General features: G+C 39.8%; 3 protein-coding genes across 3 annotated transcripts in view; 1 reads left to right on the top strand and 2 right to left on the bottom strand.

Moving 5' to 3' along the window:
• Nucleotides 1-2,628: 2,628 nt before the first annotated feature.
• Nucleotides 2,629-29,581, bottom strand: TERB1 (telomere repeat binding bouquet formation protein 1). Its single transcript, XM_036440227.2, has 17 exons — nucleotides 29,465-29,581; nucleotides 26,592-26,702; nucleotides 26,273-26,401; nucleotides 22,330-22,461; nucleotides 20,736-20,796; nucleotides 20,525-20,640; nucleotides 19,966-20,088; nucleotides 17,718-17,870; nucleotides 16,431-16,562; nucleotides 12,715-12,840; nucleotides 11,210-11,358; nucleotides 10,151-10,491; nucleotides 8,859-8,923; nucleotides 8,455-8,550; nucleotides 5,656-5,805; nucleotides 5,299-5,364; nucleotides 2,629-3,036 (listed from the first exon to the last, which is right to left on the bottom strand). The coding sequence occupies exons 1-17, from the start codon at nucleotides 29,493-29,495 to the stop codon at nucleotides 2,849-2,851; spliced, it is 2,169 nt and encodes a 722-aa protein (XP_036296120.1). The 5' UTR covers nucleotides 29,496-29,581; the 3' UTR covers nucleotides 2,629-2,848.
• Nucleotides 29,582-34,080: 4,499 nt separating this feature from the next.
• NAE1 (NEDD8 activating enzyme E1 subunit 1) lies at nucleotides 34,081-60,467 on the bottom strand. The gene is made up of 20 exons (XM_036440230.2): nucleotides 60,318-60,467; nucleotides 57,150-57,253; nucleotides 57,001-57,061; nucleotides 55,175-55,205; nucleotides 54,361-54,432; nucleotides 54,060-54,139; nucleotides 53,617-53,726; nucleotides 51,423-51,532; nucleotides 49,737-49,799; nucleotides 49,278-49,341; nucleotides 48,873-48,964; nucleotides 46,319-46,378; nucleotides 46,095-46,228; nucleotides 44,019-44,094; nucleotides 43,680-43,719; nucleotides 40,295-40,381; nucleotides 38,773-38,865; nucleotides 36,492-36,606; nucleotides 36,356-36,405; nucleotides 34,081-34,319 (listed from the first exon to the last, which is right to left on the bottom strand). The coding sequence occupies exons 1-20, from the start codon at nucleotides 60,368-60,370 to the stop codon at nucleotides 34,210-34,212; spliced, it is 1,605 nt and encodes a 534-aa protein (XP_036296123.1). The 5' UTR covers nucleotides 60,371-60,467; the 3' UTR covers nucleotides 34,081-34,209.
• Nucleotides 60,468-71,842: 11,375 nt separating this feature from the next.
• The window catches only part of CA7 (carbonic anhydrase 7), a 9,847-nt gene continuing 9,600 nt past the window's right edge, over nucleotides 71,843-72,089 (top strand). Inside the window, exon 1 of the mRNA XM_036440232.2 lies at nucleotides 71,843-71,999. Coding sequence (XP_036296125.1) covers nucleotides 71,960-71,999 — 40 coding nt within the window. The 5' untranslated portion in view covers nucleotides 71,843-71,959. The remainder of the gene's footprint in view (nucleotides 72,000-72,089) is intronic.

The raw sequence follows: 72,089 nt of genomic DNA, 5'->3' as shown, positions 1-72,089 counted from the left end.
GTGGTCAGTGATTAAGCTCAGAAAGAGATATGACACTGTTCTAATGAAGCATGAAGTAGCTGGGACTCATCAGCATGCAGGATAAGATGTAGAGAGAAAACACTTATCTGTAACTGTTCCAAGGGCTGGCATATGGAAAAGGAATTCAGCTTTTTGTTTCTTCAAAAGATGCTGCAGGATGGCATGTTTTCTTTTAGCTAAGGAAGAACTGACCATCAGTTGCTATCCTATGAAGTAGTACATCAAGGTTTCTGAGGACGTGTACAAAATTAAAGACAGCTACCAATGTCCAGATTGTTATAGAGCAATTTATGCCTCTGGCTGGGAATTATAACTAAGGTCAGTTCCAACTCCAAGGGTCTGTCATTATTAAAATCCCTGTTGATTAGGCTGTGTCTAAATTCTTATAGTCACAGCCTTCTGTAATTTTTTGGCATTTCTTTTATTACCAAACTAGAGGCCTAATGCACAAAATTTGTACAAGAGTAGGCCTTCCTTCCCCCAGCTGCCAGCACCAGCTGCCCTCCAGCATTTGGGACCCAGGCTTCCCTCTGGGCACCCTGGCTTCCTCCAGAAGGTCATCTCATCTAACTAGCATATTATGCCTTTATTGTTATAGATATCTCCATTTTAGGGGGGCAAAGCAGCTTATGCTAACCAAAGATTAGCCAAGGATAAGGATAAAATAAGGTTTCAGAAGGCAACAGGTTATTTTGAATATAGTGTCAGTGACAAACACAAAAGTGTGTACAGTATCATACTCTTAGGGATGCTTCTGTAAGCAGTGTTTGATGATTGTGTTACATACATAATTTCCAAAGAACTGTTATGTAAGGCCCGCTTCATGTGGAAAAGTATGTTTAAGTCGTATCTGAACAAAGGTAAGAGACAACTGATTATCCAATGAGGCTGAGGCAACAGCCAAAATGCTCACCCCTTTGACCTAAAACAACTTTCACAGATCTTGAGAGGTACAAATCAAAATAACTCAGCAAGATATTTAAATAATCCCCAAAGTGCTTAGGAAACAGACAGAGATTGGACTAGATTCATTTACACTTTAAATGCTGCAAGGGATTTTACTAATTGCCAATTATTCTTTTGCCCAGAGGAAATTTTGGATTTAAATAGAAAATTTTCTTATTGACCCTCTGGAATTTTCAATGTGGGTCAGAAAATAAGAAATTTAATAAAAATTATGTTTCACCTAAGTAGAAATAGTCATGATCTGAAAAGGTCAAAGAACTCATGCTTACACAAAAATGCCCTTGGGGGCTGAAGAACCTACTGCAATGACACGGAGCAGTGCTCCAAAGCGTTCAGAAGCGCAGTGAAGCTTTCAGGCCCTTACTCCTGATCCCTCTGCCACAGCAATGTTTTAAGTATAATGGACATCTTTGGAGATCATGATGGAATAGGAAAAGAGAGTAGGAAAATTGAGATGTAACGATAAAAAGCTCTTCTGAATTTTTAAAAACCAAAAGTAGCCCTAACCGGTTTGGCTCAGTGGATAGAGCGTCAGCATGTGGACTCAAGGGTCCCACGTTCGATTCCAGTCAAGGGCATGTACCTCGGTTGTGGGCACATCCCCAGTAGGGAGTGTGCAAGAGGCAGCTGAATCGATGTTTCTCTCTCATTGGTGTTTCTAGCTCTCTATCCCTCTCCTTTCCTCTCTGTAAAAAATCAATAAAATATATTTTTTAAAAAGCAAAAGTAAATATACACACACCAAAAAGAAGTGAACCTGACCATAGAATTTTAAAGTATTCAAAGCAATTTTACAATTAGCCTGTAGTAAACTTAAAATTTTTTAATTGATTTGAGAGAGGGGGAAGGGAGACACACACACACACATTAATTTTTGTTGCTCCACTTCTTTATGCATTCAGAGGTTGACCCTTGTATATGTCCTGATCTGGGATTGAACCCAAAGCTTTGACCTAGCCAACTGAGCTACCCAGCAAGGGCAAGGAAACACTTCAATTAACAAAATGTCAAACACTGAATTGGTGTATTGGACCTCACCTGAGCAGCTTGGGGAACTATTTTATCTTTCTGGAGAGTAATTTTCACTGGGTAAGAACACAGTATTCATTACAATATAATGTCAAAGTGTAAAGTCTGATTTTTTTTCTCTGACCTATGGTCTTTGAGCTTAAGGAAAAATAAAAGCATATTCTTTTTTAAAATATATTTTAATTCATTTTTTACAGAGAGGAAGGGAGAAAAACATCAATCAGCTGCCTCTTGCACATCCCTCACTGGGGATGTGCCTGCAACCAAGATACATGCCCTTGACTGGAATCAAACCTGGGACCCTTCAGTCCGCAGGCCAACGCTCTGTCCACTGAGCTAAACCCGTCAGGGCAAAAGCATGTTCTTAAACAAATGTTTGACCTAATGAGGGCATTTTTTCTTACTAATCCTTATCTTGAAAATGTTTTTATAAACAATTTTTTTAAAATGTTTTTATTGACTTAGAAAGGGAGACAGAAACATTGATCGGTTGCCTCCTGCACGTCCCCTACTGGAAATTGATCCCACAATGGGAGCCTGCGACCCAACTAGGATTTGAACAGGGAACCTTTTGGTTCATGTGTCAACACTCAACTGCTGAGCCACACTAGCCAGGCTAAACTATTTTAATATTGTATCTTGCTGTAGCTCATCACATCACAAAAAAAATTTAATGTAAACAGTATTCCTGTTTCCACATTCCCTGTCTCATGAAAGTTTAGAAGAATATTTTAAATTTGTATCCTCAAGGCACTGTATTAAGAGTTCACAATAGGAAAATAAAAATAAAATAAAAAGCATTCACAATAGGAACTGACAAGACTTCTTCCAATTAAGGAGCCACAAACTTGGGGCGTTTGGTCAGCTTGTGGTATTTCTGAGCAAGGTCAACAGACTTCCGTCCTTGTTGAAAGGGGAAAGACCACAAAATTGCATTCCAGTGATTTCCCATTTTCTTTACTCCATTGAAAATGTAATTCACTTCTTCTTCAGTAAAGTTTTTACGATTTTTTCTTTCTTCTGTAATGAGAATTGGAGTACATATTAGTACCTGCTGGAAAAATAAAAATCTTCTTGAGACCCAAATAAGTACTTAACTTATTCTAAAGATAAGAACTATATAGTGAGAAAACTCCATGCCTGGGCTACTTATCAAATAGAAACATATTTCAATTTTTAGAAGCTGAGTGCTTTCTATTATGCTAGATGTTATCACTGTGACTTCTTCATTAATTTTATCCTACTGGAATACAACATTTTTTCAATAAAGAAACACAAAAATTCACAAACATTTGACTGTTAGTTCTTTCGACAATCCTGTGAGGACAGTTAATAAACAGCTTACCTATCTTATAGATACCATCTTCCCAAAGGGCTTCATAACTTCATAGAATAAAAAAGAATATCAACACTTGTTATTTAATTATCAGTCTTGATTAATATTTTTAAAGAATAAAGGCCTTTTGAACTTTGCTTTAAAAATTCAATACTTATATGTTCAACTTGTTAAAACTTTTTTAAAATGGCTGCAAAAGGGGGGAAGGAAAATTTTAACTGATTTTTAGAAATACTTTCTACAACACAAAGAATGCACAGTTGATATCTGTAAACACAAATATCTTCTGGTGATGATTATTAGTAAATAGTTCCTTTTAGCTTTTTCATTCATTGCTAATTCATGTTATCATTGTACATAGATGCTAACGAGGAGGGATTTTTTGTTTGTTTGTTTGTGTTTTGTATATTCACTTAAGGCTATTTACTTTATAGTAGGACCTGGAAAACCCTTAGAAAATCTTGTCCTTGCACGTCAAGACTATTAGCTACTTGTCTACCTCTCCTATGATAGGAGCCACAGTTCAGATCTTTTAAAAGAGAAGAGAAAGTCTTACCAGCAGAAGGCTGATAATGAAAATAATGTCTGAGTATAACTTAATGATCTTAGAATGCAAGCTTCATGAAGACAGAATTTTTGTCTGTTTTGCTCACCATTGTATCTCCAGGGCCTAATACAGTGTCTGATACATAAGAGGTGATCAATAAATGTTGAAAGAAACAAATTATTATTGGTAAAAACTATTTTAAAGCTTATCAGTGAAATTACTTCTTACTTTTGGGTCTACTGGTAAACTGAAGTTATCTAAGAAATGATTTGTTTCACTTGCTAAATGATTTCAACTCATTGTAATCGGTATTGGATGGGTTATTATAACATTCAGGAGATTAGGGTACAGAATTGTTCATGTAAAGCTAATCCCCCTTTTTCCACCTCACTGACTCCAACACTTAACATCTGTGCCCCATTCCCCAAAGGTTACTGCAGCCGCATAGTAGGCAGCCTAGAAGGCAGCAGCAGCTCAGCACAGCACAAGGCTCTCCTCTGTGGCTTCTTCACTGTTCCTCTTGATATTGATCGAGCAGTAGGAAAACAGGCAAGAAGGCCCAGTTTTAGACTTATTGTTCAAATCCCTTTAAGATACCAATCCATCTCAAAAAAGAGCCTTGTCCCTGAGGCTCTTTAAATTTTTTAAAAATTGATTTTAAAAAGAGAGAGGAAGAGAAACACACACAGAGAGAGGTATCAATTTATTGTTCAACTTACTTATGCAGTCATTGGCTGCATCTTATATGTACCCTGACTGGAGATCAAAGCCACACCCTGGCATGTTGGGACAATTCTCTAACCTAGTGATCGGCAAACTCATTAGTCAACAGAGCCAAATATCAACAGTACAATGATTAAAATTTATTTTGAGAGCCAAATTTTTTAAACTTAAACTTCTTCTAACGTCATTTCTTTAAAATAGACTCGCCCAGGCCATGGTATTTTGTGGAAGAGCCACACTCAAGGGACCAAAGAGCCGCAGTTTGCTGACCACGGTTCTAACCAATGGAGAAATCCAGCTAGGGCACTGAGGCTTTTTAAATGCTTAGATGTTGCGATGGTCCCTTCTCAAAAGAATCATCTCAAATTTATGACATCTGGTCTAATTAGCATATTACCCTTTTATTATTATAGATTTGTTTTTAGCTAAAGCAATTTTAACCCACCAAAAAGATGTATGTATGTATGTATGAACTGAATGTCACAAAAACAGTATTTAGGATCCCTCTATATAATCAATGTGTAGCCATAATTATGTACATTTCATGAGGCTCTGCAAATGATTTTACTTTGTAAAATAAGTGGAACAGTAAGTTGATGTTTCTCTCTTTTTCTTTCCCCTCTTCCTCTCTCTCTCAAATCAATCAATAAAGATGTTTTAAATTAAATATATTCACTTATTCCTCCAGAGGTAGTGCATTCATTACTGAGTAGTTGTCTTTTACGTGGGGTCAGCAGAATTTCTGAAAAATATGGAAAACATTTAGCGTACTTAGTATATCAATCTGAGTAACAGCACATCAATTCCATTAGTATGTTATTTCCCTTATTTTCCTTTTCTAATAGGAATCCTTAGGTGGATTAGGAACAATTTTTAAACCACCAAAAACTAAGTATGCTTACTGGATACATCATAAATCAGAGACAGATTTTCTTTTCAACATTATTTTACCCTCTAGCTTTAATGTATATTCTAGGTCATAGTTCAGAAGGTATAGTCATAACTACAGTTTTAAAGCTACTGAATTAATTACTTTTGTTATAGATAAGTGACTTCCTTAGTTCACTTTTATATCTGTCTTCAGCTTCCACAATGACTTTGTGACGATCACATTGATATGGGCAAGAGTGCAAGAGCTTGCTAAAATTTCGGCTATTCAGGGATTTTCCTACTGCTATGCAACCTAAAAGAAAACAAATTAAAGTGATTTATAAATGTTACAAAATATCTAATAACAAATCTATGAAAGCAAATATCTTTATGATAGTAACTGAAGTCAAATCAGGAATTTAATTATAAATATGTCGAGAAGTTCAAAGACTTGTTAGAAATGGAAATATAATGAACACAATATTCTGAAATAAGTGTTACAATAGAGGTGCGAACAGAGTTATGGTGATATAGTAAAGGAGCATCTATTTTGGTCTGGTTCTAAGCAAGAGTCACTGTTAGGAAAAGATATGTAAAAGAAATATCTCCCAGTCATATTTTTTTAATGTCTCAAAATGGAAAATTTCAAACACACTAGAGGAAAGGAAAAAGCATAACGAACTTCTATGTAGCCATCACCCAGCTTCAATAATTATTAATAGGAGTCCAACTCGCAATTCGAAATCGCGTGCCACCTCCAACCCTTGAGTAGCCAGTCTAGCCCTGCCTTGCTCCTTGGGCCCCGCAGCAACCATGGCTGCTACTGATCAGGCCCTGCTTCTCTCTCTGGCCCTTGAAGCAGCTGCAGCCACTGCTGATCAGGCCCCACCCCTCAATGCAGGCGCACAGAGGCCCCTGCTGCCCCACTCCTGATGCTGCATGTGCAACCTGCTTCTATCTGGTCGACCCATTAGGGCGTCCCAGTTAATAAGCATATTTCTCTACACACACACACACACACACACACACACACACACACAGTCAATCATATTTTATCTACATTCCATGTATTCTGTCTGCCTGCCCAAATGTACACATTAGATCAGCAGTTGCCAACCTTTCGGACCTCACGGACCACCAGTGGTCCACAGACCACTGGTTGGTGACTGCTGCACTAGATCATGAAGCCTGGAATTTGCATTACAGAATTATTTCATCTATAAATACTTTGTATGCATCCCTAACAGATAAGGACTTTAAAAAACACACACACAAAAATTATCACACCTAAGAAAAGTATGCTTAATATAATTAAATACCTAGTGTTTAAATTTCCCCATCATTTCAAAACTTTCTTTTGTTTTCTTTGAATCATGATCCAAACAAAGTCTACCATTACATTTAGTTTATTTTAATCTATCAAGTCTCCTCTCTTCCTCCTTATCATTTATTTATTATTGTAAATACTGAATCATTTGAACTATGGAGTTTCCCAAAACCTAGGTTTTGCTGATTTTATCTTAGTTACAGCCTTTAAAATGTTCATATGTACCCCTCAAAATTAGTAATTAGATCTAAAGGAATGGTAGTCAATGGTATAGAGATACTAGAGGGTATAATTATGGTAAAAGTCATTGGATTGGGAGTGGCTTCAGGTAACTTTTAACATTAATGTTTAGTAGAAAGACAATAAAAGAAGCCAGGTTACAGAGAGTTAAAACAGGAATGAATATACTGAAAGAGAAGGGAGCAAGAGATGAATCTGGTAATAAATGGTGACAGAAAAGTAGATCAATATTTGAAGCAATAGCAAATCACACTATTGGATTTTTAAGGTAAGGAGAAAGTAATATAGTTTAAGGTGAGACAAAAGGAGTAAATGGATAGGGAGGAAATAAAGAGAAAACCTTTGCAAATATTAAGAAGGGAAGAAAAAAAGAGATGGGATTCAGATTATAGCTAGAAATCAGTTTTAGAGTAATAAAATTACACTCTACACCCAAGACAGAATAGTAATATTTTTTAAAAATATATTTTTATTGATTTTTTACAGAGAGGAAAGGAGAGGGATAGAGAGTTAGAAACATCGATGAGAGAGAATCATCAATCAGCTGCCTCTTACACAACCCCCACCAGGGATGCACCCACAACCCAGGTACATGCCCTTGACCGGAATTGAAACCAGGACCTTTCAGTCCGCAGGCCGACGCTCTATCCACTGAGCCAAACCAGCTAGGGCCAGAATAGTAATATTTTGAACTTAATGTGCAATATCCTCAATTTTCTCCATAGAGTGCACAGTGCAAGAATAAGAGTAAAGAGATGGGGTATGAAGGAGAAGGAGAAGGGATGGAATAAGCACTATGTAACATTTACAAGTGCCCTGCAGAAATAATTATGTATGGTGCCAGGTGGGTACGTGAAATATCAGGGGAATTAATTTGTAAATTAAATTATTATATAACCACTATATTTTACACCTGAAACTAATACAACATAATATTAAATATAAACTAATTGTAAAAAAAAAAATTTAAATAGCCCTGCAGAAAAAATGATGAGGCATGGAACACTAGAAACACTTATATACTTATTATAAGCATATATAAAACATGTTTAACTTATTCAGTAAAGTTGAACTTAAAGTTTACTTTGTCACAGTAAAACTTATAGAAGTATTACTTCTGACAAAAAGAGAATAAAGTAATAAAAAATAGCTACATTAATTCACATAAACATATACATAGAACACAGGATAATACAGATAGAAGGCAATATTTTGAATGTTTTATGATACTATCAATACAAATGGTTATTTTTCTTTTCTTTCTTTTTTCTTTTTTTTTACAAATGGTTATTTTTCCAAAGGAAATTTAATCATGAAGGCAGAACCTATTACAAATTCTACTTATTATCAGATAAAACTTTAATTATGAAATAACTTTAATTAAAAAATATTTACCTGAGCATCTATACTTGAATATTTGGGGACAATTGTCAGCTGATAGGAAATTGACGACTTCTTTATTTATTATATCTGAACATAATGTAAATGGATCTAAAAAAAATTGCAAAACGCAAGATTTTTTTCAATACCAAAAAGAACCTGACATTTTTATAAGATTTACCAATTATCAAGAGATTTTCATAAACAATAGCCCAGTGTTTCATATCGAGTCATCCAATGAATAAACAAAAAAGTTCTGGATGTCAATTAAAGGTGACTGAGCATTTATACCAGCAAGAGAGTTAGAGGTGTGGCTGCCATGTTAGGGGGCAGATATACTGATGTACATTTTTGGCTATATTAGTCACTTAAATATGTGTTTTCTTAAAAAGTCAAAGAAGAAAAAATTTTAATCATACCTGTTACTGGTAATTGTTGCTTTCTATTTTTGACAATGAGATTTGGATGTTTAAAAACACGGTCGCTGAAAGAAAATAAGATACCAGATTACTAAAAGTAAACATACTGTTTAGTGTGTGTACAAATGTTTCTATAAGCATTCTGAGTGTTTGGCAGGTAGAAGGAGCTGGAGCTGGGATCAACCAAAATCTACCAAATTCTGCCAAAGTAAGGTATGAGATGGAGGTAACCTTGTTTCTAAAAGTGGAGTTGAAACAAGACTCCAGAGGGCAATAACATTGATGCCAACAGAAACATGGAACAAGAAGTCGTAAAGGAGGAGTATAGGAAGAGATGAGCACAAAAAAAAGAGAAAGAACTGAGAGAGTTAAAGTGCTAAAGGCTGGCCCAAGAACGCATCTCATGGCTTCCCAATTCCACATCCCTGAGAAATCAATTAAAATTAACATTAAGAATGGTTTTGAGAAAAGAAGGGATGATAATTATACAGTCCATCTTTCTAATACTTAGTTTACTCTGCAACCTTCCCCAAACATGGGAGCATCCTTTTAAGTTTTCCTTCTCTCACAGTAACCACCGGAAGAGCAGAACACAGAAAGGGTTTAAGAAGAAAGCTACAATCCTGGGTCCAGCCCCACAGCTACATTGTGAGTGAGAAAGGGCATGTAGCAGAAGTGCGGTGTAGGGAGCAAACGAAAAAGCAAGCCTAAAGCAGATTTTCATCACACCCTATTCCCTTCACCAAACTAAACTTACAGACTGTTTTTGCTACATTGCTGATGGATTAACAGTGCATGCATCATTGCTTATGGTACAGGGTTTCACTTTGTGTTTTGAGTATCCTTCCTAAAATTCAAATCCGATCACCACATGTAATTTAAAATTGTTAATGGCTCCCTGAGTATAACATGCAAGGCCCAAGATGAACTGGCCCATACTTCCTCGGCCAAAACCACTTTCCCAACATTTTCCACTTCAGGCTGCTCCCAAGACATTGTTTTATCATTTCTATATCCCAGTGCTTATATAGTGTGGCACACAGTACTGAACAAAAAGTATTTGCTGAATTTTCTAAATGCTAGAAACAATTATTAGACGTACCTTTTTTTTCATTTTTTTAATTAAGATATTATATGTGTACATATCTTACCATTGCCCCCCCCCCACTCCCATACATGCCCTCCCTCCTCAGGGTTTTGCGTCCATTGGTTATAGCTTATATGCATACATACAAACCCTTCAGTTGATCTCTTATCTCCCCCATATCTCCCTACCCTCCCATTAGACGTACCTTGATTGAGAAACAGAATCTTTTTTTTCAGTAGTTTCTTTCTGTAAGTTTTGATTGCAGCTGGGATTGGCTTTATATAAAGTCTTACTTTGCCCACTCTCCCTGTAGCAAGCATTAACTGGATTCGCACTCTTAAACAGGGTCTTCGTTTGGTTATCTTTTGTATATGCTTTAGACATAAATCCATGAGATTTGTAACTCTGAAGCTTCCTAGACTGGCTTGTATCCTTATCTTCTGCTTTGGGACCAATACTATCCGTATGGAGGTGTTTCAATGTATTTTGAACATTTATCTTCATAGATGAAACATTATCTTTATATTTTTCTCTTTGTGTTTTTTCCTATAATGTAAAAATGACATCCATTTGCTGTATTATTCAATTTATACCCTTTTAATAATGTAGGAAAAGTTTATACATTATAAATATACACGATAAAAGAATAGAATATACATGATAAAAGGGGCAGTTTATAGTAGAAATAAAAGGAAGCTTATTCAATAAGTTATTTAGAAACAACTGGGTAGTCATCTGGGGAAAAATAAATTGGGTCAATTTCTCACAATTTACACAAAAAATGAACTAAATATTGATATATAAAAATGACAATGATGTACGTTCTAAAAGAAAACATGATATTTCAATATTCTCGAGGTCTGGAAGACCTTTCAACTATTACACAAAATCAATAAATCATAAAAGAAAAAAACTAATACAGTTTACCACATAAATTTTTTTTAAAGTTCTGCTAGAGAATAAGAATAATGTAAGGGGTAAGGGGATGGGAGAAACTCAGAGGAAAAAAGTGCCAGAAGCAAAACCCAATGATAATCAAAATACCTAGAAAGAATATGTATAACATATCTTGAACTACAGTCAACTAATTTTCCAAGGAGACTTTTAGCATCTGACTCTTAAACATGAGTAGCAACGAGCCCTGGCCAGTGTGGCTCAGTTGGTTGGGCAACATCCTGTGCAAGAAAAATCTTTTACCTTCTAACCTATATTGTTCAAAAATACTTGAAAAATGTTCTATATTCTTTGAAACAAAGAAGCCAACCTCATTTTCTTCTCTTTCAAGCTGTTCTATTCTGTGAAGAATGTCCTTTGCTTTCTTCCAGTACTCTTCAATATTCTTCTCTTTCATATTTATATCTTCTAATTGTTCCGCTTCATTTTCACCTCTTAGGCTTAGAGATAATTTCTCAGCTTTGCAATACGGGGGGGGGGGGGGGGGGGGGACATAGTGAGTTTATCCATTACCAGAAATGTTATTTTAACACTTTAAATAAGGACAACTTCATATCCCTCACCTGCCCTAAATTTTGCCCTTCTAGACTATTTCAACCACCCAAGTGATACTGAAAATAAGTAGAAAGCAAGTGGTTGGCAGAGGTCCAGGGCCCAAAGAGTCATAAAACATACTTTATTCTTCAGGGTTATAGGAAAGAGAATAGCATGAAAATATGTTATCCTAGGCACATAAACACCCTCAGGTATTGATATTGGTTTTAAAGTAGTTTTTCACAAAAATAGTTTTTATAGAGTAGTTCCTTCCAATAATCCTTTAAATTCTCCATACACATGATTTGGCAGCAATTTTTCTTACACAAAGACAAAAATCCTTTTCATGGCCACAGCCCTATTAATTCCTTCAATGCACTAGGCTCCTTCCTATCACAAGGTCTTGTGCCTCACTATTGCTTAGCCCTGAGATTCTCACCCATAGAAAATGCCCCTTTTGCCCTGGCTGGTTTGGCTAAGTGGATAGTCGGCCTGCGGACTCGGGGGTCCCGGGTTCAATCCCGGTCAAGGGCATGTACCTTGGTTGTGGGCACATCCCCATTGGGGAGTGTGCAGGAGGCAGCTGATTGATGTTTCTCTCTCATCAATGTTTCTAACTCTCTCTCCCTCTCTCTCCTTCTCTGTAAAAAGGTCAATAAAATATATTTTAAAAAAAGAAAATGCCTTTCTTTTCATCTATTGAACTCTATATATTTAGATCTCAGCTCAAGAATCATTTCCTCTTGAAGCCTTTTCTGCCCTACTGTCTAGGTCTTAGTCCTTTGTTACAGACTCTAAGATCTGTGCTCTATCTATTCTAAACTCTTGGGTTAGTTTATATAATACATTCACTTTTGAGACTATTCAATTACTATCTGTTTCTCTAATTAAACTAAGTTCTGTGAGTGCACAGACTGTTTCTTGTCACTATATTCCTAATGCCTAGCACAGTGCCTAGCTGATAATGAGCACTCAAACATTTTTCAAATAAATAATACACTTTGTATTATGATTTAATCATGTTACCCATAGCCCTCAAACTTAAGTCTTACAACTATATTTGTTCACACTACATAAAATATGTGAATTATCTGTACTGTTGCTCTCTTCCTTGTAGGCCTTTTAAATGCCAAAACACTCTAAGTGTCATGTCCAAATTAAATATTCTGCTCTTCAGATGTAAGAGCCTGGGAACTAAAGGGGCTTGGCTCATCAGAGCAGATATAAATTTCCCTTCATAAACTTTGGTTGGTATTTTTTTTTAAGTAACAATAAACTTACTAATTTTTTTGCAGTTGCAAAGCACGAAAGTGGCAGCTTTATTTAGTTCCTCATTCTGAGATTCAGTTAAGGCTTGTATCATGAGTGGAAGCCCATTGTTTTTAAAAAGGTCATACTGATTTTTCTCTGGAAAATATATAAAAAAGAAAGTTGTTTTACCATAAACTATTTACATATGATCATAATTCTTCCTTGTGGTAAACGAACAGTTTCAAAAGTATATTCAATTTAGGAAATAACTGACTCACATAAGATGACTGAGTATCATAAGTGATGCTCTCTGAAATACAGCCACAGAGTAGCATCACACCTCATGAGTGTAAACAAATGCCTTCACTTGGTTCTTAAAAAAGTATAGTTCCCAACCGCCTGGTGTGTTTCAGTGGTTAAGCGTCAACCCAGAAACCAAGAGATCCTGGTTCCATTACCAGTCAGGGCACATGCCCGATTTGTGGGCTCAATCCCCAGAAGGGGACGTGCAGGAGGCAGCTGATCAATAATGTTTCTAGCTCTCTCCCTTCCTCTAAAAATCAATAAAAACATTTTTTAAAAGTATAGTTCTCAACTAAACCTCAATTAAAAAAATAAAAATTTAAAAAGTATACTAAATCCTATTCTATATAGAAGAAAAAGAATAGAGCCCTAGCTGGTTTGGCTCAGTGGATAGAGCATCGGCCTGCGGACTGGAGGGTCCCAGGTTTGATTCCAGTCAAGGGCACGTGCCTGGCTTGCAGGCTCTATCCCTAGTAGGGGATGTGCAGGAGGCACATTGAATCATTGATGTTTCTATCTCTTTCTCCCTCTCCCTTCCTCTCTAAAATCAATAAAAATATATTTTTTAAAAAAAGAAAAAGAATAGAGTGGCTGAAACTGGTTTGGCTCACTGGCTAGAGTGTTGGCCTGCAGACTGAAGGGTCCCGGGTTTGATTCCGGTCAAGGGCATGTACCTTGGTTGGGGGCACATCCCCAGTGGAGGGTGTGTAAGAGGCAGCTGATTGATGTTTCTCTCTTACCGATGTTTCTACCTTTCTATCCCTCTCCCTTCCTCTCTGTAAAAAATCAATAAAATATATATATATTAAAAAAAAATAGAGTGAACTGAAAATGAGGAAAGGAAGAGAGTAGAATAAACAAGAGAGCAAACAGAGGAGAGAGGAAAAGTGAAAAGGAAGAGAGTGCAAATTGGAAGAGAGGGAAAGAGAAAAGTGAAGAGAGTTGGAAAGGAGGAGAATGGAAGAGGGAGAATGGCAGGAGAGTGAAGAGAGGGAGGAAAATGGAAGCAAGGAGAAAAAAGAGAGGTAGAGAAGGAAATGATAGAACTTTTGAAGGTTTTCAGTGAAGAAGAATATGATTAAATCTGTGCAGTAGTGTGAAGCGTGTACTGAAAAAATAGAGATGGAAGAGAAAACAGGGAACGGTCTATTGCAATAACATTTGGTAAAAGATGTGAAAGGGCTGGGGGGTCTTGGGAGAGTAGCATCGGAACTGGGCAGCAAGGGATATACAGAAGGGTAAACAGATGTAGAACCACAGGTCTTAGGGCCCAACTAAATATAATAAATTAAAAGGATGAAGAGCGGAGGATCCAAGATGGCTGCGCCCAGGTGAACACCTAGCCGCAGCCGCACACAACAATTTCAATAAAATACAACTAAAATATAAAACGGACATTGCCCAGAACTACAGGAAGGTTGACTGACTGGAAATTCTACAGCGAGAAGCAAGGAGAAAACCAGAAGGAGGCGCGGAGGAGCTGGAAAAGCCCAAGGTACGGAGACGCGGCACGCGGAGAGGACGGAGCCGGAGAGGAGGGAGGCCAAGTGCCTGGCGGGCGTTCCTGAGTGGAAAGGAGAGAAAAGCTCCGACTGTGCTGGGCCCCCAACTGCTCTGAACCCCGGTTCTGGGCCAGACCCTGGGGACTCAGGCTCAGCCTTAGGGAGCCGGGCTGTCAGGCGGAACCCCGGGGAGAGGCGAAAGGAGGTCCCGGAGGCGCGCACATTGCGCGCAGAGAAGGGACGGTCGGCTGTGCCGCGGGATTGCCCTGACGGGAAGGAGACTGGGGCTCCAGACTGCTCTGAACGCCACCTCCAACTCCATTTCCAACTGAACTGAACCCCAATACCGGGCTCATTGTGGGAGAGCATAGACTGTTTGGCAGCAGGCGAAAATCGAGGGCACCTTTCTCTCAGAGGCGCCGGCAGCAGCGAGCACTGAAGGACCCGCATAGGGCGGGGCTGACAGAAGCCAAAGCTGCAGGCTCCACCCTGAAACCCCGTCCCATCTGTAACTGCGAAATGCGACAACAAAATAGATCACAAACGAAAGAAATGGAGGACAAAAAGCATCTGGATATAGAGTTCAAATCTACGCTTATAAGTTTTTTCAAGAGTTTCTTAGAAAAGATGGATAAGGGCTACGAGGATATGAAAAGAGATCAACTAGAATTAATAAGGAGTCAACAAGAAATGATAAGGGATCAACAAGAAATAAAGAATACATTGTCTGAAATAAAAAATATTTTACTGAGTCCTAAAAACAGAAGGGAAGATCGCAAGAATCAAGTCAAAGATTTGGAACATAAAGAGCCAGAAGACACTCCTCCACAGAAGCTAGAAGGCAAGAGAATCCAGAAAATTGAAGATAATGTAAGAAACCTCTGGGACAACTTCAAGCGAACCAACATCAGAATTATGGGGGTCCCAGAAGATGAGAGAGAGCAAGATATGGAAAACATACTGAAAGAAATAGTGACAGAAAACTTCCCCTACCTGGTGAAAGAATTAGACTTACAAGTCCAGGAAGCGCACAGAACTCCAAACAAAAGGAATCCAAAGAGGACCACACTGAGACACATCATTATTAAAATTCCAAGAGCAAAAGACAAAGAGAGAATATTAAAAGAAGCAAGAGCAAAGAAGGTAGTAACCTACAAAGGAGCACCTATACGATTGTCAGCTGACTTCTCAACAGAAACCATGCAGGCCAGAAGGGAATGGCAAGAAATATTCAAGGTGATGAATAGCAAGAACCTACAGCCAAAAATAATCTACCCAGCAAAGCTATCACTCAGAATCGAAGGCCAGATAAAGAGCTTCACTAATAAAAAAAAGCTAAAGGAGTTCATCACCACCAAACCAGAATTATATGAATTGCTGAAGGGGGTTCTTTCAGAAGAGAAAGTAAACAAAGATAAAAATTATGAACAACAAATACATAACTATCAACAAGTGAATCTAAAAACCAAGGAAATTAAAAAAATCTGATGAACAATATTAACTGTTGAATATAATAGAATCAGAGGTATGGAAGGGGAGTGAACTGACGATTCTTGGGGTAAAGGGGAGAGGGGGGCGTGGGAAGAGACTGAACATAAACTGTGCACCTATGGATGAGGACAATGGGGAGAGGGGAAAGGGCAGAGGGTGGGATGGGAACCTGGTGGAGGAGAGCAATGGTGGGTGGGGGGAAAGGAACATTTGTAATAATATGAACAATAAAAACTTATTAAAAAAATAAAATAAAAAAATTAAAATAAAAATAAAATAAAATAAAATAAAAAATAAAAAAAATAAAAGGATGAAGAGCAAAATGACTGGTTTGGGACCTGAACGAATGGGAGAAAGGCATATTTTTAAGCCTTTCATATGACTAGGAGGGGAAAAACATGTATTTCCACCCAATGTTTTAATAAGCACACTAAGTAAATCCAGTATTACCGCAAGTCTCTGTGCAATGACCAAGGGTAAGAATGATGCTAAATTTTTCTGCTGAATCCAGATTTTTATGAAGCAGTAATGCCAGAAGTTTTGAAACAATGTGGTATTTGGCTAATACTTCACCAAAAGTAGCTATTAATATAAAATAAAAAAGAAAAAGAGTAAATACAAACATAAAACTTATAACTATACATATACTATTTCTCATATATCTTACATATACTGTTTTTCAGATCTTATCGTGGAGAATGATCTTATATATCTATATAACATCTAATATATATGTGTGTGCATATATACATAAATATAAATAAATGAATTCTAATAAGAGTGGCTTATATAGCCCTCATTAATCCTTTTTCTCATATTAAAGATATTTTACTAAAGCAATTTTTTCAAAGAATGGTTTCTTATTTATTCTGCATAATGTTGGTAATATGAAGCATTCCTAAAAGTTGACTATGCTTATTCTCCTCTTACACACCTCTTATTATCTGGATTAGACAGTAAAGACCTTCCTATGTAACCAATTCCTGCATGTCAATGAAATCCATTACTAACTGGCCATGATTCTATTGATGCTGATGACGCATTGAAGCATACCTGAAGCTGAGATGTGACAGAATTCAAGAAGTCTGCCATTTTAAACTATACTTCTGCTAATAGTGTTCTTAAGAGAGTTCACCAAGAGTCTAACAATATTTGTGTCATTAATAAGGTGGTGAATTTCTTGAGGGACTATATCTTAAACCTTTTTGCATCTCTAGAGCTCACATAGAGTCCTATGCATAGCAGGCCCTCAATAATTGATTTTTTAAAAATTTACTTATTTCACAGTTATTTGTGAATGTCAAGAGTTGCTTATTACAAATGTATAGATTATCATTCCTCAGTGTTTATGAGAAGCAGGCATGAATTCAACTCTGGTTCTGTCATTCACTAGTAATGGCTGGGTAAGTCAGACTTCACACTTACCAGAAAGGCATACCTTAATTCTTTATAAAATTTTAAAAAATCTATAGATAGGGTTTTTCATTCCTTATATCTCCAAAATGTCCCTTGATTTCTCATCTAAACTCTTTAATTTAAAGCCACTTTAAGTGAAACAAAGGCTTAAAAATGATATACTCTATTATTAGACTTGAAGTCAGAAGATTTGAACCCTTAGGAAAGTTATAACCTCTATGAGAAAATAGATAATCCATATTCAAGCTACCATTTCAACCCTCATGAGCTGAATTCAAGCAAAATGCAATTGTAGAAAAATTACTAAGCATTTTTACTTACAATTATCAGCAATACATGCATCCACTGTCTTTGTCACCACCACTGCAAGCTTAGCACTTGAAAGAGTCTTATGTGAATCAGATTCCAGTTGCACAAGAACTTGACACAATACATCCAGTCCACCCACAGATATAAAGTATTTCTGAACATGTGCTTAAGGAATAAAGGAGAACAATTAACACCCCAAACAAAACAATTGTGCGGTTTCATTCATAATCTGCACTAAATATAACATTAACTTGACTTTTCCAAATAGTCACATCCCTCAGTATCCTCAGGGGATTGGTTCCAGGACTCCTCCCTCCTCCACTTCACCCTACTCTCGGATACCAAAATTCTAAAATACTAAAGTCTCTTATTTAAAACAAGAGGTCCGGCGCATAAAATCCGTGCCCTGGGGGAGGAGGGTCCCTCAGCCCAGCCTGCCCCCTCTCACAGTCCAGGAGCCCTCAGGGGATGTCCTACTGACAGCTTAAGCCTACTCCCCAGGAAGCGGACCTACGCCACAGTCTGGCCTCCCCCTGCAGGAGGTAACCGGGTTGATCAGGGGAAGGAGCCTCCCGCATCACCCCACTGCTGCTGCCACTGCCGGTCACCACAGCTGCTAAGGTGTTTTCTAACATGGACTCCAGTCCCTTCACCACAAAACATGACAACTTTCTTTAGGCATTTTTAAGGTGTCCTTTCATAGGATATGACATTTCGTTCTTTCTTTTTTCTTTTTCTTTTTTATCCTCACCTGAGGATATTTTCCATTAATTTTTAGAGAGAGTTAAAGACAAAAACATCAATGCGAGAGAGACACTTTGATTGGTTGTCTCCTGCATGAACCCTGACCTGGGCCCCGGCCAGGGAAGAGCCAGCAACCTAGGTACCTTCCCTTGATCAGAATCAAACATGGACCCTGCGGTCCGCAGGCCAAGGCTCTATCCACTGAGCCAAATCTGCTAGGGCAGGATATGACATTTCTTAGCCCCTCCAGCATAAGACCTTCGTTTTTTCCTTCAGGAGTGAGGTGGAAAACCCTAGATCACCTTCTTGGATTCTTATTACCCAAGTTATCAAGAACACTGTGAGTGGTGTACTGGGAGCTTAGCCAATGAGCAGTCAGAAGAGGTGTTTCGTCTGCAGCTCGCTCAGAGATAGGACTGCTGGTGTGCAGCAGCTGGCAGGCCTCCATCTCTGCTCCAGGCCTGCACCATCCATGGCTTGCCTTACCTCACACGCAATCCCCTCCCACCCACCTGTGTGTGCAGCCTCCTCCTGAGTGGTTGTGATGTTACAGCATCCTGGACAATTTGCATATTACCTCTTTATATCTATATATCTATATATCTATATCTATATCTATCTATCTATCTATCTATCTATCTATCTATCTATCTATGTATTTGTATATAACCCATACACATCTTCCCGTATATTTTAAATCATCTCTAGATTACTTATGATGCCTAACACAATGTAGATGCCATGCAAATAGTTTTTATACTCTACTAGAGGCCCACAACCCCAGCATGTGCCCTTGGCTAGAATCAGATTGGGGACTCTTCAGTCCGCAGGCCAACACTCTATCCACTGAGCAATACCAGCTGGGGCTATAGATTCCAATTTTTGAAATCATAGAGATATATGTTCCTTTGCATGTGAAACATGACTATTTGCTTTAAACATCTGAAAACAAATATCAGCAATGTGTGAGAAAGTTCTAGTTGCTCACACCTTCATCAATATTTCATATTACTAGCATTTAAAAAAAATTTAATCAATACCAGTAAAGTTGAAATTATTACATATGTCCCTTTTTTCCCTCATTGACCCCTTCTAATCCGCCCCTGTCCTCCACCCCAGGTCTTCACCAGCCTATTGTCTATGTCCATGGGTTATGCATACACACAAACACACACACACACACACGTTTTTTGGTTGATCACTTCCACCTCCCCCATCTTCCACCTGAAATTCTACAGTCTGTACTATGCTTCCATGTCTCTAGATCTATTATTTTGTTCATTAGAGTCCACATACAAGTGAGATCATGTGATACTTCCCAATATCTTTCCAACAGATCTACTTTTAAGATTTTCCTATCTGTGATAGTCTAAGTTTATCTAAAATGTCCCAATTTACTGGAATAAAATTAATCCATTAACTCGATTAATACAATAACTAAATCAATAGTTTTTTTTTATTATTATGCTTTGAAATAGCTTCTTCAAATACAACTCGTAGAATAATGTATACTTACTGTTATTTGCAAGAGTGAGTCCAATAAATGAGCAAAGAGGGCGAATTATCTCAGGCAACATACAATTTTTTAGCCAGTCATTAGCATGTGGAAAAAGTGAACAACAAAGTCTTTGATTTTCATCTGAAAGAAGACAAAGTTAATCATATTTTAATATATTTGGAAAATATGAATTTTCATTTGTTCTTATCTTTATTTTTATATTCATATTAGAGGCCCAGTGCATGAGATTCATACACTAGGAGATTGGGGAGGGGGGCCCTCAGCCTGGCCTGCGCCTTTTAATAGTCTGGGACCCCTCGCTTCTTACTGCCTGCCTGCTGGCTGCTTCTTAGGTTCCCACCATCGCCACTGCCTCACAGCAGTGAGCCTGGTTTCTGGCTTTACAGCGTTCCAGCTGTGGGAGCACATACAGACCACCAGAGGGCAGCTCCTGTATTGAGCGTCTGCTCCCTGGTGGTCAGTGCACATCAAAGTGATGGGTTGTCTGCCGGTAGTTCTGCCATTTGTTTGATTTGCATATTAGGGTTTTATTATAAAGGATATTTGAGATAATTACCATTTTGAGGATTGTTGACACAGACACACAGAGTACCACACACTGACGACCACAACTGATAATTCTGGAAAACATTTTTATCTGACAAATTCAACTCATATTTTGAAAGGACTGCCCTATTAGATTAAAAAGAAAAGAAAGTAAATTAATAAAAATGTGTTAAGGTCTTAAGTAATGACTAATCAGTAACAAGAAATTTATATCTGCTTACCTGAACAACTCTGACAGAATTTTAAAACAACCTGTTTCTCTCACAAGCGTTTGTCCAGTCCCTTAAAAGAATAGCCACATATTACAGGAATATAACTTTGTTTAAAAGGAACTTGGCAGAAATGGAAAACATTTAAGTAGTATTTTAATAAATAATTTTTAATTACTTTAAAGTATTACAAAGTATAACACAATTACGGTAGAAAAATACTAATCAAGATTGTGGGAAATATATTACTTATGCTTATAGCAGTAGTTCACAACCTTTTTTTGGCCACCTAAGCATCTCTAAAATCCTGATGTCTTCCCACTCTCCGTGACATATAATTCTTATTATTCAAAAAGTGAGCTGTTCACATGGAGGAAACCTAAAAGGCCCTTCACTTGGTCTAAACAAGCTCCCAAAAAACATGGCATCCATGAAAGAGAAAAATAAAAGAACGAAAGGGCAGATGAAGTACTGAGGAAGAAATCACTAAAAACTAACAATATGAAGTGATATAAAAAAAGAGCAAAGTTTCAAAACGTATAACAGATACCTGAAATGCATGAATATATCACAATATATATTTATGTACTGTATATGAAGCCCCTAGAACCATAAGAAATGCAAAAAATTCACTGTTAATAACTCATTCTTGAATTGCCCCCCTTAAAAGTCAAATTATCCCCGAGGGGCATGTGCCCCATGTTGGGAACCACTGGCATAGAGAATAACAGCACTTAAATTTCTTCTAAAAAATTATACAGCCCTACCCGGTTTAGCTCAAGGGATAGAGCGTCGGCCTGCAAACTAAAGGTCCCAGGTCCAATTCCGGTCAAGGGCAGATGCCCAGGTTGTGGGCTCAGTACCCAGTAGGGGACTTGTAAGAGGCAGCTGATCCATGATTCTATCTCATTATGAATGTTTCTATCTCTCTCTCCCTCTTCCTTCCTCTCTGAAGTCAATTAAAAAACATATATTAAAAAATAATTATTAAAAAATTACAAAACATTTTTTTTGCATGGTTATGTGTAACAAAATAAAATGCTCCAAAACATTAACAAATTCAAAGAAGAAAAAATAAAATCTAGAAGCATTTTAAATGATAAAATTTCTAACAATTTGAAGATGTAAACAAAGCAATGCTAAAAAATAACCTTGGCCTGAGCTGAGCAGTAAGTATACAGGAACATGCTATACTATCTTTGCAACTTTTCTGCAAATCTAAAATTATTCCAAAATAAAAACTGAAAAACAAAACAAAAACTTTAGTAAGAGCTACATGAAATTTAAGGTCATTGCTGACTGAAAGCAAACACTAACTAAATGGCCAATTTAGTGATATAACAACCAAACTAATCCATTAAATGCCTCTCTTTTGCTTTTAAAGCTATTTCTTTTCAATATTAATTAAATATACAAATCATTTACTATTTGTTAAAATTAATAAATATTGAACAATTAAATCATGCTATTAATTCTCTTAAAGCTAGTAGTTTTCATAAGTTAGTAAGAACAAAAGACATAAGGACTAGAATAAAAGGATTAATAATGATTATCCCAATTTATTGTTTTTAAAAACTGTTTCTACAACATAAAAGAATGTACTTACTATTATTTGAAACTAGAACCAAAATAACATAGACAGACATTCTTTTCAAATTTGTGTTTGAATCATTATTAGATAAGAACCAAATTAAGTCTTCAAACAATTCTGAAGTGCACAGAGTCTGCTGACAATAAACTGAAATATAAAAATATAATTTTAATTTCTCTGCATAGACAAATGAAATATTTCATTGACATTTATTGTACATAAACAAACTGATACGTGCTTATTAAATTAGCAGATCAAAGAAGCAATATCTTAATCAAAAGTACTTGATCTAGGCTCTAAAAAATGTACCACAACCCCGTAGAATTTCCAATAATAACTTAACTGAATAAAAACTTAAAATATGACACACACAGCTCCATACAGTTTGGCTCAATGGATAGACCCTGCAGACGGAAGGGTCCCATATTCGGTTCTAGTTAAGAACATGTAGTAGATCCTTAGTAGGCAACCAATTGATGTGTCTCTCTCACATCAATGTTTCTGTCTGTGTCTCTCTCCTTCCCTTCACTCTCTCTAAAAATTAATGGGAAAAATATCCTCAGGTGAGAATTAACAACAGGGCGAAACTGGTTTGGCTAGAGCGTCGGCCTGTGGACTGAAGGGTCCCAGGTTCAATTCCGGTCAAAGGCATGTATTGATACATTGGTTGCGGGCACATTCCCAGTAGGGGTGTGCAGGAGGCGGCTGATTGATGTTTCTCTCTCACTGATGTTTCTAACTCTCTATCCCTCTCCCTTCCTCTCTGTAAGAAATTAATAAAATATATATATTTAAAAAAGAATTAACAATAAAAATATGACACACACACAAAATTTAAGAGGATAAGTAAGTAACAAAAACATAGCAAAAGAAAAATTTAAGAAAATTCAGAAACCTGCTTTAGAAAACAGAGGAAGAAATTATATTTGTGCTATTTTTTAAGTTTTTTTTTAAAATAAAAATATCTTTCCAAAAAATGATACCTATCTGACAGTAGGAATTTTTTGTGATAATCATAAACAGATTAAAAAATAATTTGAACACATTGATATATAATAAATATATATATATATATATATATATATATATATATATTTAATATACTTTATTGCAAGGAATAGAGAGGGATAGAGAGTTAGAAACATCGATGAGAAAGAGTCATCGATCAGCTGCCTCCTGCACATCCCCTATTGGGGATATGCCCACAACCAAGGTACATGCCCTTGACCGGAATCGAACCCGAGACCCTTCAGTCCGCAGTCCAATGCTCTATCCACTGAGCCAAACTGGTTTCTGCTATTTTATTGATTTTTTTACAGAGAGGAAGATAAATTGATAGTTAGAAACATCGACCAGCTGCCTCCTGCACACCTCCTACTGGGGATGTGCCTGCAACCCAGGTACATGCCCTTGAACGGAATCGAACCTGGGACCTTTCAGTCTGCAGGCCAAAGCTCTATACACTGAGCCAAACTGGTTAGGGCTAACATCAATATTTTATCCAGTGTCTAAAACCAGCCATTAGATTCTTTCTAAAGGCAAGGACAATATCTTATCTATCCCAATGCCTAGCACACAGCTTAATTCTTAGCAAGTAATGAATATTTAATGGATAAAAAAGGCTAATATGCAAAGTGCCCCACAGGGAGTTCAGTCGCTCACTATGATGTGCACTGACCACAGGGGGTGGTGTGGAATGAAGCAAAGCCTCAGCTGGCAGCCAGGAAAGGAAGGCCCCGGCCAGCAGCCAGAGGCCCCATCAGCCCTGATCCCTGGCCAGGCATGTGGACCCTACCTGTGCACAAATTCCATGCACCGGGCCTCTAGTAAGAATATAAAGTTGTTTAACAAATCAATGGTTTAGATTCAAACTCATTTCAGAAAAATTGTATGAATTTGTATACTTAGAGTATATTTATCCATATACAAGATGGCTGTAGGTTATTTCCATCTTTTGATTCAATGAACAAAATAGAAAAATCAGTTCTAGACCCACTGCATATAAAAATTCATTAAGTGATTGATGATAGTACTATCTCAAATTGGTGTGAAAAAACCTATTTTTTAAATAAGAAGTGTTAGGATAGCTGGGTTGCCATTTAAAAAATAAGGTAAAACTGGATTATCCCAATTTATTCATCACACCATAATTCAGAAAATATTTAAAAGAATCAAAAATGTAGAAGTGAAATAAAAAACCTTACAAGTACCAACAGAAAATGTGGGTAAGATTCCCCTATAAGCTGGGACTATGGAAAAGTTTCCTGGGGAGAGGCAATGGTAAGATATGCATACATATAATGCCTTAATAAATATAAATATAAAAATAAAAGAAAACTTTCCTATGGCTGAAAATACAAAACAAAATAGGAAAGAAGGATGAATTTTATTTTCATAAAAAAATAAAAATAAAACTTATGCATGGTAGTAAAAAATAAAGTGAAAATAATTATTTCCAACTAATGCCAAGGAGAATGTAAAAGATTTTGAATGGACAAAATTATTGCTGAATGTCCTATCTAATGCAATCTGTGTCTTTCACTGTCTTTGAGCTATTTCCCAATTCTGTAAATTATTTTTTTTAAACTGATAGTAATGCAAGTTATACCTGTCAACAGAAATGCAAAACACTTGGACATTAGAATGCAATTAATTATTGCCCTTCAGATAGTGATCAATTAAGTGCCTATTTATAAGTCTACTAGAGGCCTGGTGCACAAAATTCATTAACTCAGGAGGGGGGATCCCTCAGCCCTGCCTGTGCCCTCTTGCAATCTTGGAGCCCCTTGGGGGAGCGGGCCTAACCCATCAGTTGGACATTCTTAGCACTGCCATGGAGGCAGGAGAGGCTCCTGCCACTGCTACAGTGCTGGCCAGCCGTGAGCCCGGCTTCTGGTTGAGTGGTGCTCCCCCATGGGTGCACACTGACCAGTAGGAGGAAGCTCCTGCAATGACTGTCTGCCCTCTGGAGGTCAGTGTGCATGATAGTGACCAGTCATTCTGCCGTTTAGTCGATTTGCATTTTAGCCTTTTATTATATAGGATTTCAACATTCTTAAATGCCTATATTGGTTTTTGCCATTGCCTTTAAAACACTTGTGACCTTTTACTGATTCCTTCATTAGTTAATAAGTTAAATATAATCTTTGGCATACATTAATTAATTTTTTAAAATATATTTCTATTGATTTCAGAGAGGAAAGGAGAGGGAGAGATAAATAGAAACATCTATGGGATTAGAGAGAATAATTAATTGACTCCCTACTACATTCCCCCCTCTGGGGATCAAGCCTGCAACCCTTGGCCAGAATTGAACCCAGAACCCTTGAGTCTACAGGCCAACATTCTCTCCACCGAGCCAAACTAGCTAGGACTGGCATACATTAATTTAAATAAATAAATAAATAAATAAATAAATAAATAAGTAAAATACCTGGATAAAACTATCCAGATACATACAAAAACATTTACTTCTAAAATTATGTTTAGAAGTTTATTTTTTTTTAAATCAATCTTTATTGTTCATATTATTACAAAGGTTCCTCATTTCTTCCCCCCTCCACCAGGTTCCCACCCCACTCTCTGCCCCCTTCCCATCCCCCATTGTCCTCATCCATAGGTGCACAGTTTATGTTCAGTCTCTTCCTCCCTCCCTTTCCCCGATAGTAAATCCTTTTTCAGATAGTAAATCAGTTACTTAGCATTTTCTCATATCAATAATACCTCCACATGCCCAAAGATACACTTCACACAAAAGACATTTCCAAATAGGTCAACCAACCTCATCCAGGCCCCACACAAGGCACTCACAGATCAACACCCCAGCGCTATACTAACTCAACACATCCAGATCTAAGCCTTCATACTTGATTCAGCAGACCCTCAAGTTCTGTTTAGTAGTTTATTAACATATAACACAATGCTTGAAGGATAATAAAATAAAGTTTTTATATTTTACCATTTTTTTCTGCAACAGTTCCTAAAGTATATAAGGCTGCTTCTTTCACCATGCTATGTGCACTTGACCTTGCAAGGTTTTTTACAAACATCAAACCACCAATTTCCCGAAAATATACACCTGCATCACCTGTAGGATGTGCAAACAAAACAAGACAGAAATGATATTATGATTTTTTTTTCAGAATAAAATAAATCATATGAACATAGTAACAAAACATGTAGAGCAACTGAGTGGAAGAAAAAGGGCTATGCATATTTCAAATGTCACAATTCTAAAGAACTAGAATCATAGATAAAAATTCACTATCATGTCTTACTGTTTTGTTGACAAATTGAATGAATAGTGACTAAAGCTTCCTTTTGTGATAAAGGGTTGTCCATTTGATACTTCAGACACTCCAATAATAAGTTCAGGTCAGTCTTCATTTCTAAAGAACAAAAATGTCATTATTTTAAACCAAATGTTTCTTTTTAAAAAGGAACTATTTAAATTTCACTTTCTAAATATATATCATTGTAATGTTTGCTTTTTAAAAATAAGTATGCATTACTTTTATAGTCTAACAAATAAAGACATATAAAACAATTATGTTCCTTAAATAAAATAACTTGAACTTCTTAAAATTATTTAATCTTCTCCTTTCATGAAATATAGGAATAGAAAATCCAAATATTATTCTCATTAAAGCTACACTGGCTTAAATATCTGCCATTTAGACATAAACTAAATAAAAATGAAAATATGACATTAGAATTTGTGGGATGCTACTAAAACTTGTCTTACACAAAAGGTCTCAAAGTAATGATTTTGCTTCTACCTTAAGAAACTAGAAAAATGCGGACTGAAAGGTCTCGGGTTAGATTCTGGTAAAGGGCATGTACATTGGTTGTGGGCACATCCCCGGTGGGGGGTGTACAGGAGGCAGCTGGTCGATGATTCTCTCTCATTGATGTTTCTAGCTCCCTTCCTCTCTGTAAAAAATCAATTAATAAAATATTTATTTAAAAAAAAGAAACTAGAAAAAGAATAAATTAAACCCAAAGCAAATAGAAGGGAAGAAATTATAAAGATTAAAGCTGAGCTGAAACCGGTTTGGCTCAGTGGATAGAGTGGCTCAGTGGATAGAGTGTGAGCCTGCAGATTAAAAGGTCTCAGGTTCGATTCTGGCAAGGGCACGTATATTGGTTGTGGGCACATCCCCAGTGGGAGGTGTGCAAGAGGCAGCTGATCAATGTTTCTAGTTATCTATCCCTCTCCCTTCCTCTCTATAAAAAAATCAATAAAATATATTTTTTAAAAGATTAAAGCTGAAATTAATGAGATAGAAAAGAGAAAAACAATAGAGCTGATTCTTTGAGAAGATTAATGAAACTGAAAAACCTCTACACAAACTGATCAGGAATGAAGGAGAAAAAACACAAATTACCAATATCAGAATGGGAGAGATTACATCGCCATAGATTCTACAGATAATAATGGTTATGTACAACTTCATACCTATATGACTTAGGTGAAATGGACAAATTGCTTGAAAAACACAAATTACTAAAACTCACCCAAGAAGAAACAGATAGCCTAAATAATCATCTCTGAAGGAAATGAAAACGAATGTTAAAAACCTTTCTGAAAAAACAAACAAACAACAACCCTCCAGCCCTAACAAGTTTGGTTCAGTGGATAGAGTGTCAGCCTGTAGACTGAAGGGTTTCAGGTTCGATTCTGGTGAAGGGCACATGCCCAGGTTGCAGGCTTGATTCCCAGTGTTGGGTGTTCAGGAGGCAGCCGATCCATGATTCTCTCTCATCATTGATGTTTCTATCTCTCTCTCCCTCTCCCATTCCTCTTTGAGATTAATAAAAATAATATATTTTTTAAAAACCCTCCAGGTTCAATTCAGATGACTTCATTTGTAAATTCTTCCAAATATTTAAGGGAGAAATATTGATTCTACACAACTATGAACATTTGACACTGATGCTTTCAAGCAATCTTTCTCACAAAGCATTCCTCTAATGTCATCTGGCTATCATCTACAAGACCTAACATTTATCAATACCTAAACTATATCAAAGCTATGCTACCTTATAGGAACTAGAGAGGATTCCTGACCTCAAAATGAAGAGGGGTGAGCGCAAAGACCAAGACGGTATAGGGCATCATGTGCAAACAAAAAGGCCATGCACAAAAGGGCCAAGTATAACAGAAGAATAACTATTCAGGCCTAAAAAAGAATTTAATCACTCCATGCCACATCCTATAAATATAGAAGACTCCTCAGTTGGAGGGAATGTGCCATTAGAACATGAGCTCACCCTTTCCATTCCTTCATAAAAGAATAAAGTTTCTCCTCTGCTTTACCAAACTAGGTTTTGTTCTATTGGTGCAAACAGTACTGGGCAGGAGAACTCCGATTTGGGTCCCAGGACCTGAAGGGTCAGTAACACTAAAGCCGACTTCCAAAATCCCACATTACATTCCTGACTCTCCATTCACCTTTCTGAAATGTTTTTCTCCGTCTTTAGCCAAATCCTTATGTGATAGTGTGCATTAAGAGAAACACCATTCCCCATTCTATTCTTAGTATTTCCTCTCTGGTAATTTCCTCCATGCCCATGGATTTCATTTCTATTATACTGAGGATCAGTCTGAAATCTTCCAGGCATACTTTGATGGTAGTTATCTGAGGTTCCCAACTCTTCTTGTATTTACCTCCATTAAATCAATTTTCAGCTGGGACTGGTTTGGCTCAAGTGGATAGAGCGTCGGCCTGGGGACTGAAAGGTCCCGGGTTCGATTCCGGTCAAGGGCATGTACCTTGGTTGCGGGCGCATCCCCAGTAGGGAGTGTGCAAGAGGCAGCTGATCGATGATTCTCTCTCATCGATGTTTCTAACTCTCTATCTCTCTCTCTTCCTCTCTGTGAAAAATCAATAAAATATATTTTTAAAAAAAAAGAACGTTTCATTAAAAAAAAATCAATTTTCAGATGGTGTTCTAATTATCAGTATATCTTTTCCCATTAGAATGTCAGTTTCCAGAGTGACTGTGACAGGCACAGAGTAGGTGCTTGATAAATATTTATGTAAATTGCTGAATTATTCTTTCATTTTCAGGATCCTATCAGATAATCTGAAGTATTACCCACAAATATATGAAACTAATTCCAGATATATGATCCATGGATTCTCACCTTGTATTTTCTTTGGGTCCTCACTCTCCATGCTTGTCTGTTTTCCCCCCCCTTATATTTCACCTATAAGATAAAGGAAATTTTCTTCACTTAAATCAATGTTTAAAATATACAGATGAGCCCTGAGGCTCGGCTGGTTGAGCATTGTCCCCTGCACAAAGGTTGCAGGCTTGATCCTGGTCAGGGCACATACCCAGGTTCAGGCTTGATCCTCAGTTGGAAGCATGCAGGAGACAGCTGATTGATGTTTCTCTCTCCCTCTCCCTTCCTCCCTCTCTGTTTCGAAAATCAATAAACATTTTAAAAAAACAAATATACAGCCCTAGCCAGCTTGGCTCAGTGGATAGAGTCGGCCTGTGGACTGAAGGGTCATGGGTTTGATTCTGGTCAAGGGCATATGCCTGGTTTGCGGGTTCAATCCCCAGTATGGGGTGTGTTGGAGGCAGCTGATCAATGATTTTCTCTCATCATTGATGTTTCTATCTCTCTCTCTCCCTCTCTGAAACCAATAAAAACTTATTTAAAAAAAGAAATATACAGCCGAAACAGGTTTGGCTCAATGGATAGAGCGTCGGCTTGGGGACTGAAGGGACCCGGGTTCGATTCCGGTCAAGGGCATGTACCTTGGTTGCGGGCACATCCCCAGTAGGGGGTGTGCAGGAGGCAGCTGATCGATGACTCTCTCTCATCGATGTTTCTAACTCTCTATCTTTCTCCCTTCCTCTCTGTACAAAATCAATAAAATATATTTATTAAAAAAAAAGAAATATACAGATGATGTATTATAGAATTATACACTTGAAACCAATATAAGTTTATTAACCAATATTACCCCAATAAATTTAACTAAAAACTATTTTTAAAAAAACATTTCCTTCACACAAATAAATAAATAAATGGATGGATGAACATTTGAGAAGTCCAGGATTATAAATGCAAAGGGACAGTGAAGGAATAGTTTTCCTAAAGCCAGAGAGCAGGGATTGAATCTACAAATTATTACATGTGTGATACAAAGTGTGTTTTAGTTCTCTGAGGATCAGTTTCCTCATCTGTAAAATGGGAAATTCCTACTTCAGACTTGTTAAAAGAATTATATGTGAAAACATTAAAAAAATGCTGCTGGCATTCTTAAGTACTACAGGCATTCAACACATTTTATTAAATAAACACACAAGCCCTACCCAGTTTGGCTCAGTGGATAGAGCATTGGCCTGCAAACTGGAGGGTCCCGGTTCGATTCCCGTCAAGGGCAAATGCCAAGGTTCCTGGCTCAGGAGTATACATGGCACTTGATCCCCAGTAGAGGGTATGCAGCACGCAGCCAATCAATAATACTCAATCATTGATGTTTCTATCTCCCTCTCTGAATCAATAAAAATATATTTCATAAATAGATAAACACATGAATGGTTGGTTAACTAAATCTAACCAGTCCTCCTCTGGTCCTTCTTATTGTCTTTCCTATAAATTTTCATCCCATCCTTTCAGATTGGGTATCCCTTCATGAATCAGAAGTTTCACACACACACACAGAGTCATTAGAACTGCATTTATCTTCATAAGCTAAGATTAATAATAAAAATTTTTTCTAACAACCCATAGTTTGTTCAAGATAGTATTATTAACTTAAATCTTTGTTTATATATCATTTAATATAATAATTTTTAAAATAACCAGCAGCCCACGCTGAAACCGGTTTGGCTCAGTGGATAGAGCGTCTGTCGGCCTGTGGACTGAAAGGTCCCAGGTTTGATTCTGGTCAAGGGCATATACATTGGTTGCAGGCACATCCCCAGTAGGGGGTGTGCAAGACGCAGCTGATTGATGTTTCGGTCTCATCGATGTTTCTAACTCTCTATCCCTCTCTCTTCCTCTCTGTAAAAAATCAATAAAATATATATTTTTAAAAATAACCAGCAGCCCTGATATGACTGACCTCTTATATGCTTTATTTTTAAATGCTAATTTTTTAGAAAAACATCTATCGGACCAATTAACTTCTTAGACCAATAAATCAGAACTTACAGAACTCTAAAATACTTATGTACTTCATCATTACATGGTTCATGGGAGACACCGAATTATCCTTTCTATTTTTCATTCTCTCTCTCAAAATGAAAATAAAATTCCCAAACAAAACAATTTTAAATGTGGGAATCTTTTACAAAGTAATATACAAATGTATACCAGTTTTGCCAAATATTCCATTTAAAAAATGGTTAGGCATATTATGGTACATCCACAGGATACTGTTTATTCAAAATGTTTAAAAGTAAGGCAAAAACACTTCTGTTACAAAACAGCAACATAACAGCACTTGCTTTTAGCTGGTGGCTCTATGGTGTTTTATCCCAGTTTTCTACTTATCACAATTTTTACAAGTTTCTAATGTCCCTTAAGTTCTATTGGAGGACAAGCACTGTTCTAGAAACCTTTGAACTATATTTTCTGTCAGTAGATTGGAGCAGCCATCGCCTAAATCCTCCTCTCACCCGTTTGCACAAGTAAAGGTGCGTGATCTTTCCAAGGAGGGAAGGCTAAGCCCACCCAGTTTCCTGAATTTCCGCTCACGAACTGGCAGAGCGAGACCGGTTTGGCTCAGTGGAAAGAGCGTCAGTCTGCGGACTGAGGGGTCCCAGGTTCGATTCCGGTCAAGGGCATGTACCTTGATTGCGGGCACATCCCCAGTAGGCGGTGTGCAGGAGGCAGCTGATGGATGTTTCTCTCTCATCTATGTTTCTAGCTCTCTATCCCTCTCTCTTCCTCTCTGTAAAAAATCAATAAAAAATATTTAAAAATTTAAAAAGAAAAAAGAACTGGCAGAACTCCTTTGGAATAGGCCTAACGGTATCAATGTGGACACAGACACCAGCGATATGAGGGTATGAATGAGTGGGGGTGGGGGGTGCGGAGGTGGGGATAAAGTAGGGTGACCAGACATCCCGGGGCATTTTTTTTTTGTGGTTTTAATTAATTTTTATTAAATTATCATCTGTGTACATATTTTAACATTGCCCAGCCCCCTCCCATACATACCCTCCCTCCCCAGAGTTTTATGTCCATTGGTTGTACTTATATGCATGTATACAAGTCCTTCGGTTGATCTGTCCCGGGACCTTTTTAAAACGCCGCAGGACGCGGGACAAATTGTTCGAAATCGGGACTGTCCCGCCAAAAGCGGGACATTTGGTCACCTTAGGATAAAGACACATATGTAATACCTTAATCAATAAAGAAAAGAAAAAAAGCACAGGCGGTGCCTCAGGCTCTCCGTAGACCAGGTTGTCCAACGCCTGAGAGGGACAGGTCGCTGGCTAAAGGCCCCACCGGCAGCGGGCGGCCCAGTTCGGGTGCTGGCGGCGGCGGCAGGTGCGGCTGCCGCAGGGCCCGCCCGCCGCCCCGGGCCCACCTCCCCGAGGGTTCCCACCTGCCCTACATCACAGCCACCTGGCGCGGCGCCGTGGCTTCTGAGGTGGAAAACTGCCAAGCTCTCGACACCTGACTAAGGTGACCAGACGTCCCGATTTTTAACAATGTGTCCCGCGTCTCGCGGCGTTTTAAAAGGTTCTTTCCAAAAATCGGGGCTTTTTAAAAACGCTGCGGGACACATTGTTGAAAATCGGGACACACCTGACTAAATGGCGGGAGCCAAAGCTCTGTCCACCAGCTGCTGAGGGACCGCAGCCTCCTCAGGAAGAGCCCTTCCCACACGCACAAGCCATGCCCTCGCGCTCCGACCATCCTGTCACCAGGGCCGGCTGAGGACACAGCGGGGCCTTCGGCTCCTGGCCACCGTGAGGAACGCCTGTGCCCGCGGGCCGCAGCCCGCCTTCCTCAGGAGGCAGTGGACAGGCTCCACCCGGGGCAGGGCTGAGCGGGGACCCGAACACGAACACGAGGGGAGCCGCGGTCTTTACCCTCAAGTCGCCAGGCTCTGGGCTTCCACTCTTTCGCCTTTGCTGCCTGCCTACCACGACGCCCGCAGCCCGTTTCCCACCGAGAGGGCGAGAACCACATCCGGGGGCGGGACTTCCGGCAGCTCCGCCCCCAGGGGGAATTGCTCCCCAAGGGCAGGTGTTAGCGAATTCGTGATTGACGTTTTTAAATGGTGGAAATTCACAACTTCAAGGGTAAATCCTCCAACCTCCCTGTCCATAAATGCTTCCTTTACACCCCAAAGAGTTAGCTGGGAGGGCTCCCTGATGGAGGAGGCGATCACCCATCACGGAGTATGGCCTCGAGGGGCACTCGGGACCTCATTCCTCCCAACCTTCCCTCCCAGGTGCATTATGTCCTTGTTTTCTGATAATACTAATACGTCTGAAATATTTGCTTATAAATTCTATAAATTTTAACAAATAGGGATGATCCTAAGATGTCCAGAGCTAAAATCTACACATGTATTAAATTCATTATTTAAGACTTTAAGAAAAAAGTTCTTAAAGCTATTTCTGATGAAACGATTTCTGTAAGTAACTTAGAAACAGCAAGCTGAAAATAGCGAACTCAATTTTAAATGAATAGCTCTTACTCTCTGGGAAGCATGACTACTTCCTTCACACACTATCCCCCCTCCCCAACCCCCTCAATACCCCCCAAACAAGACTACATTATTACAAATGAGAAAATGTTTATTAAGCGAACAATTTAACAGTTTTCCCTTGACAGAATTTTACAGATTAGAGCACAACCCAAGGGCCATTATAGTCTCAATTACTAACACACTACAGCGGATACTTATTCTACAACTGAAAAGTTGCTGAAGTTTGTGACATGCCACTATAAATGTAAGTATTATTAAAAATTACAAATTGTTTGGTGATTATTTTGATAACTTCTTGAGCAGCAGCTCCTGCAAGGAGAAAGGAAAAAAGCAAATTTTTAAAAAAGGTAAGTTTCAAGAATTATATAAAAATATCAGTTCTGTAAAGAAAACCTTCCCCTTTTCCAAAAGCAAAGGTGTTTAAAAGTAATCTAAAACAGACATAATTTACCATATCAAAATAAAGGACCATAATTTTTAATAACTATGTTATTAAAAGTTTTGTTTTATACATTCATAGCTTGGGATATTATGCCACAGTTTTAAAGAATGAAGTATTTTTAATTATGGTGGTTTTGAAACATTAGCAAGATATATTAAGTAAAAAAACCATCAAAATAGTAGTACAGTTGATTGCATTTTAAAGGTTACATATACCATATTTTCCAGCATATAAGACGACCCCCTAATTTTACAGTTAAAACATAGGTTTAGGCCTATATTCGCTGTATAAGACTAACCCCCACTTCCAAGGCAACACCAGTTCTTTTTTCAATAGACCGCCTCTCTGACTCTGGCCAATCTGAGCAGGCTTTTTATGCATGCAAATTATACATGTTCTGTACCTGAAGCTACACTGTGTTCTAGTGAAAAGCCTGCTCAGATTGGCCAGAGTCAGAGAGGCAGTCTTTTAAAAAAAAGAACTGGTGCCGAAACCAGCTTGGCTCAGTGGATAGAGCATCAGCCTGCAGACTGAAGGGTCCCGGGTTCGATTCCGGTCAAGGGCATGTACCTTGGTTGTGGGCACATCCTCAGTAGGGGGGTGCAAGAGGCAACTGATTGATGATTCTCTCTCATCAATGTTTCTGACTCTCTATCCCTCTCTATTCCTCTCTGTGAAAAATCAATAAAATATATATACATATTAAAAAAAAAAGAAAAAAAAAAGAACTGATGTTGCCTCGGAAGTGGGGGGTAGTCTTATACAGTGAATATAGGCCTAAACCTATGTTTTAACTGTAAAATTAGGGGGTCGTCTTATATGCCGGAAAATACGGTAGGCAGAGAAGATTCTCTAAGGACTCCCTTCTGCTTTACTTTTACAATAAAAAGGGAATAAAGGTGTATTTGTTTTAAATACATTTGTAATTTGGAAAGAATCTCTATTAAATACTGATGTAACTACTCAAAACAAAAATAGAACAAAAAAAAAAACTAAGAAAAAAAATTCTTCATCTTTTATAACTTGAAGCTTGATCTTTCAGAAACACTCGTTAATTAAGTACAATGTGAGACTCTACTCCACATGTGTCAAACACAAGGCCCGCGGGCCAAATCCGTCACGCCAGGCCTTGCAATGTGGCCCGCACCGCGCTGTCATCACTGCACTCCGCTGCGTTTCCATCACAATGACAGTTTATGACTGTTCAGTAAACCATTCGGCCCTCGATGTAGGCTGGATTTTAGATTTTGGCCCCTTCTCTGATTGAGTTCGACACCCCTACTCTACTCTGTACCAGACGCTGTTCTGGGCACCAGGAATATGGTAGGAACAGAAGACAAAGTCAGTGCCCCATGGACCTTCGCTTCCAGCACAGTGAGGGAGAGACCACCTCAAATGGCCTTAGTGCTAAGGAGAAACAGCAGGAAGAAGGCATGAGTACAAGAGGTGGGGCTCAGCCTTAAATCGGAGTGAGGAAGGTCTCACAGGAAAGATATTTAAAACAAAGACCTGGACAAAGTGAAGAAACATAAAGGCGTTGTGCCACTTAATATTCAACACCCTGCTTCACTGACCTCCCTCGGTAAAATAGCTAAGAAAACAAAACTGTCCTAGCCGGTTTGGCTCAGTGTATAGAGTACCGGCCTGCGGACTGAAAGATCCCAGGTTTGATTCATCAAGGGCATGTGCCCAGGTTGCTGCTCCAATCCCAGTGGGGGGGAGGGAGAGGAGAGGGGCGGGGCGGGGTGTTTGTAGGAGGCAGCCAATCAATAATTCTCATCATTGATGTTTCTATTTCTCTCTCCCTCTCTGAAATCAATAAAAACCTTTAAAAAAACAAAAAACTTCATACTAACTCTACTACATAACAACAGATGCCAGCCTTCTCATCCTTGGAACTCACCTCCTAAGAACGCAGCAATGGTGTGTGGCTCAGCGGCTCCGTATCGGCAACTTTAGGAAAGAAAGGAGACATGAACTTCGACTAGCTTAGGACAGGCACCAGCATTATTTCTTAATATGGCTTAAGAAATACTCACAATTCGTGGACATAATCATCTTTCACCATTACAGACAGTCCGTATTCCTGAAGGAAGCCAGCGAGACAAGACTTCAACTTTCCTATATCTTCTTCAACTTGATAATTAGATACCCCTACAAATATACATGCAAATTAATTTTCATTGAAATAAACATATGATTCAAAATGGATGGCTACCTCCTTTATTTACTCCAGTTTCATGTATTCTAATAAAAAAAAAAAAGGTGTGAAAATGAAGAACAAAAATAACAGAATGTATGAGACCAATATTTGAAAATACCACAAACCTGTAACAATCAAAGAAACCATCAAAAACCTGATAAAATTTGAGTTTGATGAGCCTGCTTTGTTCACTGCCCCATCTCCAGTATCTGGAAGAGTGTCTGGCACACAGTAGGTGCTCAATACTTTGATAGAAGAATTGAATGAATGAGAAAGTGATGTCCTATTTATTCCCTCTGTAAAAATTATGGTGTTTATTATTCATTTCCAAGAGATTAAATGACACAGAGGACATATAACAACAGGTAACACTGAGCATTACAGGTCCTGGTTAATGCATCTGTTAATGCTCAAAAACATGTAAGTACCATATGTATACTGTTTAATTTAATCCTCACAATCACCTTATTAAGTAGGTACTATTATTCCCATTTTACAGATGAAAAAACTGAGACACAGATTATTTGCCTGAGTTACTTAGCTCATAAATAGCAAAACAGATATAAACCCAGACAGTTGTTAATAATCAAGCTATAACATCTCCAAAGGTGAGCTATTGATTATTATTACTACTGGAAGTTAAAACATAATTGCCATAACATTCACCTATTTTAAAAAATCAGTATTTTTTAACTACTATGGTTTAAAAATGATCACCACTACTCTTCCTCATAAGAGCAATACCTATCCTTTATTGAGGACTTACAAGGCGCTAGGCAGTGTGTAAACTGATTTTCATAAATCACATATTTAACCCTAACAGTCTAATAGAGTAGATACTATTATTGCTATTCCATAAATATGAGACCTGAAACTTAGAGGGAAACAGTGACTCATCCAAGATCAAGAGATAGTGACAGAGCTTGGATCTGTCCAAGTTCAAGAGACAGTGACAGAGCTTGGATCTGAACCTAGGTTCACAGACTGCTCTATGTGGTTGTTACTCTCCCAAGATGGCTCCCCAATGTATCCTCTTTGTGCCCTCATGCAGCCCCCTTCTACTCAATCTCAGCTGGCCTTGGGAAGCAAACAGAACACAGCATAAGTGATGCTGTGACTTCTAAGTCACAGAAAGCCTTGTACCTTCCACCTGGGTCTTTGGAATGTTAATTCCAGCAAAGCCAGACACCATGTAAGAGGTCTACCCTAGAACTGCCGTGCTGAAAGGAAACCCTAGCTAGCTATGTGGTGACAGATGCCTGACAAGCCCCCAGCAGTTCTAGGACTCCTGACTAAAGGGCCGACATCCGAGCAAAAATGACTTCTTGGATGTCCAATTCAGTCAAGCCTTCAGCATGACTCCAGTTCCGGGCATCATGCACTGAGATAGGCCTAACTGAGCCCAGACAATTCACAAAGTCATCATATAATAATTTATTGTTTTGAGATGGTTTGTTATTCAATGGATAAAAAAAAACAACATTCTAATCAAATAATACAAATAAAGCAATATAGTGTTTATGCATTTTCTTTCTTCTGATAAGTTAGCTCATTAAGACTGTAACTCAGTAGACATACGACATCAATTGGGGCAACAGGTTTTATGATTGACCTAGAATGTACTGCTATGCAATAATCCTGCATAATTAAACTTATCTTAATAAAAATTTTCTGGGCAACTGAAAATCTTAGAAATTATGCCAATTCCCTAATCATTATATTTAACAGAAAACAAAAATTAGATATTAAGCAAAGAAATCCCTACATCTTCAGAGCTCTGAGTTCAGGAGTCACTGGCATTCTTCCTGTGACTTTCCATTTCCACTACATTAAATTCAATGTCTCTTAGAGGTAAACTGTGAAAAATGATAGAAAAATGTTTTCTTCTACATGCTATCCATTCAACCAACATTCCCTTGTAATGGTTTAGAGTCAGACACTATTTGCAAATAGTTACACTTACAAAATAAATGGTATTTCCTCAATAAGATATAATGTAAACTGTTTGCAATGTAAAAATCAAGGACCAATTGTAAACACCCAAAAACACTTTAAGATTTAATTCAAGTGTCTACTTAAGATTTTATTATATTTGATCATTTGATTGCTATTCTTACCTGGGTATCTACCATGTTGTTTATGAAATCTATCCACAGCCCGTAACATTAAGTATAATACTATCTCATTATCTGGACTGTCCATGCTGGAAACTGAAAAGGAAAGAATTCAATATAATTTGGGTAATTCATGACATAAAAACAATAAAGAATGGACCTTACTATATACTCAAATTTTATGTCTCAAGGCAATTTTACCAGAAAATTTTAGTATTTTTGTGACAATAAAATAGAAAATGATAAATAATAGTAAAATAAAGGGAGATACATTAAGATAAAACCCAGTAGTCGACAAACTCATTAGCCAACAGAGCCAAATATCAACAGGACAACGATTGAAATTTCTTTCGAGAGCCACATTTTTTAAACTTAAACTTCTTCTAACGCCACATCTTCAAAACATTCGCTCAGGCCATTGTATTTGTGAAAGAGCCACATGTGGCTCGCGAGCCGCAGTTTGCCGACCAGTGTCTTAGACTATTATCTAGTCACCATAATCTCTACTAAAGTAGTAACATGCCGCCCTAGCCAGTTTGGCTCAGTGGATAGAGCGTCAGCCTGCAGGCTAAAGGGTCCTAGGTTCGATTCCGGCCAAGGGCACATGCCCAGGTTTTGGGCACAATCCTCAGTAGGGGGCGTGCAGGAGGCAGCCAATCAATGATTCTCATCATTGATGTTTCTATCTTTCTATCCTTTCCCTTCCTCTCTGAAGTCAATAAAGAAACATATCCTTTTAAAAAATAAAAAATAAAGTAGTAACAGGCTGACTTGAGTTCTTCTATTTATCACACAACTTAGTAACCTACCTAAATACAATTGTATATATGCATTAAGTTTTACATTGTGAAATTATGACTACTTGGATAGGTTTATAGAATTAAATTTAGAGTATAAATATTTCCATTATCATTTATATTATCACCATATACTCATTAAAATTATACATAAAACATTAATCTCTTTAAAATTAAAGCTTCAGTACATTTATACAATGGAATACTACTCAGCTGTAAATAGGGAAACTTTACCCTTTGCAACAGCTTGGATGGTCCTGAAGAGCATTATAATAAATTGAATGAGCCAGTCAGAGAAAGACAGGTGCCATAGGATTTTACGCATATGTGGAATCTAATGAACTAACAAAATAAGCAAAATAAAGGCAGATTCAGAGAGAGAGAGCAGGCTCACAGCATATGGGGTGGCGGGGTAAGACAGGAGTGGGAGAGAATTGAGCAAAAAAGAAAAGAAGGAAAATAAAAGAGAAAGGACTCATGAACACAGACAACAATGTGGCGATTGCCAGGGAGAGTGGGTGTCGGGGGAGGTGAATGAGGATAAAGGGGTGATAAATGGTGATGGACAGAGACTTGACTTGGGGTGGTGAAGACACAAATGATGTACCGTAGAAGTGTGCAACTGAAACCTGTAAATTCTGTTAACCGGTGTCACCCCATCAATCCAATTTTTAAAGGAAGGATGGGAAAAAATTAATAACCTAGCATCAAAAGATTAATATACTTACTAATTTCATCCCTGTTAACTGTGTCCAAGCCATATTCTTCAGCTAAGGACCGACATCTTACCACTCGAAGAAATGCGGAATTGCTACCTGAACACAGGAAAGACATCACAGAGGTAACTAACTAACACATGAATATTCCAAATCACAGATCTCTTTAAGAACAGGAAATTGTGTCTACACTTTTCACAGACACGCTAACGTGAAGAAATGTCTCCTATTTGCCTCTAATGGTTAGCAGGGAAAGCACTAGAACGTAAGTCATCCAAAATTCATGTCCCTGGCGCTACAACCAGTTCGGCACTGAATAAGTACGTGATGGCACCTCTCTGAGCCTCAGAATGGGGATAATATTTCCCTTTGAAAGTTATGGATGCAAATGCCTGATAGGGCACAATGAACAGTAGTTGTTATCATTATTATGGATAAATAGTCCAAAAGTAAAGTGTTATATATATTGTGCTCTTGGTATATATAAGGTTTTAACAAAACAAAACAAATTATTTTATGGAAATTTTCAAACATATCCCAAAATAGAGGGAACAGAATAAGCCCTCAAATACGCAACATCCAGCTTTTAATCTGGTATCATGATTTAGTAAAACAAACACTGTATATTGAAACAAAGTACAAGATTAATAATGGAACAAAACATTAAAACTAAGCCTAGTCGAAACCGGTTTGACTCAGTGGATAGAGCGTCGGCCTGGGGAACTGCAGGGTCCCGGGTTCGATTCTGGTCAAGGGCATGTACCTTGGTTGCAGGCACATCCCCAGTAGGGGGTGTGCAAGAGGCAGCTAATCGATGTTTCTCTCTCATCGATGTTTCTAACTCTCTATCCCTCTTCCTTCCTCTCTGTAAAAAATCAATAAAATATATTTTTTAAAAAAAACTAAGCCTAAAAAAAACAGTGGGAAAGAGTGAAGAAATGGAGAAGTTTGATAAATATATTTTAGGATTGAGGAGTATGCAAAATGTAGACTTTATCTTCAGAAAGCATGTAAACAGATTGTATTATTCTTAAAGTAGGTCTTAAATTAAAAAGAAATGCCTCAGAGAACAGTGGCATGACATGGCTAGGCATCAGGCAGAGACCAGATCATGCAAGGCCTTGTAGGTTGAAGGAAGGTGATCCACTTTCATTATAGGTCTGGCAGAAAACGGTATGGTCTCATTGCCTATTTAAGAGATCTCTCTGACTGCTCGTTGGAAAATGGGTTAAATAGAGGCAAGAGTGGAAGGGGTATCATTTCAAAGTGCACTGGAAAGGGAAAAATGGCATAGAGACAATAAAAATATTAATGGCTTCCCAGGGTTAGGGAAAGAAGAAGAGATGAATAGGCTGAGGATAGGAAATTTAAAAATACATCTATTTTATTGATTTTTTTACAGAGAGGAAAGGAGAGAGATAGAGAGAAACATTGATGAGAGAGAAACATCAATCAGCTGCCTCCTGCACACTCCCTATTGGGGATGTGTCCGCAACTAAGGTACATGACCTTGACCGGAATTGAACCTGGGACCTTTGTCTACAGGCCGACGCTCTATCCACTGAACCAAACCAGCTAGGACAATGAACACACCTAACTAGACAGGAAATTTTTATGACGGTGAAATTATTCTGTATGATACTATAATGGTGGGCGCACGTCCTTACACATTTGTCAAAACCCACAGACGGTACGTCACCTGTTTGTTTATTCTAATGTGAACTGTTTACTTTGGTGATGATGTGTCCATGTCAGTTCAACGACTGTAATCAATGTGCCACACTGGTGGGGGGGTGTTCATAATGGGGGAGGTGTGAATGTGTTGGGTCTGGGGGTACATAGGAAATCTCTGCACTTAGCACTCAACATTGCTATGACCTTAAAATTGCTCTTAAAAATAAAGATCAGCCCTAGCCAATTTGGCTCAGTGGTAAAGCGTCGGTCTGTGGACTGAAAGGCCCCGGGTTCAATTCCGATCAGGGATATGTAGTATATTGGTTGCGGGCACATCCCCGGTAGGGGGTGTACAAGAGGCAGCTGATTGGTGTTTCTCTCTCATCGACGTTTCTAGCTCTCTCTCTCCCTTCCTGTGTAAAAAATCAATAAAAATATATTTTAAAAAATATTTTTTAAAGTAGGTTTACAGTTATTCATATGGAAAATAATACAATCCTATATAATAAAAAGGTAATATGAAAATTGACCATCATACCCTTGTACAAGATGGCCACTCCATGTGGTCACAAGATGACCAGCAGGGAAGGGCAGTTGGGGGGGACCAGGCCTGCAGGGGAGGGCAGTTGGGGGGACCAGGCCTGCAGGGGAGGGCAGTTGGGAGGGACCAGGCCTGCAGGGGAGGGCAGTTTGGAGGGACCAGGCCTGCAGGGGAGGGCAGTTGGGAGGGATCAGGCCTGCAAGTGAGGACAGTTGGGGGCGACCAGGCCTGCAGGGGAGGGTAGTTGGGGACGACTGGGGCTTGCAGTTGATAGTTGGGGTAATAGGGCTGGTAGGGAGGGTAGTTGGGGGCAATCAGGTTGGCAAGGGAGCGTCGATCAGGCTGGCAGGGGAGTGGTTAGGGGGTAATCAGGCTGGCAAGCAGAAGCGGTTAGGGGCAATCAGGCAGGCAGGCTGGTGAGCGGTTGGGAGGCAGCAGAACCGGATTACGAGAGGGATGTCCTACTGCTGGTTTGGATTGGGCATAAATCGGCAGTCAGATATCCCCCAAGGGGTCCCAGATTGGAGAGAGTGCAGGCTGGGCTGAGGGACACCCCCCACCTAGTGCATGAATTTTATGCACCGTGTCTCTAGTAATTAATAATAATACAAGAATAAACTGTTTCTTGTACTCACAACTGTAAACCTACTTAAAAAAAAAAATAGTTCACTAAAAAAAAAAAAAAAAGAAAAAAAAAGAAAGAAATGCTTCGGGTCTACTGAGGAGTTATCAAAAACACCTGGAGCCTAACCATCTTAAACTAAATAGTAAAATTCTTAATTCTATTACAGTCACTAAACACAGACCAAAGTGAGTAATTAAACCAATACTCCCCACGTACATATGACTCGACTTCATACTCAAAGCCTTCAGATAAAACTTTCCCAAATTAGTTAAAATCAATAATCTGAAAACAAGTCGGTATTAATGACAATTTTCAAATAACTGACCTTCATGTCTTTTTTGCATTGCCCTATAGATTTCTTCTAGCTCTGACCCAGTCTTAAAATAATCCCTATTTATTATTACATTATAAGAATAAAAAAAACCTTACACAATAGTATTTATCTATACCATGAGATTATGAAAATTTTTCCATTAAACTATTTAAAATTCCTGGGAACACTCCTTATGGCACATTTTTATGAAACAAAGTAAGGAAATTAATTCAAGGGGACTTACAGAGTAATTTTAATTCTTTCTCTGAAATGGACTCTGGTGCCTGTAAAGAGACAATGCAGATTTTGCTCCGGTATGAAAGAGCAGGTTAGCAGTGGGGACAGCACAAAGATGATCACTGTGGGGCAGGAAGGCTTCCTCCCAGGGCAGGGAGAGCACTGGAAAAACACATTTCCTCCTTAAAAGACACATTTTCTCCTGAGGCAGGCAGTGAGAGGGCCCTCTAAAAGCGCGGAGCCAGGGCCATGCCCTCCATCTCTCCACCTTTTCTGGCTGAAGTTATGGGATTGGGCCTACAGGGGGCTGTGCTGTCCCTCACAGGTAGAGTATTCAGCAGCTTACCCGGCCGATAGACTGCAGCAATTTGGCAGCATGATTACCCACAGCAGCAGCATCTTTCTTTGCTTTTTCTCGGTAACTGGGGAAAAAAGGGGAGGGGGGGAGCTATTAACAAATTTTAAAATCAGCAAATTGCAGCCGAAACCGGTTTGGCTCTGTGGACTGAAAGGTCCCAGGTTCGATTCCGGTCAAGGGCATGTACATTGGTTGCAGGCACATCCCCAGTAGGGGGTGTGCAAGAGGCAGCTGGTCGATGTTTCTCTCTCATCGACGTTTCTAGCTTTCTATCCCTCTCTCCTCCTCTCTGTAAAAAATCAATAAAATATATACTTAAAATCAGCAAATTGCAAATATCACCAGGAAGCATTCATGAAAAAAGACTGGTCAGGGACATATGAAATGTGAAAATGCCATGGAAATGCTGCCAGCAGCACCTGGGAGTGGCTGGGGATCTTCCCAGTGTTGGTGATGGATACTTGGAATCCAATAATACCTGGATTCCCTCTGTAACTAACAGCACCCAACTGAAAAACGGCCCTCCTTAATCTGTGATCCATGCTTCTCTGACAAAATCTGCAACACATGTTTCTAAAGAACATGATTTTTGTCCTTGAAGTCAAGTCCAAGGAAAGTTAAATACTTCAAAACTGTCCACCTGCAATGTAAAATTTTAAAGTCTATTTACATTTTCACCCTCTGAAAATGATATGTGTTAAGCTAGCTCCCTCCAATGTTAGGTCATACTTCTTTCTATCCTCAATGGACTTTCCCCAAGTTTTAAGTTAAATTTTTAGGCTAAAACAACAAAGATTTGTGAACAACAACTGAGACGAAGAGTGCAATCTGTTAAGGATCAGAGATCTCTGTGTGACATTGTTCGACACATGAGGAAACCAAGCCAGTGGCCCTGGATTCATCTGCATCGAGCCCAAACCTCGTAAGAGTAATATCCAGAGAACCATCCTTTTGACAGTCTATCTGGGTGCAGGCTAGTGATACCTGGATAGCAGGTGTCTATCTGTAGACATGAACTCTTTAAATTATGAAACATTACTAATAAAAAATTCATCCAAACTGAAGACTTGCAAGTTTTAAGTTACAAATAAAAGACAGTATAGGGCCCTAGTTAAGAGTATGGAGATGGAACCAAAACCGGTTTGACTCAGTGGATAGAGCGTCAGCCTTCGGACTAAAAGGTCCCAGGTTCGATTCCGGTCAAGGGCATGTACCTTGGTTGCGGACACATTCCCAGTAGGGGGTGTGCTAGAGGCAGCTGATCGGTGATTCTCTCTCATCGATGTTTCTAACTCTCTATCCCTCTCTCTTCCTCTCTGTAAAAAATAAATAAAATATATATTTTTTTAAAAAGAGTATGGAGATGGATTTAATGGGTTCAAATCCTGGTTCTGCTAGTTACCAGCTGTCTGACCCTCAATAAATTACCTTTTCTATATCTTACTGATTTTTTTACAGAGAGGAAGAGAGAGGGATAGAGACTTAGAAACATCAATGAGAGAGAATCACCGATCAGCTGCCTCTTGCACACCCCCTACCGGGGATGTGCCTGCAACCAAGTTACATGCCCTTGACCGGAATCGAACCTGGGACCTTTCAGTCTGCAGGCTGACACTCTATCCATTGAGCCAAACTGGTTTCGGCAAAATTACCTTTTCTAGGCCTCAGTTTCCTCATCTATTTAACTGGGACAAAAATAGTATATCTCTCTAATGTTTGAATATTAAATTAGTTAATGCATAGGACAGCTCATATCACAGAATTAACTGCTCAAATGTTACATTTTATCATGAAATACATAAGAAAAAAATCTGTCTCCTGGGGGAGGAGGGTGGTATATGAGAACTTTCTGTACTTTCCACTCAATTTTGCTATGAAGCTAAATCTATTTCAAAAACTAAAATCTATTTTTTTTATCTGCCCTCTAAGATGTTTAGCTTGTTTTTAAAGCAATTTGATTATAAAAGGTTTCCATTTTATGTCTGATAGGCTAGTAAAATAGTCTCATCTCTAATATAAACAAATTATTTTTTTCTGCTACATAGTTTGAAAATAGTGACTTACACATTTTGCAGTTTTATATATTTGCTCGAATCTGCAATCATGTCAGGAATTGTGCCTCGGACAGGTAAATTTCCTTGACCCTCTTTAGCCACAAATTCCTTTAAGGCACGAGCTAAAATCCAAAATGATGGAGTCTAAAAGAGTAAAATAAAATATTATTAAATGGCATGTGAATCTGACCCAAAGCTTAAGGTGGCACTATTTTTACTTTTTGTTGTTGTTACCTGTTTGGTGATATTTATGCAGCGATCATCATTAAATATATCTTCAATGCTGCTTGGGATCTACCAAAGGAACACGAAACATTTACTTATACTAAGAATCTGCCCACCTTTATTTTCACAGCTGTTTCTCTGAATAAATTCTTTGAATTCTCAAACTGTAATCAAATACATACTTCTGATTTTCTTACATTTTTATTTAAAATGAGTACAAGATGGAAGTTTGATGAAGAAAAAGAGAATGGAAGGAAGTCACATTCTGCCCATTATTGTCAGCATTAATGAATGACCTGTTCTTTTCCATCATAAATGGAAAAAAGAAGGAGCCAAAGTAAAATCTTTTCACGTTTACATTTTAAAATATAACAAAAATTACAGACATTAATGTCAAGTTAGAGTTATAGTACTTCATGGTTTTCCATCTTGTCAAAAATTTTCAACCCTTTCACTCTAATTAGCAACCCTCTGACAAAAACTAGATAGTTAAATTAAAGGATTTTTAATGCTAGCAAGATCATAATAAAAACATTAGAAATTATAGGCTTTGATTCTACTGTGGAAAAAAATGTCTTACTGGTAACCTCCAACTGGTTTCTCTGCTTTCAATCCCCGTCCTCTACAATCTCTTCTCACAAGAGCCAGACAATGTTTTAGATATAAATCTGATCACTCCACTGCCTTGTTCAAAACACTTCAATGACCTGCAAGGATATTAAGATCTGGCCCTTTCTGCCTTTCCAAACTCAAATCCCTCTGACTACTTTCCCCCTTGTTCACGTCTCTCCAATCATCCTGGCAGTTTTACTGCTTGAACAAATGCTAAGCTTCATCCTAATTCCGGGCCTTTCTTTGCACGTGTGCTTCCGCAGCCTAAAAGCTCTTCTACCAGATCTCTGCATGTCACTTCACTCAGGCTTCTGCTCAAACACATCTCTTTGAGTCTCCTTGGCCCTTCTGGATCCCAGACCTCTGTCCTCCCCATCATGCTCCAGCTCTTTGTTCTGTTCTAATTTTGTTGATAGCACCTGGTGCATTTATCTCTTTGCTTAGTTCATTACCCCCCCGTCGTGAGAACCTTGGTGTGTTTTTTTAATTGGTGTAAAATTTACTTTCAGTGAAATGAACAACTCTTAAATGTATAATTCAATGCATTTTGATAAATATATATTTTAACCATCACCTCAATTAAGACAGAAAATTTTTATCACCCCCAAAAGCTGATTCACAAAGCACACACTTTTACTCACTCAGAAACACTACTTCTTTGTCTCCAAAAATTTTATAATGACAGCGTAAGTGCTTTTCTAACTTAAAAGGCAGCATTTGTTGCTGTTTTAAATTATAGGAAAATTCTAACTTAAACTCCCAGTTGTATTGTTCCTAAGTTCCCACAAAACCTCACTTGCCAGGCTTCATTAACAAAAGGGCATCTAAAATGAGTTATCTCCAAGTAATTTTTTTTAAAAACAATGCTCCATCTTTTATATTTATTTATTTATTTAATTGATTTTTCACAGAGAGGAAGAGAAAGGGACAGATAGTCAGAAACATCAATGAGAAAGAAACATCGACTCACCTGCCTCCCGCACACCCCCCACTGGGGATGCACCCGCAACCCATGCACATGCCCTTGACCGGAATCGAACCCCGGGACCCCTCAGTCCGCAAGCAGACGCTCCATCCACTGAGCCAAACTGGTTTCGGCTCCTCCAAGTAATTTTTAAGGTATCAGTGTCATTTAAAAACACCTCCTTTATATCCAAATAATTACTGTCAAAAGCAAGTGCAGCCATAGCTGGTTTGGCTCAGTGGCTAGAGCATCAGCCTGCAGACCAAAACGTCCCAGGTTCAATTCCTGTTAAGAGCATGTACTTAGGTTGCAGGTTCCTCCCCAGCTCCAGCCCTAGTCAGGGCACGTGCAGGAGGCAACCAACTGATGTGTTTCTCTCACATCAATTTTCTGTCTTTCCCTCTCTCTTCCACTTTCCCTAAAACTCAATGAAAAAATATCCTCGGGTGAGAATTAACAAAAACAAAAACAAAGCAAAACAAAACAAAAATTCCATCTTTCCCTCTCTTCTGCTTTCTCTAAATATCAATGGAAAAATATCCTCGGGTAAAGATTAAAATATAATAAAATAAAATAAAATAAAATAAAATAAAATAATAAAAGTGAAAAAAAATCTCAAGTTAAAAAAAAAAAATCAAATGCAGGGTAAATTTTAAATTTTCAGGCATCACTATTTTGGACCAGCAAAGTATCACCTTCAGTATATAATGCCTACACCCAAACTATTAGTATTCACAAATCACATACTTCAAATAATTGATTTATGTAAATCATTATATCACTATTATATACTGAAGCACTCATGTCCAGTTAACTAGGACAATACAGAATATTACTAAAACAAGAGTCAATCTGTAATAGATTTTAATTTCTAACCATCTACATGCAATTTAGGAAATATTAACTTAAATCTAAAATCAACTATTTTATCATAAGAACTTCAAAAAACACCTTTCTAAATGAATCCCTCAGCAACTCTTTTAATACCTGAGTTGTATTTAGTGCTGTGTTCACATTCTTAATAGCTTCTTCAAAATTCTCTTCGTCTTCTGGAGACCCACTTTCATTCTTTAGAATTCCTATTAAAATAGAAATTGGTTAGCAAATAACCTTTTTCTTCTTTCTTTTTCTCTCTCCCCAACATTATGGAAATAACTGTCAGATTCTGAAGGGAGTATCAGATATTTTATAGCTTAAGAATAAGTATCGTTTATCACCAGTCATTCCTAAAACTGTACAAGGAATGGCTCCTTAATCTCCCCCAGGGCAAAATAAAATATGAACTAATGATGGTATCATTTGACAAAAGCGTTGAAAGAAATCCAATAAACATTAGCTTCAAGCAATTTGCTCTTCAAACCTTATATAACATTTAGTCACATCCCATATTACCTTGTCTAATCAAATCTCTGAACTCTTCTTTTTCTTTATAAGTTTTAGGTACTCGTCCATTTGTCTAAATCAGTTAAAAAAAATTAAAAACTTAAGTTATAAAAACAAAATACAGAAACTGAAAGTCCACAATTTCACCATTCTCCCATCCACATAAGATTCCATCAATAAACATACTCCCCCGTGAAATCAGAGGCTAACCTGATAGAAACAGAAACTGTGGGCCACTTCTCTACATTCATTCCCCACAGCCAGTTTCAGAATGACATTCATTCAAATTTCATTTTGTAAGTAAAAATATCAATATTAAAACAGGAACTGCTAGATCTAAACTGAAAAACACCCCCCTACCCTAAGCCAAGCAAGAAAATTAATTTCTCATTCCCTCCAATGAAATCCTTTATAATAGATTGAAAATACAGTCACATAAGAAATTTCTTTTTTTTTTAAAGGACATACTTCATTATACCACTGTGCTAAATATTTAGCTATGATCACAATCCATGGAGTGTGGCTATGGTCCTAAAATTGAGAGAGAAAAAAAAATACCAGTTAACATTAATTAGTTAATATCTATTCCTCACTATCATTTTCAACAAGCTTAACAATATTTGATCATTCCCCAGTATACATGAAATAATGAATAAAAGAAAATGAACTGGGTTAATAAAAAATGCTTCACAAAACATTTTTAGAAGCAGTGTCCAATTTGATCCTAATATGGCAGGTATGTACTATGCTTGTCCTCATTTTACCATCAAAAGCCAGTTTCAGAGACTGCCACCCAAAAATAAAGCTTAAATCTCTTGATTTCAGATATCAATCCTAACTACAGGAAGATTTTCTGATGAACTCAACACCTGCATTTTAATTATAAGTAGGTAGAAAAAATACATATACTCCTTAAGTTATATGGTGTGTTATAAATACCATTATTATTTTCATACCAAAATATGCAGCTGCCTTGGTAATTCTCAAACACTAAAAATAAGCTTCAAGTGGAGTAAATTTCAACAACCACCCACTCCAAATTCAAACTATTTTAAAAAGCACATCTATTTGTTTAGGAAATAGCTATGAAGAGGAATATATTAATGTCCAATTTCTTGATCTAGGTGTTAATTACATAGATATGTTCAGTTAATGTACTTTTGTTCGATAAAAGGGTTTTTTAAATTTTTAAAAAAGATTTATTTAAAACAAATTAGGTCCAATGTTGTTCTATGTAATCTGGATGACAGGACTATGGAGGTTTATAGTATTGTCTCACATTGGTGTATTCAAAATGTTTTTAAGTCTATCTATAAAATGGAAGTTCAGCCCAGTCGGTATGGCTCAGTAATTAAGCGTAGACCTATGAACCGAATGGTCTCAGTTTAAAAACATATATATTTTTTTTTATATTTTTTTTTTTCTTAAAACATATATTTTATTGATTTTCCACAGAGAGGAAGGGAGAGGGATAGAGAGCTAGAAACGTCGATGAGAAACATCGACCAGCTGCCTCCTGCATACCCCCTACTGGGGATGTGCCCACAACCAAGGTACATGCCCTTGACAGGAATCGAACCTGGGACCTTTCAGTCCACAGACCGACGCTCTACCACGGAGCCAAACGGGTTTCGGCGTGGTCTCAGTTTAATTCCTAGTCAGGGCACAGGCTCGGGTTGTGGGCTCAATCCCTAACAGGGGTCATGTAAGAGGCAGCCAATGTATGATTTTCTCTCATCACTGAAGCTTCTATCTCACCCTCTTCCTTGCTCTCTCTGAAATCAATACAAACATATATATATATATATATATATATATATATATATATATATATATATATATATATATATAATATATTTATTATATATATATTTATTTATATATATTTATTATATATATATTTATTTATTTATTTATTTATTTTTAATTTCAGAGAGAGAGAGAAGGAGAAAGCGATAGAAACATCAATGATAAGAGAGAATCACTAATTGGCTACTTTCTACATGCCCACACTGAGGATCAAGCCTGAAACCAAGGCATATGCCCTGACCAGGAAATCAAATCATGACCTTCTATAGGTCGATGCTCAACCACTGAGCCACACCAGCCAGGTCAAACATACTTTTAAAAGTAAATAAATAAGGTCATACCAACCCTTTTCTCCATATGATCCAAATCATAAGACTGAAAATGTTCTTTCAGTTCAGGAAAGGGTTTATCCAGTCGTAGATCCTCTAATGCATTATCTGGATGAGATTCTATTACTGTGAAATAATTAATGCCAAAAGATAAACTTACTTCTCTATTAATACTGGCGATACACTACATTACAAGAGTTTGGGAAATCTATAATTTTTTAATGGGCATAGGATCTACAGTTTAAAAATTTTTTGTTCATTATTCAGGTAAATTCACATATACGTTTTACTAAAAGCACAAATCGTAAGTAGACTACAGTTTTAATGAAAGTAAAATCCAAGATTCTCTTAATACAAAATTTTGTTATTATAGCTGAAAAAGATCAAAACTGATAAAATTGTGTTCAGATATTACCTGACAACCTACCCTTACTCCTCCTGCCGTCTGCGACAAACATCACCACCATCTACCTGACCTCTTCCCTAGAAACCTGATGGTCATCCCTGACTTCCTGCTTCCTTGACCCATCACCAGTCACTCCTCACATCCTGACGTCACTGTGCACACAGCTCTCCACAAAGGGGAGTTCAGAGAAGTGTGCAATCCCACTGAGTCTTTAAAGCTAGGCTCAGTTCTGTTACTTGCTACCTGTGTGACCTTAGACTAACAACTTATCGCTCTGTGCCTCGGCATCCTCATCTGTAAAAAGCAGATAAAAATAGTACCTATCTTATAAAATATTAGTAAGATTAAATGAAATAATTCATATAAAGACAGGCACAAAGCTAGCAATGTTAACCTTCATTATCATCTATTCCCGCTTCCCTATCCTTGTAACATCTGTACTTAGTCAGTGGCTCTCTCTCCCTCTCTCTCATATAAACCACTGGAAGCCCTGACTGGTTTGGCTCAGTGGATAGAGCGTTGGCCTTCGGACTGAGAGGTCCCAGGTTCGATTCCGGTCAAGGGCATATACCTTGGTTGTGGGCAAATCCCCAGTGGGGGGTGTGCAAGAAGCAGCTGATCGATGTCTCTCTCCCATCGATGTTTCTGACTCTCCGTCCCTATCCCTTCCTCTCTGTAAAAAATCAATAAAATGAAATAAAAATAAAAATAAACAAACCACTGGAAATCTCCTAATAGCAACTCTTGCCTCCAGTCTTTGCCTCTTCAAATCCATTCATTCTCTACTCAGCTTCAGTGACCCACTTGAAGTTGTTACTGTCACTCTCCCACTTATAACTCTTAAATGGCTCAACATCACCTGTCAAAAGCTTATCCTCTCAAGTCACTCTCTAACTGCTAAGCAGATACTAACTACTACTCAGTGCTGATATCAATGCCAATGGCTCCATCATTGCACTAGCAAACTACCTGGCTCAGAGCAATGTATAAATACTGATTAAAAATGTTATGGTCACCAAGACTGGTTTGGCTCAGTAGATAGAGCGTAGGCCTGCAGACTGAAGGGTCCCGGGTTCAATTCTGGTCAAGGGCATGTACCTTGGTTGCGGGCACTTCCCCAGTAGGGGGTGTGCAAGAGGCAGCTGGTTGATGACTCTCATTGATGTTTGTGACTCTCTATCCCTCTCTCTTCCTCTCTGTAAAAAATCAATAAAATATATATTTTTAAAAATGTTATGGTCATTTAAGATTAAAATTCTGTAAGTAAAGGACTAACATCAGCCTTGAGCTGGTGCAAGCCTGAATATGAATGACTCTGGTCTCTGATAACACTTTGTCCTTAGAACAGTAGTTAGGTAAATGCCTTGTTTTGTGGAATTGTACCTGAACTGGAGGAGTCTCAGGCCTGTATGAGAATGGAATAAAAGATTGGCGGGGAAAAGGTGGTGTGACTTCTAGGTGTCAGCGTGACCTTGGTTCTCACCTGCAAGTAGTCATACATGCAGGCCCTGTGTATGCTAAGAGGTAAAAAATAAAAAAATAAATGGCTAGGTACTTGCACCGCAACTAGGCCCCCTACTAAGATGAAGAAGCTGTACCCTCTTATCTCTTTTGTATCCTATAATGTAAGTAAAGGAAATACTAGATTAAAGCCTACGTCAGTCACTGACTGACACTTTGAACCTATAAACCGTTTGGACTGCTACAAATTTACTTTGTAATTTAAAATTGACTTTTAAATTGTCAGTTCTAAAATCATAGCTAAAGCAATGGAAAGCAAGCCTCATATGTGCAACAATTTTACCTGGATGTTCTTTTATAATGATCCTCATATAACCAACGAGTCCATATGTCCTACAGATCAAAAGAGGGATTTGGGAATTCCAGAGGACCTCTGCTAAACGCAGTAATGTGCTGTCAAAAAAGGCACAATAAATAAGAGTATAAGCAAATGGATATATAACAAACACCTTAAAACCTTTCTTCCCTATAATTATTTCTAACTAGTTTTTTCCTCCCACTTAAAATAACAAATGTTCAATTTAACTGCTCTGAAAATATAATCCTTCAAAATTTCACATCCAGTATCTTTCTTTCCTATCTTTTTGATGCTAGAGATTCATAAGTGCTTCCAATTCAAGGTTTCTATAGAGTTTAAGAATTTTTAAAAACCATACTCTTACAGGATAAACAAAACTATGCAAATCTAATTAAGACATTCCAATAAAAATAAACATAAAAATTTACCTTTCAGGAAGTTGAGTTGCAACCACAATGGTAAACCTACAGAAAAATGAAGGATCATTGTCTAGAAGGTTTTCTGGACTCTAAATAGGACAAGGGGGAAAAAATCCAACAAGTTCACAATCATATTAAACATGGCAGAAACAGTTAAGCTATTTAAAATAAATGAGGCAACATGCTAGACTCCAATATTAAATCCAACACTCAAGAAAATAGCATAAAAAAATTCAAATTTCTAAATAAGTTTTGAATTATTAAAAAATAAAATTTCTGCACAGAAATAATAATGTATATACATATATACCTCTTCCACAAAACTCCCAGAGACATCATTATTTAATTCTTGTAAGAATTCCATGGTAGCTTGAGCTCGGTTCTTTTTGAAAAGAAAGCATTTAACTTGAATTAGAAAAAAATTTGTTAAAATGTAACGCCTTCAATTAACAGATTAAGCAAACAAACTATAAAATGACACCAAATTTTATGCACAGATATGACAACTCTGCTTTTCATAGTGTTTACACTGAGACTCAACCAGAGTATTACTTTGAATAGAACTCGTTATTCCGAGTTTTTAAATGAATACTTTATTTGCATCCTACTTTTCTGATTATGTAAGTGACCAAAAAATCATGAGCACCAGGCAGGAATATTCTAGATCAATTTACAATACTGTACAAGAGATGTACACAGATAATAATTTAATAATAATAAAAAGTTTAAAAAAATACTGTACAAGAGGTCAATCATTAAAAAAAAAATCATTTCCACTCAGAATATTATATTAAATTGGTTAGTATGGCTTTGTAAGATTTTTAATATAAAATACAAAAATAAATGATATTCTGGTTCTTGTTAAAAATACTCTTTCCTCTGAGCATTAACATCACTCAAGATTTAGTATTAATATAGGATACAGTAAAAAAAAAATACATTACTTCTACATTCTTGAACTAAAAGCTTATAAAATTTACAAGATAAAAATAATGAGTTATTTTAACTTCTTTCTCAGAGAAATATAAGCTCTTTCAAAGTCAAAGCTTTTTCAAGAAACCAAAATATAGTAGCATCATTAAATGCTTAAACTCAACTATAAATTAAACAAATTGATTGTTTACCTTGCCAATACTGCTTCTTTGAAGGAAAAAACTGAAAAAAGACACACACACACACAAAAAAAAATTAAGGGCTTCTTTGACTATATAAAGGGAAGGTTATTTGTAATACCAGGTACATTTCATTCATATTGCAAAACAAACTTTATTTTGATTACAGATTGTAACAGCCTTTCTGGAGGAAGAACACTGGATGACACTTATAATCAAAGACAAGCAAATAAATCAATGTTCCCCAAAGTGTGCAGCACATACAAATTTCACAAGATGCTCTGAGAGAAAAGAGAGTTCTCTGGCTTTAAAAAGTTTAGGAATCATCATAGGTTATATTTCCCTCTTGGAAATTCATAACATACACAATACACATGACATTAAAGTCTCATGTTAAAGAAATGTCTAATTTCATTTGCCCATGGAATCCCTTTGCCCATTTAGCAGTTATTAACATTCTCCAGGCCGAAACCGGTTTGGCTCAGTGGTAGAGCGTCGGTCTGCGGACTGAAGGGTCCCAGGTTCAATTCCGGTCAAGGGCATGTACATTGGTTGCGGGCACATCCCCGGTAGGGGGTGTGCAAGAGGCAGCTGGTTGATGTTTCTCTCTCATCGACGTTTCTAGCTCTCTATCTCTCTCTCCTCCTCTCTGTAAAAAATCAATAAAATATATTTAAAAAAAAAAAATTCTCGAGAACCATGCTCCATTGGCTGCATATGGGAAATGCTGTATTAAACTGTTTGCTTTTGCTGGTAACTATAACAGATCTATTCAGGCTGCTTCCCACACATACCCTTGTCATATCCCTGGGCCCAGACCTGAGGCTGCTAAACAATCAGTCAGGATGCTATGTTGTAGCGGAAGTTCAGTGGCTCCATAAGAAAAAGAAGCCTTATTCTTATTACATCCTGCTCTAAACCACCAAGTGAAGAAAGGTAACAGGACTTTTTCTTTACGGACACCAATAAAAGGGCTGTATTGTGTATCAAAGTTCAATATGTTCTTTGCATTTATTCATTGCTGCTGTATACTGACAAATATGAGAGATCCCAGACTCCAAGTCCCTGAAAAGGCGAGTCTGAAAGGCTCTAAACATCTAAATATGATCAGCTTTGAAGAATGATATGAAGGCCATCTTCACGCTGAAACCGGTTTGGCTCAGTGGATAGAGCGTCGGCCTGGGGACTGAAAGGTCCCAGGTTCGATTCCGGTCAAGGGCATGTACCTTGGTTGTAGGCACATCCCCAGTGGGGGGTGGTGTGCAAGAGGCAGCTGATCGGTGATTCTCTCTCATGGATGTTTCCAACTATCCCTCTCTTTCCTCTCTGTAAAAAATCAATAAAATATAAAATAAAAAAATAAAGGGGGGGGCCATCTTCACAACAGCATGTTTATGGAGACGGTGTAGTGGAGAGAGACATATACCTGGACTAAGCTTAGAAGATACCACAAGTAAAAGGTAGATTTTTATTATTCTTGTAATTCAAATATACAATTATTGTTAATTATATACTAACATCCAGGAATCCACGCAAGGACTTAGGAAGTGTCCAGACTCCACAATTAGAAAAATAATGCCTACTCCTTTGCATTAATAACAGCAATAAAGATAGTGATGATGGATATATTTTATTAAAGGCCTATTTGCCAGACATTGTGCTAGCTAGCATTTGAGCTACATAAATTCACTTCATCCTTGCCATAATCCAAAACAGGGATTACTGTCCACTCAGTCAAGTCACCCTGACTGAGGTGAAGCTGGGACTTAGGCCTCACTCTGCTGTGACAATACACTGCCTTCCCTAACACGCAAATATTTGAAAAGAATAAAACATACTTATTTCCAGCATCTTCTCCGCTGACCTGATTTCCATCAATAATTGTAAATGAACCAATACCTGGGAGACAAAAGAGAATCAATCAAGGATATATATATTTCACGTTAAAACTTAAAGAAGTAAATTTACAACCATAAAACTGCATTACCTGGAAGTATCAAGTTTTTAAGAATTTCAGTTCCTGTGGCTGTTGCATTTATTAGGCAAACATGAGCAGATTCTAAAGCTTCTTGTCCATGATCACCCCACAACCTATGAAACAAGATACAAATTCAACATTTAAAAGCATTTCATAAAAATACAACTTTCTTGCCCTAGCTGGTTTGCATCAGTCTGTGGACTGAAGGGTCCCAGGCTCGATTTCAGTCAAGGGTACATGTCCTGGTTGCAGGCTCAATCCTGGGGGGGCGGGAAGGGGGGTGTCACACGCAGGAGACAGATGAATGATTCTCATCATTGATGTTTCTATCTCTCTCTTCCTCTCTGAAATCAATAAAAATAACTTTCTTATCTGAATGGTGATCTTTGATCTTTTAAGTGTTCCTGCATAGAATACCTGATGTGATAACCATGGCAAATATGTAAAACAGGAACAGCAGGAGGTGTAATGGGCATTATATAGCTGTGTAGCATTCAGACTAAGATTGATGCCATGCATGATTGGACTGGGGGAGTCAAGTCAAAACTAGACACTTGGTCTTTCAGCTTCCTGTCCATTACTCACTTCAAGCCAGATAACTCCCATAATGCAAAGTCTTTAAAAATACTCAACAACATTAAAGAAGTGCCTTAGACTTAAAATTGATTCTGTCTTCTACTTCATTTCTCCTTAAGTTACGTGGATCCAGTCTAATTAAGATCTTGACAAAGGACCTATCACTTGATATAAGACTTGTGACGTCTGTAAGAGTGAGAAAAGCTTTACCAAGAAAACGGAATTATTATCATATGAAAGGCCTCACATTGACTTCTACAGGAGTACTTTAAACTATAATACCCAACGAACATTCTAATAGCATGATTAACAAATTAACAAATTAAGCATTAACAAAGATGTAGTAAAGATTAGACATATATGTTATACTATGATTCACACAGGCATATCATTAAAAGAACAAGGCACATGATCACACATGTATCATGGCATATAAGCATAACCAATGGATACAAGAGGGGAGGAAGGAGGAGGGTGAGGGCATATATTGGGGGGTAGGGGAGGCCGGGGAGAGGTCAATGGGGTGGGGGGGAGAAGGAGACATATGTACTATTATTTGTAATACTTCAAACAATTAAAAAAAGAAAAAAAGGAAGTATAAGGAGAGCCCAAACCATTAGAAAAATTCCAAAGCCTGGAGGATGGATAGACTTTAATGTGCCTTCTTTGTTATTTGATCTAAAGCAGATTATCTTATCTGGTAGCCTGTATATCCTACAGCATATGTCACAACTATAATTGCCTTATCTGTTTTTTTTATTTGCTGAATATCCATCTTTCCATTCCACTCTAAGCTCCAAAGGGTCCCAGGTCACTCCCCGTATCTGCCACTGTAGTCCCAATACCTGGCACAATGTCCCGTCCAGGGTAAGTGATTACCGAACAGTTATCAAATGAATGGAGGGAAAACCTGGAAGAACCAGAAGGACTGGAAACATCAGGTTTTCCAATGAAAGGAGGGCACACAGAAGACACCGGGCATATTTAGTCGATGGTTGCTTGGGCAGCTGGAGAGTGGGCCTAAGAGATTACTGGTGCATTTCTATAGATAACACGTTTCAAGAAAGGGCCCAAAACAAGAAATCAATCCTTTCTACTCTTGTGGCCTAAGAAAAGCAGGGCCTTGTTGACTGCTGGCTGGCTGTACTTACTTGTTCTAATTGCTTCCCTCTGGCATTTCAACATAATAACTAGTTCTTACTATGAAAGGTAAAGTTTGATCCTTCAATGGACTTAGTAACCACTTACTTAGTAACCAAAAACATCATCTCAGTTCTGTCAGGGATGGTTCTATCTGCATTCAAAACACAAGCAACTCCAAGCATTTGCAAGAGAGCAGGAGTTGGTGACAAGGGCCCTGCCACTTTGCTTCTTTTCCCCACAAGCTTCTGAGCAGAGTGATGTGAACGAGTACCAGCTCTGCAAAGGCCAGAACACAGAGCTAGTCATCTAACTTCTCCCAGACTCAGTTTTCCCATCAATAAAGCAGAGAACTGTCTGCCTTCAAGGCTGCTCTCAGAATTGAGTACCTAGCCAAAACCGGTTCGGCTCAGTGGATAGAGCGTGGGCCTGCAGACTGGTCCCGGTTGGGTTCCAATCAGGCACATTCCCCGTGTGATGGGGGGTGCAAGAGGCGGCTGATCCGATGTTTCTCTCTCATTGATGTTTCTGGCTCTCTATCCCTCTCCCTTCCTCTCTGGAAAAAAAAAAAAAAAAATCAATAAAAGAAAAAATAAAAGAAAAAGAAAAAGAATTGAGTGCCTGAAGTCCCTAAGACAAAGGGGACATTCTGTAACTTCTGGCTTGGAGGCTCCAGAAAGAAAGGGAGCCAAGAGTTTATTACTTTTATTGCCTTAACACAACAAGGATGCTCCATAAATAAGGAATGGGGAGGGTAAAGAGAAAAAGCAATGCCTCATGGCCTAGGCCTGTAGTATCCATTAAGGTAGCCACTAACCACATGGGGCTACTGAGCAACAGGCACGAGGCCCGTCGGAAAGGAGATGTGCTATGCAGTGCAAAAGGCCGGATCTCGAGGACAATATTAAAAAAAAAAAAGAAGAAAATGTAAATATTGGTTACCTATTGAAATGGTAGTATTTTGAATATATTGGGTTACGTTGTATTATTAAAATTGACTTTACTGTTTCCTTTTCATGTGACTCCTAGAAAATGCATCATGACGCACCTGGCTCCCAGGAGACTAGCATTATGTTTCTATTGGCCAGCATCTAACCCTCGGTAGGCGCGGGGATGGGGAGTGGCGATCCCCCCCAATTCTGCAAAACTTGGTGCCTGAGCGCAACGAGGCGGGGCCTGCAGCCTCCCGGTGACAAAGGCTGCGCCTTGAGGACCGCGCACCTCACACAGCTCGGAGGGCGGGCAGGCGCGCCCCGCGGAGAGGAGGAGGTCGCCCCGCAGGAGCACCCCTCGGCCCTCGGCCTCACGCTGGAGGCCCGAGCGCCAGCTCCCGAGCCCTGCAGGGCGGGCCCGGCGGGAGGCCTGCGAGGCCCGGCCGCGCCGCTCGCTCGCCCAGGCCCGGCGCGGACGGACGCAGAGGGTTCACCGGCCCGCCCGCCCGACGCGGAGAGCCCGGCTAACCTCAGCTGCCGGTCGTACTTCTGCTCCTTGAGCAGCTTCCCCGGATGCGCCATGGCCGCGGCGGCGCGCGAAGAGCCGGTGCCCTGCAGAGTGCCGCCTCCCCCCGCCGCGAGCGCGCAGGCGCACCGCGTGCCCGCCGCCGCCGCCGCCGCCGCCTGCGCGCCGCCCGCAGGGGGCGCCGCCGCCGCACTGCGCACGCGTGGCCGGTTTGCTGGAGCCAGCGCTGCAGCCGGAGCCCGGACCGGCCTGGGACTGGTTGGTCAAGTCTTTCCTCCCTGCAGCAGATCCGCTCTCCGCCATGCGGTGCTTTTCTTTTTTAAAAAATATATTTTTATTTATTTATTTATTTACTTATTTATTATTTTTTGTTGATTTTTACAGAGAGGAAGAAAGAGGGATAGAGAGTTAGAAACATAAATGAGAGAAAAATAATCCGTCAGCTGCCTCTTGCACACCACCCCCTACTGGGGATGTGCCCGCAACCAAGGTACATGCCCCTGACCGGAATCAAACCTGGGACCTTTCAGTCCGCAGGCCGACGCTCTATCCACTGAGCCAAACCGGTTTCGGCCATTCGATGATTTTCTAAGTGTGGCGATTGCGGGGAGACTCCGGCTTTGGACTCAGGCTGGTTTGGTTTTTTTAACTACTTAACTAGTGGTGAGGCCCGCTTTTTACTTCTCAAGCCCCCCCCCCCCCTCCGCGTATCCATCTGTGCAGTGGGGATACATGGTTCTCTGTCAGAGGATTCTACTACTCACACAAAAACCCCTGTCTGAACAATACCTTTCATTATGATAGCGATGATGATTTACCCATGTCACCCATCATCATCTCATGCAGCAAGCCCACTGTGAGGACCTGTTTCCAGCCACAAAGCTAGCTAGCTAGCTGCTCCCAGCTGCAGGTATACCAAAGATGAATAAGACCAGGGCCCTGCTCTTGGGGAGGTCGTAGCCCAAGAGGGGAGAGGAACAGTAAACAAGTACTTACTAGACAATATGGCCATCCTATAGATTAGGGGTGTCGAACTCAATCAGAGAAGGGGCCAAAATCTAAAATCCAGCCTAAATCGCGGGCCGAATGGTTTACTGATCAGTCATAAACTGTCATTGTGATGGAAACGCAGCAGAGTGCAGTGATGACAGCGAGGTGCGGGCCACATTGCAAGGCCTGGCGGGACGGATTTGGCCCGCGGGCCGTGTGTTTGACACATGTGCTATAGTTAGAGGAAATGGGGGAGCTGAGAGATGCACAGAGGCACATCACATCACACACACACACACACACACACACACACACACACCAGGAGTGTTTGGTGTGGTATGGGCAAGGAAGAATGTTTTAAGCAGAAGAGCAGCAGGTGTCACCTGGGGAGACAGAGAAGGCATGGCAGGCTGGAGTTTGGTGGGGTGGGAGTTATTATAGGTGAAGGGTAGGGAGTGGTCAGAGGAGGCTTGAACGACACCCCGGGCCAAAATGTGAGGACCATGAACAAACAAGCAAGGAGGAATTTACAGCCCTTTGCTTTCTGAAAAGAATCACTTTCCAGAAGAGGACGGCAGCCCTGTGGGAACGGGTGGTAGCCTCTATAAGGAAGAGGAGAGGAGAGGACGCTGGAAACCAGGAGACCAGCAGGCAGTGCGACCAGGATTCCTTTCTCACTAAATCCCTGCAACCACTTCCAGGTTAATAATTGCCTGAAATAAGGTGGGAAGGAGCACAAATCCCCAAGCCCAACCTGCCCTGGGATGTAGACAGGGGTGGGAACACAACTTGACAGTGACCCTGTGGTAATGATGGATGCAGTTTCCCCTGGGTGCTGTCTCTGGAGTCAAGGTTGAGGCACACCCTCTCATGATTTCCCTGGCCCCCACCCAGCACCCATGGAACAGCTGATGGGAAACAAAGCCATGGGGCTGTCCCAGCACATTAAGTGCTTATGCTATCGTTTCCTGCTCCAGCGGGACAGATGAAATATAAGGGATAATAAAATATGCCCAGGGACTGTAGAAATGTCAAAAGGAGATGGGTGCGAGTTCACTGCTTAGCTTCTCATGCTCAGTGCAGTCCTATGCACTGCATGAAAGAAAACATCTCAAAATTTGGGGATAAAGGGGGAGCCATACTACCTATAAAAAAATAATGTAGCCCAGCCAAAACTGGTTTGGCTCAGTGGATAGAGCATCGGCCTGCGTGCGGACTGAAGGGTCCCAGGTTCGATTCCCGTCAGGGGCATGTGACTGGGTTGCGGGCACATCCCCGGTGGGGGGTGTGCAGGAGGCAGCTGATCGATGTTTCTAACCCTCTATTCCTCTCTCTGTAAAAAATCAATAGAAAATATATATTTTTAAAAATGTAGCCCACCCAGCATGGCTCAGTGTTTGAGTGTCAACCTATGAACAAGATCACAGTTCGATTCCTGGTCAGGGCACAGGCCTGGGTTGCGGGCTTAATTTCCAGTGGGGGTTGTGCAGGAGGCTGCTGATCAATGATTCTCTTTCGTCATTGGTGTCTCTATCTCTCCCCCTCTCTCTTCATCTCTGAAATCAATAAAAATATATTTTTTAAAAGATATGATTTTGAAAAGATCTGTATTGGTGGTACCTGTAAAAAATAAAAATATCGGGTCTAGTAATAATTAATGTTGTTTTTTAACATTGGTTTAAAATCTTGCTTGGCGTTGACTTGTATTGACATAACCTTCAAACACGTGGTATCTACAGAACATGTGAAGTGCAATTAACAAGTTTTGCTTGAAAAAGTTTGTGTTTGGTTTGGTTTTTGTTGCAAAACTAGGGCTAAGAAGATGGCGGATGAAGAGCATATTCGGCACTGCATGCTTTACGAGTTCCAATTAGGAAGAAAAGCAAGTGAGGCTGCAAAAAACATCTGTAGTGCTCTTGGTCAAGATGCAGTTAGCGCCAGAAAATGCCAGGGTTGGTTTGAGAAATTTCGCGAGGGAAATTTTTCGTTAGATGACAAGAGTGGTCGAGGCCGTGTGTCCAATTTTGATCAAGAAGCTCTTCAAGCTCTTTTGGTGCAAAATCCTCAAATTACCCAACAAGAGCTTGCGACAACTTTAAATTGTTCACAAAAAACAATTTCCAATCAATTGCGTGCACTTGACAAAGTCCAAAAGTTTGGAAAATGGGTTCCTCATGAGTTGACCGACAACAACCATAATCAAAGAGTCACAATTTGCAGTTCGCTCCTCTCTCGTCAAAACCGTTTGCCGTTTTTAGAGCTAATTGTTACCGGAGATGAAGAATGGGTGCTGTATGTTAATTTGAAAAGGCAGCCTCAATGGTTGGACAAAAATGAGGCTCCGCAGCCCACGCCAAAACCTGACTTGCATGCGAAAAAAGTGATGTTGTGTGTTTGGTGGAATTTTAAAGGAATTCTTCATTATGAACTTTTACCATCTAACCAAACCATTACAAGTGCAGTGTATAGTGCCCAATTGGAAAGGTTAGCCCAAGCTTTAAGAGAAAAAGAACCCGCGCTGATTAATCGGAAGGGCGTAATTCTTCACCACGATAACGCACGACGGCATACTGCAAGAATCACTGCTGAAAAACTGCGCCAGTTGGAATGGGAAGTTCTCCCTCAACCTGCATATTCTCCTGATATTGCCCCTTCCGATTACCATTTGTTTCGTTCTTTGCAAAACTTTCTTCTTGGAAAAAAATTTAATAATGAAGAATGCCTCAAAAATGCATTGACCGAATTTTTTGCATCAAAATCACAAGAATTTTACAACAGAGGGATTAAAATGCTTCCTGAGCGTTGGGCACAAGTAGTAGAAAACAACGGCAACTATATTGTTGATTAAATTTTGTTGTATTGTTTAAATAAATTCGATTTTAAAAAGTATTAGAAAATGACATTAATTATTACTATACCTAATACATCTCTTAGTCATTCGTCTCCTAGGACTGCTGTAACAAACTGGGTGGCTGAAAAACACAGAAATTTATTGTCTCAAAGTTCTGGTAGCTAGAAGCCTGAAATCAAGGTACCGGTAGTATGCTCCCATGAAGCCTGAAGGAAAGAATCCTTCCTTGCCTCCCAGCTTCTGGTGGTTTGCTGGTAATCCCTGGCTTATAGCCGCAGCGCTACCATCACTGACTCCATGGTCACATGGCATTCTCCCCTCATGTTTCTATCTGCCCTTCTTTTTTCTTTTTTCTTTTTTTTTTAAAATAGATTTTAGCCAAAACCAGTTTGGCTCAGTGGATAGATCGTCGGCCTGCGGACTGAAAAGTTCCAGGTTCGATTCTGGTCAAGGGCATGTACCTTGGTTGCAGGCACATCCCCAGTGGGGGGTGTGCAAGAGGCAGCTGAGTGATGATTCTCTCTCATCGATGTTTCTAACTCTATTCCTCTCCCTTCCTCTCTGTAAAAAAAATCAATAAAAAATATATATTTAAATATATTTTATTGATTTTTTACAATAAAAATCAATTTATTGTAAAAAATCAATAAAAATATATATTTTAATATATTTTTATTGATTTTTTTTTTTTTTTTACAGAGAGGAAGAAAGAGGGATAGAGAGTTAGAAACATCGATCAGCTGCCTCTTGCACACCCCCCACTGGGGATGTGCCCGCAACCAAGGTACATGCCCTTGACCGGAATTGAACCCTGGACCCTTCAGTCCGCAGGCCAACACTCTATCCACTGAGCCAAACCAGTTTCGGCTGCCCTTCTTTTCTTTCTTTCTTTCTTCTTCTTTTTTTTTAATATTATATATATATTTTATTGATTTTTTACAGAGAGGAAGAGAGAGGGATAGATAGTTAGAAACAACAATGAGAGAGAATCATCAATCAGCTGCCTCCTGCATAACCCCCCCCCCCCCCCCCCCCGGGATGTGCCCACAACCAAGGTACATGCCCTTGACCGGAATTGAACTCGGGACCTTTCAGTCCGCAGGCCGACGCTCTATCTACTGAGCCAAACCAGTTTCAGCTGCCCTTCTTTTCTTATAAGCACACCAATCACATTGGATCAGGGCTCATCCTAATGACCTCACCTTAACTTGAATACATCTCCAAAAACCCTATTTCAAAATAAGATCACATGATTCTCAAGTCCTGGAGGTTAGGCCTTCAACAACTTTTTGAAGGATACAATTCAACTCATAATGGCAGAGCACCCGCACGGGAGCTGTGGGGATTGATCTGATACAAACTCTGCCATCTGGGAGCTCAAGGCCCATGAATGAGTCTTTGTTGTTGTGGAGGACGAAGAATCGGGTATCAGAACAGGAGACCGTGGCTGCATTCATTGAAACTGGTTTTCAAAGTGTGGTCCAGGACCAGCAGCATCAACATCACCTGGGAACTTGTTCCAAATGCAAATCCTCCAGCCCCATCCCAGGCCTGCTGAATCAGAAACTCTGGGATGAGGCCAGAACCTTGTTTTTTGTTGTTGTTTTTAAATATATTTTATTAATTTTTTACAGAGAGGGAGGGAGAGGGAGAGAGAAACATCAATCAGGTGCCTCCTGCACACCCCCCGACGGGGATGTGCCCTCAACTGAGGCACATGCCCTTCACCGGAATCAAACCCGGGACCCTTGAGTCCTCAGGCCGACGCTCCATCCACTGAGCCAAACCGGCCAAGGCCAGGACATTGGTTTTTTGTTTGTTTGTTTGTTTTTTAAAATATATTTTATTGATTTTTTTTAGAGAGGAAGGGAGAGAGATAGAGAGTTAGAAATATCGATGAGAGAGAATCATCAATCAGCTGTCCCTTGCACACTCCCTACTGGGGATGTGCCCACAACCAATGTACATGCCCTTGACTGGAATCAAACCCAGGACCCTTCAGTCAGCAGGCTGACGCTCTATCCACTGAGCCAAACCGGTTTCGGCAAGGACATTATTTTAACAAGCCCTCCAGGTGATTCTGATGCACTCTCGAGTTTGAGAACCTCTGATGTAGGCCAATCTCCCATTGAACAGATGGGAAAACTGAGCCCCTAACCCAGTGGTCGGCAAACTCATTAGTCAACAAAGGCAAATATCAACAGCACAACTAGAAATTTCTTTTGAAAGCCAAATTTTTTTTAAACTTAAACTTCTTCTAATGCCACTTCTTCAAGTTAGACTCTCCCAGGCCGTGGTATTTTGTAGAAGAGCCACACTCAAGGGGCCAAAGAGCCACGTGTGGCTCGGGAGCCGCGGTTTGCCGACCATGGTTAGGACCTAACCACATTACTGAGCAGTCACATGCCAGGCAGGCCCTTGATGTGCATCACCTCATTTTGTGCCCATTTGTGCTTATCCAATGAACAGACACTATTGCTCATCCCAGTTCAGACAAGAGAACAGAAACTTGGAAGGTGAATAAAATTCCAAAGTCTCAGGGTCATTAAGAGGTGGTATAGAGATTAGAAATAATCGCCCCAACTGATCTGGCCAGACCCAGCTCAGGTCTATTTTGTTACCCATCATTGTTGGTCCCAGCCGGTGGAGACTGGATTATTGAGCTCCCAGGAAGTTTGGAGCTAGCTCTGCCCTAGAAGAATTTACAATGTATGGGAAAAGAGCCAGGAAGAATCAGTCACAACCCAGGACACTCTCCCAGGCCTCCGCCACTAACCTTCCCTGCCTGCCCTTTGCCCATCCTAGCCCTTCTCATCCTGGCTCTTATTGGCCAATCATTTACCTCTCTTTCCCACCCCTCCCGAAACAGCTGAGGGTCTATGTTCACAGTTGTATTACCCATGCCTGCCCCAATACTTGACGTCTAATAAATCTTCAACAAATGCTTATTGAACGAAAGAATGCATTTCTGAAACTACTTTACATTTTTAAATGCCTTACTGGTAATGTATATATCATCTGATATGGTAACTCCACTTCTAGCAGCTTATCCCAAGGAAGCATCAGACACACCCAAAGATGTATAAATATGAATGTTCACTGCAGTACTATTTATAATAATGAAAACTGGAAATAACTCATATACTAAACCCTTGTGCAGTTGTTAAGTGTCAAGTTCTCCAAGGCTGACCAAACAACATAGAGCATTAGGTGTGTGTGTGGCGGGGGGCTGATCACAAAGCTATACATGTGAACACATGTGATTCTGATTGTTTTTTAAAGTATGACTAACGTGTATTTAAAAAGCTGGGCAGGATGGTCACTAAAATATTAACAGTGCTGATTCTTGAGTCACATGATCTGTTTAAATTTTCTTCTATATACTTTTCTGATTCTTCCAAATTTTCTGCAATGAATAGTTGAATTGCCACTACTATAATTGGCAAAGGAATGTTTGGGGTTTTTTTAAATTATTTTTTTAATATATTTTATTGATTTTCTACAGAGAAGAAGGGAGAGGGAGAGGGAGTTAGGAACATTGCTGAGAGAGAGAGAAACATTGATCAGCTGCCTCCTGCACACCACCTATTGGGGATGTGCCTGTAATCAAGGTACATGCTCTTGACTGGAATTGAACTGGGACCCTTCAGTCTGCAGGCCGACGCTCTGTCCACTGAGCCAAATGGTTAGGGCATGTTTGGGGTTTTAAATGTGCCCAACAAGGTAAGGAAAGGGGGAAGAACAAGAGATACTAGGGTCTCATGGGCGCATCTGTGGTGCCAGGAATCACCTTACCTGACTATACTGTTAGCCTTCTAGACTCTCTATTCCAATCTCAGAGAGGTCAAGCAACTTGCCCCAGGTCACACAGCCAGAGATGCTGGAAGCCAAGCCCAGATCTGTCTGAGTCCACAGCCCAGGATCATTATATCCCACTGCTTGCACACATCCCCACACATGCTTGGAGGGGAAATGTTTTTTAAAAACACAAGAAACAATCATTCTGATCTTAGAATCTCTAGGCCATCGGGCTTCTAGCCTGCCTGTTGGTCCTGTGCATGATAATACTGTGAAGAGCAGGCATGATTCTGCCTGTTGGTGCAGCATTGGACATCTATTTTCTCAACCCATGCTCACAGGAATGCTCATAAAGTGGACAAGGTGGGGATGAGCCTCTTATCAGCTACAGAGCAAAAGCACTGTACCGTCAAGAAGGAAAGTGAGATCAGGTCAAAGTTGCTTGATGAATGAGGTGTGGCTATGCAAGCTGCTCCTGCCCTCCTCCCCAGCCCTTCAGCAAAGCCCTCACATTTCCTCCAGAAACAGCAAAATCCAGGATCCACTGACACCAACGAGGCCAAAGAGTCAACTCCAGAGCAGTGAAATCAATTCAGCTTTAATGACAGCACGTAATTGAGACAGGAGGCGCCTGAATGAGGGCGCAGGCTTTACCAGGTTGACCTGAATGGCTGCCGGGACAACTGGGGCTCCATCTGAGACAGGCAGGCTCCACCGGCTCCTCTCATCTTCCTGAGCTCCCGGCGCTCCAGCGCTGGGAGGAAATTTTTGAAGTCAAGCTGCAGGAAGGAGAGAATGGGATCAACTTTTATTTAGTTGTCAAAGAGGTGACACAGTTGACTCTTGAACAATATGCGGGTGAGTGACACCGATCCACGCCCCATGCAGTCGAAATTCCACGCATCACTTTTGATTCCTCTAAAACTTAACTCGCAATAGCCTACTGTTGACCGGAAGCTTTCCTGATAACGCAGTCTGTTAACACACAGTTTGTATGTTATATGTGTCATAGGCTGTATTCTTACAATCAACTAAGCTAGGAAAAAGAAAATGTTACTAAGAAAATCATAAGAAAAAATACATTTAGAGTTCTGAATGTATTTATTAAAAAAAAAAAAAAATCCATGGCCAAGACCAGTTTGGCTCAGTGGATAGAGCATTGGCCTGCGGACTCAGGCGTCCTGGGTTCGATTCCGGTCAAGGGCATGTACCTTGGTTGCGGGCACGTACCTTGGTTGCGTGTGTGTGTGTGTGTGTGTGTGTGTGCGCGCGCAGGAGGTAGCTGGTCAATGTTTTTCTCTATCGATGTTTCTAACTCTCTATCCCTCTCTCTTCCTCTCTGAAAAAAAATCAATAACATATTTAAAAATAAAAAAATAGCCGAAGCCGGTTTGGCTCAGTGGTAGAGCGTTGGTCTGCGGACTGAAGGGTCCCAGGTTCGATTCCGGTCAAGGGCATGTACCTGGGTTGCGGGCACATCCCCAGTAGGGGGTGTGCAAGAGGCAGCTGATCGATGACTCTCTCATCGATGTTTCTAGCTCTCTATCTCTCTCCCTTCCTCTCTGTGAAAAATCAATAAAATACATTTTAAAAAATAAATAAAATAAAAATAAAAATAAAAAAATAAATAAAAATAAATCCATGTATAAGTGGGCCTGTGCAGTTCAAACCCATATTGTTCAAGAGTTAACTGTACACATTCAATTCTTTTGAAAGCAGTAGGCAGCACAGATGTCCCTCCACCCCTATTCCTCCCTCTCCCCCACCCTTCTAGTCTCCCTGTCTCCTCCTTGGAGGCAAATTTCTCCCTAGTTTCTCTTAACTCCTTCCAGAGTCATGCATACTTATGCAAAGCATATATATGCACAAATGACAACCAAATTTAAAATCCACTTCTTCCCCCTCTCAGTGATTTTAGACATATTGAATACGGGACTCAGCAGCCTTGGGTTTCATCCTTGCTTTGCCACTCACGGTGCACCATAATTAAACTTCTCTGAGCCTTGCTTTTCTCGTCTGTAAAATGGGGTGAAATCCCCCCCAGGATTGCTGTGCAGATGAAACTGGATGCAAAACTATACAAATAATTCCAATTTATGTTTAATGCTATGAACAAATGTGGAAAAGGCCTGGGTCATTTGTGAGGGGGACGTGGGTCAGGGAAGTAGACACATTTGCGCCCCACCCCAGGTCCTGAGGGTGTGACCGCGCCCCCAGGAGAAGGCAGGCTTCTCTGCGAGCTGAACAGAGGCAGCAGGTCACGTGGAAGCAGCCTTCATCTTCCTGGTCTGAGGATGACATTTCTGGCTCGGAGAGCTGGGGCCTCGGCAGTGTTGCATCCTCTGTCACTTGCTGATTTTGGGGTCACTCCTGGCATCTCTATCAGGAGTCCCCCGTCCACATCTGAGGGTCAGATATTTATATGAAGGGCCCCTTCCTGTTCCTGGGTCAGAGAAGGATATCCAGGCAGGCCTGAGAAATCACTGACTTCCCTTGAAAGTTGTCCATTAATCTCCACAACTCCTCCTGGGGAACTGGGGTTCAGGGCCGAGGAGAGGGAAACTGATGAATAGACATCCACGGAGAAGTAGGGGAGTCAGACAGACAGAATGGCAGAATCCTTCACAAGGTCAGCCAAGAGCAGGGCCTGAAAAGAGTCTCCTCTGGTCAAGGTCAGACCAGCAGACACGTATGGCCCTTTGAACTCCTGTTGGGGCAGGCACCTTGGTGGGACCATATCCTGTCCTTCTGTCCACCCAGCTGTCCGTCTTGCCTGCTAAGATTAGCCAGACACTAGCCCTAGTCTTGGCACAAGGCACATCCTGAGATGAATTAGGCTGGGCCAGGCTGGAACCAGCGGGTGGGAGACAAAGGATGTACCAGGTGGAGGCCGGATGCCCAGACCTAGAGGGTGGGAAAATGTTGGGCCAGGACCGGCAGTGAGGTTGAAGGCAGGGTGAGGGGCCTGAGCTCCCTGCATGTGTGCCGAGAGCCATGGGAGGCAAGGAAAGGAGGGACAAGGAGTGGGCTGCACAGGGACCGGCAGAGAGTCCTGGACAGAATGAAGAAGCGATGGAGAAAAAGAGCAGGTGGGAGGCAAGGTCTGGGCCTTGGATCCAAGAGTAAGCCAGGTGGTGTCTGTGGATCTGTCTGTCTTCATGCCGCTAGTTTGTGCCAAAACTTCCCACTTGCCTTGAAGACTCTGGCTTTTCCTGGGCTAAGGGTTTGGACGGCCCTTGCCCTCCCCCAAGGCTCCTAGACCCCTGCACCCCCAGGACCCACCTGCCCCCATCCCTGCCCCATGGGGGTGGAGGGTAAAGAACACAGTCCCTGGAATGACACAACCTGGGAGCGAATCACTCACTAGCTGGCTAGTGACCTAGAGCGACCTCTTAGGCCTCAGTCCCCTCCTCTCAGAGAGGCCTAATGGGGAAGCTGGAGGTCCAGAGAACAGGATAGACCCGAAGCCCAGAACCTGCCCGAGTGTCTGGCAAACACGGGAAGCTCCAGTTTCTGGACATGATGGTCAGTGCAATTCGCAATTTAAAGGGGAATCTCTCACCAAGCCCAGAGGACTCAGGGCCCAGGGCGCAGGGCCCTGCCCAGGGACCAGCCTGGGGAGGGGTGGGGAGGGGATGTGGGAAACCCGAGCGGTTCCTGGTCCCAGAGCTTGCACACGTGCTGGAGGGGAGGAAGGAGAGTCATCAGGTCAGGACTGGAGAGGTTTACGTCCCCCCTTAGCCCCGCATCTCATCTCGACTGGGGGCTCAACCAGTTTGTGGACGGGGCGGTGCGGGCCGGCCTCTCTCGCCCGGATGGGGTGGGGGTGCGGGAGGGGTGGGGGTGCGGGGGCGGGGCGGGTCTCCCGGGAACCGCTCCGCCCGCCACCGCTTTAAGAGGCTGCTCCGCGGCAGCGAGCGGGGCGGGGAGCCGCAGCCGGAGCCAGCGGAGCCGAGTCCAGCCGGCGGCAGGTGCACGACTGCGGGGCGGCGGCGGCGGCGGCGGCATGACCGGCCACCACGGCTGGGGCTACGGCCACAAGGACGGTAGGCGCAGACCCTGGCTGGCCCGGCGCCGCGGCGACTCACCCCCCCTCCCCCCGACCCTCAAGCCCGGCCCGGGCTCCCCGGGCTTCC

Source organism: Pipistrellus kuhlii, unplaced genomic scaffold (assembly GCF_014108245.1).
Source record: "Pipistrellus kuhlii isolate mPipKuh1 unplaced genomic scaffold, mPipKuh1.p scaffold_m20_p_17, whole genome shotgun sequence".
NCBI lineage: Eukaryota > Metazoa > Chordata > Mammalia > Chiroptera > Vespertilionidae > Pipistrellus > Pipistrellus kuhlii.
Note: the sequence above shows the minus strand (reverse complement) of the source record. Positions and strands in the feature narration are given on the sequence as shown.

Coding starts and splice junctions, on each gene's coding strand:
- TERB1 (XM_036440227.2), bottom strand. CDS start 29,495: ATGGAGAGTGAGGACCCAAAGAAAATACAAG. Junction 26,703..29,464: donor GGACCCAAAGAAAATACAAG/GTGAGAATCCAT, acceptor TTTGTTCTTTAG/AAATGAAGACTGACCTGAAC. Junction 17,871..19,965: donor ACTCACTCTTGCAAATAACA/GTAAGTATACAT, acceptor TTATTCCTTAAG/CACATGTTCAGAAATACTTT.
- NAE1 (XM_036440230.2), bottom strand. CDS start 60,370: ATGGCGCATCCGGGGAAGCTGCTCAAGGAGCAGAAGTACGACCGGCAG. Junction 55,206..57,000: donor GGAGAAGATGCTGGAAATAA/GTATGTTTTATT, acceptor GTCTTTTTTCAG/TTTTTTCCTTCAAAGAAGCA. Junction 36,607..38,772: donor ACAACATGGTAGATACCCAG/GTAAGAATAGCA, acceptor GTATATTTGTAG/GGGTATCTAATTATCAAGTT.